A 64,000-nucleotide genomic window follows, 5' to 3' on the forward strand; every position below is an offset into this window, starting at 1 on the left:
GAATCCCGCTCGATCCGCCTTCCACTCCTGCGGCCCGCCGTCTGACTGATTTCATAAGCGAGGACAGTACAGTAGTCACGGTACATCTGACTCCTGAAGGTAAACGGCCTGGGCTCGATGTGGAAAGTTGAAATATTGTACTGAGTTAACCTAATCCTATGGATTCGATGATCGCATGGATTATTTTAAAATACTCCGTTCTTCATAGTCACTCAGAAAAGAGGAAGACATCATTCAGCCATGCAAATAATAAAATGCACAAGTAATGCTGAACAATAAATCTTAATAAACTTGAAATCGCTATGGCTTAGTGATTATGAAAGTGATGTGATTTGTGGATTACGGATAAGCGCGAGTCTGGAGAAACAGGCGTTTATTAATTAATTCTCAGTGCTAAGAAACGTAGCCTTCATGTGTTACGTTATTGTGTGAATAATAACTAAAGTACCTAATTATGTTACATATTTATTTTGTATGAAAACTAGCGCGTTAGTTATGGATTAAAAAGTACCGTTGTATCAGTGCTGCGCGAGCTCTCTCTCACAAACATGGACGCGCGCACAAAGAGAGAGAATAAACTGTAAAATTAAATTTGACGGGCTAAGTTTAAATTTTGTTCTTGCTTGTTTTTTTTGTTAGTTTTTTTTTTTTCTGTCAAAATGCCAGAAAGCAGCATTTTGTATTATCCATCCTTGTTTTTAAAATTCGTTAAATGACGGACGTTTTACTGTTAACAGCCCTCATATGTCGGATTCATCCAGCTTACCGGTATACTTGATATTCTTTTTAGAATAAGTAATTCGTTATGCTATTATTTGACTCCTGTAAAATCATTGTCAACTGTTTTCTATAAATATGTTTGTATTGGGTAACATTTATTCAGCTAATGTGTGTCCTGTTTAAAATGCGCAGTGTTCAAATGCAAAGACAGCACGTCACAAATAGAAGCCCCCCACCCCCACCCCACCCGGTCGGTACGCAAAAAATAATTTCAAGGTTGGAAGGTATGGTCTTGGTCTTCCAGCGCTGTTTCAGCTGTCCGCTCCTATTCCATGGCACATGGGAAATCAAGACCTGTCAATCTGAGCGATCAAACCAATCCAAACACACTCCAGCTATAAAACAGTGTCTGGTTGGTCTCGACACATCGTCCCAACTCCCTACCCACCAAACCTGAGATCCAGTTTCCATTGGTTGAACTTTTAAATGATGTTGGAAAACACTGTCATGATCACAATAAGATCAGATCCTGGAAGTCCTTTAGCTTTAGCCAGGCAGCATGTCATGTCACATTGTGAGGATTTTCTTAAGATCTATGCATAATGTTATGTGTGTGTCGAGACGACCTGCTCCAAGTAAAGTTGTGCGATTTACTATGGTTTACTAATGTTTCGCAAAGTTACAAAGCAGAACAAGGCCCAAAAGCCTCATCTGTATACTGTTTACATGCACATCAGTGGAAACTTTTTTGGGGTTACGTCATCAAATTGCGATCGGCTCATGAGTTCGGCCAAATTTAGCGCCTGCCAGTCGAGTCATAGAATGTCATTACTGGCCAATACAGTGGAAGCGATGAACGAAACCTTTCTTTTTTGTGAATGACATGGTTGTAGTTTAAAGTTGTCTGCGACAAACACTAGTTTGTGCCAAGTTTCATGATTCATTGAAACCTTCTTAAGCTGTTTTCACAAAGCTTTTTAGTGGACACAGAGACTGGAGTTTCGAAGTCTCACACACAAAAGTGCTCAGATTTGAGAATCACAGTACAGACCGTGCTGGTGGAACAACCATTGGAGGTGTCATGTTGTATGTTGAATCACAAGTAAATACCCATAGCAGAGTTGAATGAAACCGATATGATTGTGTTAGACTTGGTGGAGAATGCGGGCAACATTTAGCAGATGGTACAGTTGGATAACACAAAGGAATCCTGTATGAAACGTTTTATAGTGCACCAGGCAGAAGTTGGTATGTGTGACATTTTGAAAATTAATTGCATACCTCTCTTCGGTAAACTGCACAATTTGGTTTCTGTCCGTAACTCTATCGGATGGATTATGTGCTGAAGTAGTGTTCAAATCCTATAATTCTACACATTGTGAATGGGTGATTTGTGACTAGCTGTTAGTTGACTTGGGGCTTGTTAAGGGCTTATGAGAGATTTCCAAGGTTTACCTGAAACAGAAAGTCGCATGGTCTGAGTAGATCGGTCAGCAGTTCTTCACCGCCACGGTCATCTTCTGTTCTCACTTATCTCATATCTCCAAAACATCAGGGTTTAGTCTGATCCAGCCTTTGTGGCTCCTCAAGCTGGTCCAATTTCTTTTTTTACGATATCTAGCTTTCTTTACAAATCTACTTGTTTTGCTGAGTGGGAAGCTGTGATTGCTTGTAGCCAGTGCTGGACACAGAGTGGACATCACAACGCGTTTGAACTCCCTGTGTGTGGTGTTCTTAAATTCCTGTAGTTAGACATAGAAGCCTTATGTGCCTAACGTGTATGTGCGTATTATACATGGTGACCTCTGTGATAGCATATTTTATTATTATATTATATCTAAATTACAGTTGATTTAATAGTGTTCAGTTATTTTGCATATTTAATTGATAATTCAAACAAACTTTTAAAGCTAATTTTGTTTTTAAGGAGCACCTTTTTTGGTTTTCTGACAGACCAGAAGTTAATGGACTCACTTACATTCCCTTGTAGTGTTCAGGTTGGGAGATTAAACTTGCACATAAAAATACTTGCAAATCTAATGGCTTACATAATTTGATTTTCCACTTTAAATCAAGGTTCTGATTACTCCTAGGTGCCAAGAGGAGTTCATTTATTTAAATTCATTATGCAAAGTTTGCATATAATATATATCTACATCCTTGTTCTGGAATTTTTTAGGTCTTATGGTTGAAATTGAATTACTTTCCTCTTTCCTTACTTTCCTGAAGAAATTTCCTCTTCTCTCCTACAGGGTTATGATGTTTGAAGACAAAGCTAACGAAAGCAGCGGTAAACCCGGTGGACCCCCACCCAAACGTGACATCACCAGCCTACCATAGAGCAGTGAAGATGGATTTGACTGGCGTCCCTGCATTCGCAAATCCCGCCCATTTACCATTAGGGTGCTAGGTTTCTATAGCCTTACCTAGAATCTTTTTGCCAAGATCCAGGGAAATCTTAGTTCATAGATGGACAAAATGAAGGGAAAAAAAGTGAATGATGTCTATATATTTGCTGTGAAGTCGAAGCGCAAAGTAGCTTTTTATAAGTAAACAAATGTATATATTTATATGAAAAAGTTTTTTTTTTTTTTATATAGTGTTTACAAGCACAAATCCTGTGGTTGAAGTACTAGTGAAGTGTAGTGTGTAACACTGCGTACAGTGTACTAAGTATAGTGTGTATGGGATGACAATTTTAGCTTGCAAGACAGATTTGAATTAAGATTGAGAATTAAGATTTCCGTGTTCTCCTAAATGTGTGCTTGTTTTTTTTTTTTTTTTTTCATTCCAATATGCTCATGTTTGCCAGTTCAGTCGTATCTGCATTTTGGTAACTCTGCTCACCTTGTCCTATAGTGTGACAGTAGATGTGCGTGAGGCTCTTATGATTCAGTTAGTCCTCAGCCATGACTGCTTTCCAAGACACAGGAAGTGAGTCTTCAAACTCTGTTTCTTATCATCCTGTTTGTGCGTCCATTGACTTTAATCTGTAACATCATTGTACCGTATAAGCAATACACACATATTGTGCTGACACGCTTTGAATGACACTTTTAGGCAAGTTTTTATAAATTTTCCTGCTTAAATTGGGAATGATGTAGGAAGGAGGTGCCACTGATTACAGCATTTTAGATCTGTAGGAGGGTTGGTTTGTCACTATAGCAGACTAGTTTGAAACCACTCTTTCCAAGTGCCTCGCTCAGTTTAATGTAGCAGAGGTTTTGAGTGAAGATTGAGTGAAGCATCTTTGAAATGGATTTTATTTGTGTGTGTGTGTGTGTGTGCTTGGAATTTATTCTGTTGAGTCGTTTTTGAGACATTCCGAGAATGTCGTTGTGTCATGTAGTCCTTGGAAATGTTGTCATGTTTTTAACCCAAGCAAAAATGTTGTGCAGCTCTGATGCAAATATTCCAGTAGTGCTTTTGTCCTCTATTTTATTTTCCACTGGCCTCATCAAGTTTTGTTTGTATAAGATGTGCTGTGTAAGGTAAGCAAAATGATCTCAAGAGGTTATGGTTTTGATTTTTGTTTTTTTAATTAAGATGAAGACAAGTCAGCAGTAGCAGGTGTAGCTTTCACTTCCATTTCAGATCTCATCTGCAAACAAAGCAAATTTTATTTGTCTGTCACATCGTATTTTTTTTCTGTGCCTCTGTTCAAGTTTATTTCATTTTCATTTTCCTCTTTAAAGCAGTGAAGTGTAAATTGATGACTGCACTGTATTGCTATTAGAAATGCATTTTTAATGAGTTAAGGTTTCTGTCAGCATATTAATTAGCAGAGGCATTTGTAAACTAGAACTAGTTTTTTTTTTTTCTTTTTTTTTTTGCAAACACCAAAGGAAGTAAATACCCTACTGTTACACCTGAACTTATAGTGGACCTCTTTTATTTCTCTATCTCTGTGTGTGTGTGTGTGTGTGTGTGTGTGTGTGTGTGTGTGTGTGTGTGTGTGTGTGTGTGTGTGTGTGTGTGTGTGTGTGTGTGTGTGTGTGTGTGTGTGTGTGTGTGTGTGTGTGTGTGTGTGTGTGTGTGTGTGTGTACTAAAATTGTCCCCAAAGTTGTGCAAAATGTGACAAAACCTCCCTTTTGTAAATATTCAGGGATGTCTTGATTTAGTGTTTTTTTTTTTTTTTTTTTTTTTTTTTAAGGAAGTTTGCTCATCTTTCATAATACTAAAATTGCAAGTTTTCTTTTAGGGTTAGAGTTTTAGGTGTTCTGTTACAATTATGATTAACTTTCTGTTGACATGATAGAAGTCTATGGTACATAGCGTTTTTGTAAGATTTTTGCAGAGTGATATTGTGAAATATTATAACAATTTGAAATAACTACTCTCTGTTTGAAAAATGTATATGCCTGTGATGGCAAAGCTGAATTTTCAGCATCATTACTCCAGTCTTCAGTGTCACATGATCCTTCAGAAATCATTCTATGTTGATTTGATGCTCAAGAATAAGTTAATTAATATCGATGTTGAAAACATTCGTGCAGCTTAATGTGTTTCTGAAAACCGTTACCAATTCAAAAGTTCTTGATTCAACATTTATTTGAAATAGAAATCTTTTGTAACATTATAAATGACATAACTGTCACTTTTGATCAATTTAAAGCATCCTTGCAGAATAAAACGGTTCCTATGCAGTTTAGAAAATTATGGAATTTGATTTGAATGATTTTCAGTTTTGGAGAAGTATGGAAAAAAGAAAAGTGTATGGATAAATGTGATTCCAGACTATTCAGTTTTCTAGTATTTCTAAAAATAAAAAATTATCATACAAGCAGAGTTTTCATGTCACAGGTTTTGTGATTGTCGAACACAACTGAATGAGTTCAAGGCACACAATTTCATTATGCATTATTGTCTTGTAAGTGTGTCTCTTTTGACGAGTGTCTGTGTGTGTGTGCGCCACTCAAACCAACAACAGATAAAGGAGCAAACAATCATCTCAATCAGACTTTACTGTTTGTTGATCATGCAACATCAAACAATGACTGCAGTATCAAACCGATTTAGTCCAGAACAAATGCTACAGTAGTCATAACGCAAAATGTTTTTTGCATGTACAGAGCTTTCGTACAGCATTTTGTAGCAAAGGGGTCCAAACCTGCCCCTGGAGGGCCACTGTCCTGCCGAGTTTGGCTCACCCCTGACTTAGATGTGAACAGACGGAAGCCACGATAAACCACATATATTTACACACACACATGTCATGCACATAAATAACATTTGCACTTCAGCTGTAGCCTGTGAAACTAGCATGTCTGATCTCAACCATGTTCAAAAACATGCTGTAATTGTGGGTATGGTAATGGTCACAGGATGATATTAGTTCTACAGTTTGTTTGCTCCACCATACTTTGTGGTGTGTGTAGGTTAGGTCTTTTTTGTGTTAGTTTTAAAGTAAGCATGGTGATTAAAAAAAAGAACTTTCAAATTACGGAACGTCAAGAAAGGAACTGAAACAGACTTTCATAATTTTGCTCTGGAAAAAACAACAACAAACTACTTCCCTTATGTTTTTGTTAACATTTTGAAAAACAGAAGTTAATTTTGGGGCTTTTCCAGAATGGTGATAATGAAGAGGACCTTTTCATTACAGTGCACCCAGTGGTCCAGCTCACTTCCTCATTAGACTTCTGTTTTGCAGATCTAGACAGAAGTGGCTTTGTTCTTACCCACAGTCTAGTTCTTTATACAGCTTATCTGTAGCCTACATGTGAAACAATGTTTAAAAATGAAGTCATTTTTACCTCCTCCACTCCACATAGTTAAACAGCAGGTCCATATCCTTCTCTGTAGGCTGTCTTGAACCTTGTCTTTTTTCACATTCTGCCTGAGAGACACCATGTACAAAAAAGGGAATTTGCCACACATTTCTTGTAATCTGGCAAAATAACAACAGCAAGCACAGACTGAAGGTCCGCAGTACCAGTAATTTTATATGAAATTATTAGTTCTGTAGTGTGTGTGGCTGTACTGTCAGTTGAACAGGCTTGAAGTAGCCTATCATAATGGACTGTGTTGCTCCCTACTGGGATGAAGTGGTAAAGCACAGCAGTCGGTGGGGCACTCCGACTGATTACATTCATTTAATGGTTTCAGGTTTTGATGTATTTAAAGGTATTTTTAAGATCTAAAATGCTTCTGTGACTGCAATACAACATTCTTTGTTTATTATTATTATTATTACACTTCTTGTATCCAGATTAGGTCACTGATGTAGACGGGACAGGGTAAAGTGAATCCAATCCTATTGTTCCATTAATCTGGACTTTCTCCTGAAGATCGTATATACTAATTGTTGCAATTAGATATTAGTCTTATTTCTCGTAAAGACAAATAATACAATAATACCTAATATTTTCTGTAATTTCAAAACTGTTACTGTGGGCAAATTCCAAACGGCATTTTTGCACCCTTACGGGTCCTTCGGGAAGGGGGCGCCATTTTTAGGGGTGTCCAAACTAAAGTGAACATTATAGCCTTCACGAAGGGCCCTTCCACTAGGCCGTTAGCGAAGGGAACATGCGATGGTCACTTCAAGGAAGTAATTTTATCATTTAGTCATGTGACCCAGTAAATACTCGTGATTCATTTTAAAGCTAGATGGCGGAAGAGTTCGAGTTAAGTTACAAACAGAGCAATTCAAGTTGTTTTGTTCATGATATATTTCACACATTTTTGTCATGTTACGTTTAAAACGTTTAATGAAATGTGTGTAATGTAGATGAGACGGCAAGTTTTAAAGTCGAGAGCTGAGAAATACACTCTCTCACACACACATAACGCATATTTTAAAAACGTTTTTGTATAAAATGCATATTTATTTGCAACAGTTATGTTAACAGCAATATTAGAAATTCCGCGCTGCCTTGTCATGGGAACATCCCAGGTGACGATAATGAGGAAATTACGTTGTCTTTCGTTGCTCCCTTCGCCAAGTGCGTTCCAAACGGCCACATAATGACACGTAAGTGCCCTCCAAAGTCCCCATTTCAAAGCTCTGCCCTTCGTAGGGATGCTCACTTCCGTTAGGAATTTGCCCACAACTCCAACGTTACTCAGCGGGTTAACCCCGGAACATCTTTCCGTTCATTCATGTTTCTAACGGACTTATTTACAGATGCACCAACACGTGTGCGTCCAATAACTGTCACCGACTGGAATTAATCTGAATAGAGAATTTGAAAACTAACAGTTAACAGCATTACATGCTGTTAGTGGGAAACATAAAATATACGTTTTTTTTTTTTTTTTACTTTAACGTGTCCCCAGTGAGGCCCGATCCATCCGTTCAAGCGCTACGATGAATTAAATGTCAAATCTCAACGTGACTTTGATAAAGCACAGCAGTCATGTATCATACAGTACAACCGAAGCTTTAACTCTTCAATCAAACATTCCTCCCCAAAATGCATTTAAGTGTAACGTTACCCATCCTCCGAGGGGTAAGTGTGTGCTGTTGATTGTCTTGAATGCATTAGATGTTAAGGCATTTGTCATTGACAGTAATTTACCATGATAACAATACTTTTTTTTCTCAAATGCCATGTTTACTACAGTAAAACCTGGGTAATTTGGTTTTAGCCACCTCTGTTTTAAAATAAATTGTTTTAGAGACATCTCATATATTTGTATCATCGTTAACTGTAACTGTGGTTACCATGGTACATTTTTATAAGGGTTTGACCTAACATGATAGAACAGAACTCATTCATTCCCTTCAGAGCACCAGACACCTGATGAACAGATCCTCACAGACATGCAGATGGAGAGTGGCAATGAATAGAAATTATAGCTTTTTTCAAGGTAAAGGACAGAAATGGGTAATTAGAGTTCTGCAAATTTTATAATTTAAGTCATTTTTTAAGCAAACTTTAAACTAGTGTGTGTCTGTCAACTTTTGTTTTTCTGCAGATGAGGTGAAATCACTCAGAGCAATGCTCAGCCCTGACATCTCAAAGTAAGATATGATGAACAAAGTGCTACTGTTTAATTGCTCTTGAACGGTATTTGTAGTAGGACACATGTAATATCACACAAACACACAAAACATGGGTGATGACTTATTACCGTGGTTAAACACATTGGAGACTGTCTGACTCGCTAATAATAGCTTGCTTATATGGTGTAATCTACATTTTTGCCAAAATACCACAGACACTACAATTATTGTCAATGTAGTAAAACTATGGTAACTTTCTTTAAGCATGAGCATGTTTTTAAAATTTCCTCTTGAGCATAATGGTCTATTCACACCAAATGGTTATATTATGTTGCTGATCAGAATTCGTAACATAGGCATCATGGCACATATAGATGCAGGCAAGACCACCACGACAGAGAGAATGCTGTACTACTCTGGCTACACACGGGCTCTCGGAGGTAAGGTGACATTTAGAAAGAAAAAATCTGAAGAATATGTTCAATGCTGTTATCATTAATGTAAATAATGCTTAATTATTTACATGTCTAAATATTAGATGAAAAACTTAAAACACTTCAATGGAAATCTGAAATGTTGCCATGGCAGCTAACTGAAATAAAATAAGTTGAAGTACTAATATTACTAAATCAAAATGAATGAAAGTCAAGTCAAGTCACATTTATTTATATAGCGCTTTTTACAATACATATCGTTTCAAAGCAGCTTTACAGAGATAACAGGAAAATAATGCAAAAAAGTTTGTTTCCAGAAGAAAATAGCGTCACAGTCCAGCTTAAGTAAGTTCAGTGATGTTTCATTTTTGTTTTAAAAAAAGTTATTAATTTAGTTCATACACATTATATATATATATATATATATATATATATATATATATATATATATATATATATATATATATATATATATATATATATATATATATGAGCCGCTCTGGAGTAAACCGTGATGTCATCGTCCAGCTCAGTTCAGTTCTTGTATAATAGTGTCAATGCAGGCAGATCAATATTATTGTTGAAAATTAAATTAAATGTTAAATTTAATGTCCCCAACTAAGCAAGCCAAGCCAATGGCGACAAAGGTGTAAAAAGGCGACAGTGGCAAGGAACCAAAACTTTATCAGGTGACACAATGGAGAAAAAACCTTGGTAGAACCCAGGGGCCAGTCGGGGCCAGTTCTCCTCTGACCAATGAATGAACAGTGTATGATTATGATTCAGGCAGCATTACAGGTCAGAAGTCAGATTGATCTTAAACCAGATGGAACTGGATAATATTCAGATTGTTCCAAACCAGAGTCATCACACCGGGATGGAGACGGGTTTGTTGAGGATCAGTGCTGATGGCTGTCGTGTCGATGAAGCCTTCGATGAGAGTCTACTTGACACAATTTCTGCTGACACTGCAGGGATGCGTTGTGGTCGTGTCTAGGCGCAGGTCCTCCATCTGGTCTGGATACGGCCTGGATCCAGCTGATTACAGTGAACCTTGGAATAAGCAGAAAGACAAACATTAGCGTAGATGCCATTCTTCTTATGATGTAACGAGTACATCAGGTGTTATAGGAAGTGTTCCCGGTTCCGGCAGACCTAATTTATGCAGCCTAATAATCATTTAACTTATTTGAATAATAGGAATGTATCATTTTCTATGTGTATGACAGGTCAAAGTGATGTGTTTTTAGTCTAGATTTAAACTGACAGAGTGTGTCTGCTTCCCGGACAATGTTAGGAAGACTGTTCCAAAGTTTTGGTGCTAAATAGGAAAAGGACCTACCGCCAGCAGTCGATTTTGATATTCTAGGTATTATCAACTGGCCAGAGTTTTGAGATCGCAATAGACGTGAAGGACTATAATGCGTTAAGAGCTCGCTCAAGTACTGCGGAGCTAAACCATTTAGTGCTTTGTAAGTAATCAGCAATATTTTAAAATGTATATGATGTGTAATAGGGAGCCAATGCAGTGTTGACAGAACGGGGCTAATATGGTCATACTCCCTGGTTCTAGTAAGAACTCCAGCTGCTGTGTTTTGGACCAGCTGTAGTTTGTTTATTATGCGTGCAGGGCAACCACCCAAAAGAGCATTACAATAATCTAGCCTTGAGGTCAAAGCTAAATAGAGATATTAAAAAACTAATAAAAAAGACAAAAGCACTAAAATGAAAACTGCTGTCTGTATTGATATGATAGTATCATGATCCTTAAATAAATGTTTTTATTTTGTGTGATGTAAGTGTCATTGTAAATGGTCATATGTTGTGTTTAGATGTTGATGATGGAGACACTGTAACTGATTACATGGCCCAGGAGAGGGAGAGAGGAATCACCATCCAGTCAGCTGCTGTTACCTTTGACTGGAAAGATCATAGGATTAACCTTATAGACACGCCAGGTACACTTGGGCCATCACATGTGTCCACACACTCATTCACACCTACAGAATAGTTTTCTATACAGGTGCAAGTGACACACACACCCCTCCAAATTGAAGTAAGATCTGTAGGCATTATGTTATGGATGCATATATCTCTTAACTAATTTGTCACCCTCATTTGATACTCATAAATTAACATTCAAATTTTTGAAAACATTTTCTAAGGTTATTTTTTTAAGTCTCTTATGTTCACCAAGGTTGCATTTATTTGATAAAAAATACAGTACAAAAAGTAATATTGTGAAATATTATCCCAATTTAAAATAATTGTTTTGTTTTTTATTATATTTTATATGTCATTTATTCCTATGATGGTAAAGTTTAATTTTCAGTAGACATTACTGACATTACTCCAGTCTTCAGTGTCTTCAGAAAGTTCAAAAGAACAGCTTTTATTTAATATATATATATATATTTATATATATGTAACAATGTAAACATCTTTACTATCAAATTAATGTAGGTTATACACAATCATGATGGAGTATCTTTCTTTTCTCAGGTCATGTTGATTTTACTCTGGAGGTTGAGAGAGCTTTACGAGTGTTGGATGGAGCGGTCGCTGTGTTTGATGCTTCTGCCGGAGTGGAGGTTTGGCTGAAATTTTTTATTAATATAATGAATCATTGTATAAATTGATAACTTAATTAATTTAAAAAAAAAATGTTAGGGCAATGTGTTTTCTGTTGAAAAATATAATTTATTTATTTAGAAGGTGGTTTTCTTTGTGGTTTTGACATGAATTTCAGGCTCAAACCATGACTGTGTGGCGGCAGGCAGAAAAACATAAAATTCCTTGTGTGTGCTTCCTGAACAAGATGGACAAGCCTGCAGCTAGGTTAAAAACAAACATTTTACTGCTCATTTCTTAAAATCTCACACTTAAATTTAAAGCATCTATTACCATGTTGGCTAAAAAAATAGCATGTTATTGATCTGAATGATTGACTGCAGTTCACTAAGGTTTTATCTCATTCTCATTTCTCCTAGCTTGAGGTACTCAATAGACAGCATAAAGACTAAACTAAAGGCCAACCCTGTTCTCCTTCAGGTAACCTTTTTTTAAACATGGTAATCAACTACATTTACAAATGAAAAGATTCAGTCTTGATATTTGGTATCATTTGCAGATTCCCATTGGCTCAGGAAAGAGCTTTACTGGATTGGTGGATTTGATCACTAGGCAGAAAATGACTTGGCAGGGGAGCTCACTGACATATGATGGTCGTGCTTTCGAGATCAGCGCCCTCCAGCCCTCAGATGACCCAGATGTGCTCCAGGCTGTCAGTGAGGCCAGGGAAACTTTGATAGAACAGGTGAAACACAAACAAAATGTGTCTGAAAGCAACATAAGAAATGTATACATTTAGTGTTATTTTGAGTACACTAGAAAGTACAGTTCTAATAATAATAATAATATGTTTATTTTCTATAGCGCCTTTCAAGAACCCAAGGTCGCTTCACAATGCAATACAAATAACAAACAAACAGCAAGCAAACAGATACAAAGGCCATCTGCTTATAACAGACAACAATTGACATGAATCAAAGGAAAACATATTGTACTATTTATCAAAGCATACAATTATGACAAAGTAAGTAGCAGATAGGGCTAAGAAAGTGAAGAACAGAGAAAACAGTGTCGAGGATACTTATTTATTGGGCAAGCTTGAAGATATGAGTTTTAAGTTGTTTTTTGAAAGACCAGATGTTGTCGGCCGCACGAAGATTCGGGGGTAGCTTATTCCACAGTTCTGTCATTTCATTCATTTTTCATTCATTTATTTATTTATTAAGCACTTTTACACAACTGGTCATTGAACAAAGTGCTGTACAAAATAAACCCCTCAGTTTAATAGTCTACAAGAACAACTACTATACCCCATTAAATGCTAATGCTAGGAGGTATTCTTTAAGCTTATGTTTAAAAACAGTTAATGTAGGTTCCAATCTGATAGAAAGGGTTAGATCATTCCAGAGTTTTGGAGCTATCGCTACAAAAGCTCGATCTCCACTTCTCATCATTTACTCTTTTATGTACGACTTACTTTCTGCTGCAGAACACAAAAGATATTCTGAATACTGATTGTGTGCAAACAACAGTGGGCCCCACTGACTTTCATTGTATGGAATAAACAACAATACTAAGACATTTGTCAAAGTATCCTGCAGTTATGCAACTGCAACTGCTCATTTCTTGGACTGGGCAAATGTCTGTTGTCCATTTATGTATGAACTGATTGTTTGTTCTTTACTGTCATTGTGAAGCGTCCTTGAGCTTGGGAAAGGTGCTGTGTAAATTAAACATGTTGTTATTATTATTATTATCCTCTATTTTTCACAGAAGAAAAAAGTTAAACCGGTTTGCAACGAATTAGATATAAGTATTTACATTTTTGTCTGATATACCCCTTTAAATGTATTGTGCTTTTTGATATTTTGTTATCTATGCAATGAATTTCAGATATTTGTAAATTTTGCTAAAGTTTCCACATTGCTGTAAGTATATAGATTGATATAGGTGCTCTGTTTGAACTGTGTGGACAGGTAGCGGATCTAGATGATGAGTTTGCTGATCTGCTGCTGGGAGAGTACAGTGAAAATTTTGATGCAGTGCCTGCAGGGAAGGTAAGAATATACAGTTTGTCTGTACATGCTCCATGTTTTTCTCTTTTTATTGGGCAATGGAGTTATTGTGGAGTGTCCTGGACATTTACCATTGAAATTGAATATCCAGTTTCAGGAGGCAGTGAGGAGAGTGACATTAGCTCGTAAGGGGGTGCCAGTATTGTGTGGAAGCTCTTTGAAAAATAAAGGGGTTCAACCTCTGCTGGATGCCATCACTGCTTACCTCCCTGCCCCCAACGAGAGGAACCATGAGCTGGTGTGAGTACACCATCCTTCAGCCCCCTCATCAACTCAAGGATAAGAAATCATGTTATGATTATGTATATGTGTTCCTGTCTTTCCAGGCGCTGGTATAAGGATGATCTGTGTGCGTTGGCATTCAAAGTGGTCCATGACAAACAGAGGGGTCCACTTGTGTTTGTTAGAATCTATTCAGGAAGCATGAAGGCTCAGTCAGCAGTGTACAACATCAATAGGAATGGGACGTAGGTTCAGTAAACATTTTATATTTTCAGGAGATGATTTTTGATGTCAGACTTATGTGCAATCTTCAATAAATGAGACTCATTGAGTACAATGCCAAATTGCTATCATTCTTGTAAGAAAAAGAAAAAGAAAAATGGACTGATAAATGTTTTACTTTTGCAGCATTTCACGTTTGTTATTGTGTTTTGTGCTTTAAAAATGCACTTTCGCTAAAAAAAAAGATAAAAAGACAATTACTGGTGTTAACAAACTTTCCAGATTCCTGGATTTCCTCACTTCTTAACGATTCATTTCTTGACCATTATGATATTTTACAATATTTTCCAGATATAGTTTAAGCTCTACTTAAGAACAATCTTTTGTGTGTTTGTCGCTCCAGGGAGAGAATGAGTCGTCTTCTCGTGCCTTTTGCTGATCAGCACATAGAAATCCCTTCTTTGCCTGCGGGAAACATTGCACTCACAGTCGGACTCAAACAGGTAAACTCAACTTTCATGGGACAAAGAACACTTGCATGTTTACTCAAATTGTTTGAACCGCTTAAAGAGAACAAGAATAATATAACACCCTTGAAATAAGGTGAAATAAGTAATATCAGTTTTACCCTGTTAAAGTGACTTCTACTCTAGTGGTCATGTGATTAAAACAAAATAGCAGCCACCATTATGTGTACAACACTTGCGTAGAATAAAGTTTTTTCTTCTGCCAGCTTATAGGAATGGAGTCTTCATCTCATGCATTATAAACCTTAACAAAATAGAATTTTTGTTTTTTTATCTTTTTGTGTGTTTTGAGTCAGACCGTGACAGGCGACACCATCGTCTCCTCCAAAGCCTCTGCGGCAGCTGCGGTTCGACGGGCTCAGAAGGAAGCAGAGAGCAAGGGGAGCTCGCACAGGGAGAGCAGCAGTCTGGTACTTGCAGGGGTGGAGGTCCCTGAGCCTGTGTTCTTCTGCTCCATTGAACCTCCTACTATGGCCAAACAAGCAGGTAAAAACATTGTGAATAGGTCTTCAGAAATGAATTTTCCTATAGGGCTGCAGCAAGTGCCAGGGTTGAGATCTCAGTGTGATTTGTGAAACAGATCTGGAGCATGCACTCAACTGCCTACAGAGGGAAGACCCAAGTCTGAAAGTCAGAACAGACCCCGATTCTGGACAGGTAAAGTCATTTGTTTACACTTGTAGTTCGGTCCTCTTGGTTCATAATACATTTAGGCTACGTTCAGACTGTCCAAATCAGATTTTTGTGCATATCCGATTGAAATTTGATCAGATTTAGCTTGTGTGAACGGCTAAAAATCACAAAATTCGATTTTTAAAAATCTGTATCGAGCTACATTCATATGTGGTTTGAAATCCTATTCAAATCGCATTTATGGAAATCCGTTTCAGTCTGACTGCCCTGATCGGATTTTGCCTGGTTTATGTGACTTTCTCTCGCCACATAAAACGTAAACGTCAGACGTTTGTCACTTCAGAAACAATGGGGATTTCCAAATACCCACACTTGCGGTCTTGGCCACTTGAGAGCACGTGCACAAAGCTGCCAAAGCTCAGTGCCCTGAACGCACACTATCTTGAATACCGCATCTGAACAGTATTCGAGGCTAAGCGTATCCCATCATGCATTAGGATGTCATTTTTAAGACCGAACCTAAAGATACAAAAAAAATATATATTTTGTCGTTTATATCGGAACTTAACGAACATATAAAACAATGCTGTGTACTGGGTGCTCGTTGTATGTGCACACGTATATATGATGGTATTTTGGCCAGCTGAGAACTCGTTTATAAAATGTATAAAGGAGTCAAAACAGCTGCAGCAGTTCCTCCGTTGCACACAAACGAAGATCTGCTGCAAGGAGACTGCGTTTCTGACAACTGTACTGAACTGTAAAGGGCAACATAGCTCCTATGATGAGAAAAAACTGACATCACGCCCTGTTTTTGGTTCATTTAGATGTCTTTGGTCCGTGTAGCGTTCATATTTCAGTCAGACCGCACTAGAGTTCGTTTAGAAGCTTTCACACTTAATCAAAAGAACTGTGCTAACAGAACCTGCTGTGTGAACACCCTGAGAGACTACTCTGCTCTGATTGGTCAGATGTCCCAGTCTGTTGTGATTGGTCTACTGCTTACAGCGTGTGTTGAAACAACACTTATTACCATATCTGTATTTCAGGTTCGGACGCTACTTCAGCACTTTTAGACACACTGATATGAACTGTAATGATGGTGTTGGTTTTACTGTCCTTGTCCGAAGTGCATGCAAAGTGGATTTGTTTTCGCCCTGAAACACTAGTTGTAGCTGAGCCCTGGAAAAGCAGACTCTATTCGTGGGCAGCCAGTGAAGACCATAGGCTAGCATTATGCTTATTTTTCACAAACCTACATAGGTTTGTGTAGGAAGTGAGTATTTATAAGTAATTACTGACAGCTTGTTTCAGGCAGTTCAGAAGTTTTTCTTTCTTTCCGTTTATTGTGCACTTTGATCTTTGAAACTTTGAAACTTACAATCAAAAACGTCTATTTTACCCCCGACATGAAAGATATCTGAAAAAGCATAACAGGGACACTTTACATATTTACTGTTGTTCCATCTTAAGTTTAGTGATTTGCACGAAGCCTTAATCCTAAGTATTACATTTTGACAAATAACTCATCCTGCATCATTTGTGCCATGGACCTTAAAGGGATATTTCACCCAAATATGATGTCATCATTTACTCACCATCAAGTTGTTCCAAACCTGTATAAATTTCTCTCTTCTGCTGAAATATTTATTTATTTCAAAATAAGATATTTAGAAGAATATGGGTAATCAAACAGTTGATGGACCCCATTGACTTCCATAGTATTTTTTTTTTTTCTCCTGCTCACTTATTTAACCACATACACACAGACGGTACTGTGTGGCATGGGAGAACTGCACATTGAGATCATCCATGACCGTATAAAGAGAGAGTACAACATCGAAACACATCTAGGACCCTTGCAGGTGGCCTACAGAGAGACCATCGTCCAGTCAGCAACTGCCACAGGTAAGGCCATGCAAACGGTCACCTCCTCATCATTACTTGCAAGTCTACGTCTGTTATCGCTTTGCTTGTGATGAATCATTAAAACTATTTCCCAGTGACAGAGCATCTGTTTTGTTTGTCTGCTTCACTGTTTTACGATTCAGTAAAACTATTGGTTGCAATAGACTTTGTCCATGGTAAAGACTAGGCATAAAACAATAAAATGAAGAACAGCATATATGACCAGTCACGTGCCCTGTTTCAGTGTACACTATGTTCAAATGTTTTGGGTCAGTAAGTCTCTTATGTTCACTAAGGCTGCATTTATTTAATCAAAAATACAATAAAAACAGTAGTATTGTGAGACATTATTACAATTTAAAGTAACTTATTTTAAAATGTAATTTATTCATTATTCATGTTTTCATTAGCCATTACTCCACATGATCCTTCGGAAATCATTCTAATTTGCTGCTTGAGAAACATTTCTTAATATTATCAACAGTTGTAGTGCTTAATATTGTGTGGAAACTGTGATCATTTTTTTTTTATTATTCTAAACAAAACGATCTTACTGACCCCAAACAATTGATATCAGCAGTGCTTATTAATCCTTAACACATTCTATTAACTAGAAGTAACTTTGCAACTACATGTCAACTTACCTTTAGAGTATTAGTAAACTGTCTGCTTTATATCTGCCAACACTTTATTTTGATGCTCCCCCAATAAACATTCTACTGACTGTAACAGGTCCACTGTCCTGCAGAGTTTAGCTCCAACCTGAAGTAGCTACTCAAGGTCTTCAGGATTGCTAGAAAGTTATAGGAAGGTGAAGGTGGAGCTAAACTCTGCAGGGAAGTGGACCTCGAGGGCCATAGTTGAGTAGCCCTGGACTATAAGTACCCTTGCAAGTACATATCAACTTATTCTACTAACCCTAACCTAACAGTCTGCAAATATTAAAGTAAGAGTAAATTCCAGTATGATTTGTATGATCATTTCAGACTCGTTAGATCGTACTCTGGGAGACAAGAGGCATGTTGTTACTGTGGAGCTTGCTGTCCATGCTCTGATGCAGGAGTCTAGCTCTTCTTGTGACATGACTTTTGAGGAGGAAGTAAAAGCTCAACTCCCTGCTGATGTCAGAGAGGCTGTTGAAAATGGAGTCCAGAGCGCCTACCTCCAAGGTAACCAAAATAGTTACTTTAAAACCTTTGTCATTCATTACGTTCATATATACTAACATTCAAAAGTTTGGGGTCCGATTAATATATTGTTCAAATAAATTAATACTTTTTTTTCATTTTTGATCAAATAAATGCAGCCTTGGTGAGCATTAGTGACTTCTTTAAAAAGCATCTTCAAGTCAATCTTACAATCGTACAGACCCCAAACTCTTTTAAACAGTGATGTATAACTGATACTTTGGCTGTTCAGCTATAGTTTTGCGGTACACTTGGGCCTGTCTATAGGTCTAATGTCCCTGTCAGCCATGTGCTATATTGGTAACCCATCTCCCTTTTCTTCCTCTGTGCAGGTCCTGTGCTGGGTTTTCCTCTACAGGGAGTACAGACAGTTATCCAGCATGTAGGTTTGGAACCAGGCACTTCTGCAGCCATGGTGTCAGCCTGTGTGTCCCGCTGCATGCTAAAGGTACTCAAACACTATCCTGTCTCCATCATTTTCAAATGACATCACATCTGACTTTATGTCCTTCTCTGTTTGTATGCATGCAGGCTCTGAAGCTGGCTGGAGGGCAGGTTTTGGAGCCGGTGATGGCTCTGGAAGTGACTGTAGGGGAGGAACATCTGAGTCCTGTGCTTGCAGATCTCGCCCAGCGACGTGGTACTGTATGCGACATCCAAACTCGACTGGAAAACAAGGTTTTGATGGCTACAGTTCCTTTGGCTGAGATAATGGTAAGTGTGCAGTGCTGTCTGTCACTAAAAATATTACCATGACGTGTCAGTAATAGCACAATTTAACTGACATTATATATCAATATGTGTAAGGCCGTTCAAATTTAACTCACCGGATGATTACCATATACTCCATAAATACATTAGGAATACAAATTTTATATACATTTTCTTTTTTGCCTCAAGGGCTACTCAACCGCTCTGCGCACTTTGACCTCTGGGAACGCCACCTTTTCTCTGGAGCTGTCCAGCTATGAGCCCATGAACACTCAGGACCAGAACACACTGCTGAACAAGATGGCTGGACTGGCTTGAACCAGTAACTGTCACCAGCTGAACTGACCATATATACAGATACAAATTTTGCTTGGTCTGTGATTGGCTGCTTCCATATGGTCCAGAAGATAAATATTAGAGACTATATATATCTATGTATGTGTTTATAAAATGTAACAATTTTACAACAACAATGCAGCCATGTTTTATTTAAATATTTATTTCATTTATAAAACACTTACACCTAGCTTTGGAAAGTAATTAAAAAGACCTAATTTCAAAGACCATAAATTCTATAAAATTTATTCACAAGAATATTCATTACCATTTAATAAAATTTAAGCCTACAGAGATAATCCAGATGTACAGAAGTGTCCATTTAAAAATTATAATCAAGTTCTGAATAACTGGTTCAGTGCATACAACAGCAAATCACAGTATTGGAATGGCTAACATGGTTTGACGTTCTAAAGTGTTGTCCTGCGATTCCCTTTAATTGTCTACTGTGAACTAAATCCTGAAGTTCACAGGCCATTGTACTCATGACGGCAGTGGCCAACAAATAGAGGTTCTGCAGGAATGCCTCTCCTGATTGGGGGGGAAAAAAAAACTTTTACCAGTGAAATATACAAAAATATGCCTGTGCAAATCTTTAGAATTTACTTTGTATTGTTGTATGTTAGTGGAAATGGCTAGTAAATAAGAAATGAACTGAACCTGAAAACTGCCTTACAAGAAATTAATGTTATAATCAAAAATAAATAATGTTATAATCAAAAATAAATAAAGCAATCAAGAATCTAAAAAACAAATAAATCCAAAAATAAGCACAGGACTCCTAAGCATCATGATTATTACACATTAATAATGTAAGAATAAAAAAGATAATGGAACCATATGTTGTATTAGTTGGGATTGCATGATTAAATTTGCCACTCGTCATAGTTTAACTCACTTGACCATGCGGCAGCGATGCTGGGTCAGACGATTATAGGCCTTATTGACGTCTGTCACGCTTTTATCACTCCATAACCTCTCAGCGACAGCACTGGCTCTTGGCCTGCAATGGCACAGCAACAAAAAAACATTTACATAATTTCTAATATGCAAATAAATACAAGGTTTGGTTTCAGTTTTGGTACAAATCGCTTCTTTGTATATGGTTACTCTTTGTGTTGTAACTTGTTGGTGCAGTTGAGTTATATATTTTTTCTTAGTTAAGGTTGCAGTCATACCAGAGTCGAGGAGTGAGGTTGGTGGCATCTACATACTCTCCCCAGAGACAAGCTTCTCCTCCAATCACCAGCTTCCTCTGTGCATCCGTGCCTGTTGTCAAAATGCCATTAAAAAAAATCATAATTAAGAGTATACAGATTCAGTTTAATTGTAAGACTGTGATTAGTGCAAGACAATTCAAACAGCTAGAAGATGTCACAAGACTTCCCTTCATGGGTGGGCAACATAAATTCAATTAACTGAATGTTTTACAACACTGAAAGGATAAAATATGGTCCGACTAAGAAGCAATGAGTTGGTCCTGTTTGAGACTGGAACTTTAAGCAGTAAGACTATATGTGTCTATTGTATCCATATGACAAACACCCCAAACAAACACCAGAATACCTGGAGACAAAGAAAACCATTTTAACTGGGTTGTTACGGAATAGACAAATAACTGGCAGTCTGTACAAAATGCCATAGTCACATGACAAGCATGTTTGCATATCTACTAAAGGAAAACAGGTCACTGACAATGCCATTACTATGACAAAGCTTTGGACTGAAAGAACTGATCCTCATTGATTTAAGGATATGTGGTGTTTATGATTGTGTGGCTGACCTTCAAAATCTAAAACCAACCTCAAATACGTTAAACAAGAAAATTCACCAGATTGACCCATTAACAGACTCTCAACTCTTTTTTTTTTTTAAAAAAAAGAGGTAAACTCCAACATAGCTAGCATAATCATGTATTGTGTGAACAGTCATTGTTTGTTTGTTTGTTTTTGTTTTGTTTACCCCAAACCATGAGATGTTGTTTGATTTAACAAATTAGAAACAGAACAGGTCGAACAGAAACAGAGGCCCAAATAAATCCACATAATCTTTCTCTGCGAATGACACACACCAGTGAAATTTTGGGGGTCGGGTTTGTAAATGTTCTCCCAGTCCTGGCCGTAGTTGATGCGGTTGAGGTACCAGGGTGAGGAGAGAAGAGCACTGAAACCAGCCGCCGTTACCTGCGCCATCTCATCTTGGTACTGCGGCCGTTCTTTCCACACATGGATCTTTGTGTCGGCTTTCAGCTACATGTGTACACATACACACGCACGTACAGTATAACACACAAACGGACACACCTCAACGTAGACAAATTCTTCTGGACTCCATTTAAGGTCTTCATATCAGATTTACAGAGATACCAAAGTGATCAAGCTGAGACAGCACAGTAATAAAGAACTAGTCACAAACATAGCTGCTTTAAAGTGACAAAATATAGTTATACAATATTTGGCATTAAATCAATTACCAAATGTGACAAAAATAATTACGGTTTATCAAAATTGGCACTACATGTAGTCCAGAGAAATACGCCCATTGAGTTTCATATTGTCAGATGCTCATCTTTGACTCTGAATCAACATGCATGCTTTCTCATCAGATCATTAGTTAATGGCATTTGAGCCTGACAACAGTTAAAGGGATATTTCACCCAAATAAAAATCCTGTCATCATTTACTCACCCTCAAGTTGTTCCAAACCTGTATGAATTCCTCTCTTCTGCTGAACACAAAAGAAGATATTTTGAAGAAAATGGGTAACCAAGCAGTTCACGGACCCCACTGACTTCAATTGAATGTTTTCCATACTATTGAAGTCAATGGGGCCCATCAACTGTTTGGTTACCCATTTTCTTCTAAATATCTTCTTTTGTGTTCAGCAGAAGAGAGAAATTCATACCGGTTTGGAACAACTCAAGGGTGAGTATATGACAGAATATCCCTTTAAAACTGTTTTTTCATAGAGTAGCATCTAATGAAGGCATGTTTATTGCAGTGGTATTGGTGTATTGATTTTAACAAGGCTGGAGCAAGGTGGAGGAGGAACTACTCAAAAGTAAGGTGAGGTTTTATTTTCATAAATTATTTTTGATCAAATAAAGGCGGCCTTTGTGAGCATAAAAACTTCTTTCAAATAAGAAATAAGACACGTAACAGCTTTAAAAAAAAATAAAAAAAATCACAAGTGGGGTAATGATGTATTTTATGTCATAGAATAAATCGTGAAAGTGTCTTGAGCTTGTGTTCACCACAGACCTTATTTCAGCCATTTAGCCAAAATCCCATTTAAGCCTCTGGGGTCTGAGGTGTTTTCTGGGCCCTGGAGGTGTTCTGACATGCTCTGACATTTGTGCTTATTTCTGTTACTTGTGACATTTTCATGGCTAAAGTCTAATTACACTGTATTCAGCACAAACTCTGCAACAATAATATGTCAGCAAGTTTGTAGTTTTGAGATAATGACGTTTATCCGTGGTTTGTGGAAAAAACAAAAAAAAACAAAAATTGTCACTGAAATAAGGTCATGAAACCCATACTGATTAATTCTTCACAAGACTTTTGAAAATTGTATCACGTAGCCTAGAATATTTGCTCCAAAACTATGTGAAAATCATCCTGACAACTCAGATAAAACAATATATCGATTTTAAATTTGTAAGACATGTTTTGTGTAAGAAAGCTTTATGCGAGGAGACGTGAACACCATGAATATTAATGTCTTTCACACCTGAGAAAGACAAAGACCCTCCAATAATGGCCCTATCAGGTGCCATCAGACCCTATCATTCTGAGGAACCTTGCACAAAGAATGAGGAGATTTAAAAAAGAATGGCTTTTTGATTGTTTGGATTTATTTACAACACAACATAATCCAAAGATACACAACAAAGGACAAAAAAAGCACATTATTTAACACACTGATCTAACTAAAGACAGAGACTTGAACAGTCACACACCTTTGTGCCATTCATGAAACATAGTACATACCTGTCATTTCCAAGGTGTTTGATTTTTCATTTACCATGTAAAGAGACTCATGTGAATGTTGAAGTCAGCAGGACTCATCAGTGGGGCATCTGGTCCCTGTATAAAAAAAATAAAAATAAACACCTGTGAACATGCTGATATCAAGAGAATCTATAGGGCTGCACGATTTTGGGAATACATTTGAGATTTTTCTGGTTAAAATTGCGATTTAAAATGTACAAAATACACACAGACACACATATAAATAATGAACACCAGGTTTGTTGTGCCTTGTAGGCATATACGTGCAGTGCTGCATAAAATAATATTAACAATAGCCTATAGCAGGCAGCCTATAAATCGTTAAAAAGGAACATCAGTAACACTACACTAGAGAAAAATATACTGATTATCATGTTACTTCAAATGTTTCCATTCGTTATGACGTTATGAAATGAGATTGGAGTAAAAACATGAAACCTAATGCACAGCGCGACTGACTCAAACTCACAGCGCGTGCAAAGAACATTTACTGAAGCATTATGAAACATTGTTACCATCTACGTTTGAGCAGATATCCGCAAACAAAGTATTTAACAGTAAACACGGGTCTAAACATTATAATAATCACCATATTAGAGGACATTTTACATTTACATTTAGCAGACGCTTTTATCCAAAGCGACTTACAAATTAGGACTAAATTAAGCGAGTCATCATGAGGAGGCAAAAACAACGCAAGAAGTGCTCAAAATACAAAGTTCAGGCATTATTCAGAGTAGCATAAGCCCGATAAGTGAGGTTTTAAAGGGAAAGGTTGTTGTTGTTTTTTTTGTTTTTTTTTAAATGAGGTTAAGTGCTCACGGAAGAGAAGAGTTTTCAGCTGTCTTTTGAATGTTGTCAGGGATTCTGCATTCCGGTTGAGGGTGGGGAGCGTTTTCCACCAACTGTAGAGTAAACACTCATACTAGACTACTTTTATCATGCTGTTTTATTATCGAAAAACCTCCTCGTGTCGTACATGTATATACATTTAGCATTGAAAGCTGCCTCTAGTTCACATTTCAACATGTTTCTGTGTATATATAGATAGCCTACATATATGTACGAGATAGGCTTCATGTTTTTACTCCAATCTCATTTCAAAACGTACATTTTAGTCTGGCACCAGTTTAACTAGTAGCTACAATGTAAAGTTTATACAACAATAACATATGCTTATTATTAGAAGTGGAAATGTCTTACCTTAAAAACTTCTCATCTTCAAATCGCGTTCTTCTAATTCTTCTGAGGTAAATCCAAGGTAAACAGCACAGCACAAACACAGTCTCAACGAAAAGCAGAGAAGTGCGTTACTGTAGTCTCCGATTCTTTGTTCTGAGGTAATGAGGGCGTTTACAGGCCCACGTGGACTATTTGCATGTCAATCGCTCGTGCGCGCGTGGGCGTGGTCAGATTAGAGTTAATTAGCTCGGACTGGAGAAACTGTACATGTCGTTACAGTTACAGATCATTTTCTGTCGCGTTTCAGAATGAACTTCACATTGGGAGAGATGGGAGAACGCACATCATGCTTATTTTCTTTATTTTACGAAAAACACAACATTTTGTTTTTATTATTAGTGTACACAAATAAAAGAAGACATTTAACAGTTTTGAATGATGTATAACACTTGACTGTATGACAAAAATCGACTGAGTTATTTGTCTCTCTTTTGCACTGATAAGAAAAAAAGCTAGACTATCGCCGACCCCAGGGGGTTAAAAAAAACATTGACTTAGGGACGATGCAACTGGAAGTGCTAAAATGTGTTTCCGTGTTTTTGTCTACAAAATGACGTCATACCTGCACCACTCTATAGACCATCTCTACCCAGACAACATCCTCAACCCCCAAGCCTTTAGGTGATTTAACACCAGGCCAGCTTATATGGCTATTTTCAGTGCAAAAACAATCTTAAAAATTAATTTGCAAACGATTTGCTTTAAAGGGTTAGTTCACCCAAAAATGAAAATTCTGTCAGTAATTACTCACCCTCATGTTGTTCCAACCGCGTAAGACCTTCGTTCATCTTCGGAACACAAATTAAGATATTTTTGATGAAATCTGAGCCATTTCTGAATCCTCCATAGGCTGCTATGTGACCGAAACTTGCTGGCCCAGAAAAGTTATTAAAGAGATCGTTAATATAGTCCAAGTGACTCCAGTGGCTCAATCTTCAGTATATCAAGCGACGCGAATACTTTCTGTGCGCAAAAACAAACAAAAATAACGACTTTATTCCACTATTCATTTCCTTCTCTCTGGGCCTCGTAGTGTTTTTGCGCTGCGCGTCTGTGTTGCACGTCATCATGCATCACACACATGACCGGCGTCGGCCAATAGTGAGCCTACGTGGTGACGTATACACAGACGCGCTGCGCAAAAACACTACGCGAACCAACTAGAGGTCCAGAGAGAAGGAAATGAATAGTGGAATAAAGTCGTTATTTTTGTTTGTTTTTGCGCACAAAAAGTATTATCGTCGCTTTATATAGATTGTATAGATTGAGCCACTGGAGTCACTTGGACTATATTAACGATCTCTTTAATAACTTTTCTGGGCCAGCAAGTTTCGGTCACATAGAAGCCTATGGAGGATTCAGACATGGCTCAGATTTCATCAAAAATATCTTAATTTGTGTTCCGAAGATGAACGAAGGTCTTACGCGGTTGGAACAACATGAGGGTGAGTAATTACTGATAGAATTTTCATTTTTGGGTGAACTAACCCTTTAAATTGCAAACGATCACTAGATTAATAAACTAATGGTGCTAAACCAAACTATATGAGACTTTGGCTGAAGAAACTGACCGGGGAAACTGAGTGGCTCAACTTTGTAGTAGCGTTGCCAGTCCTGTCCATAGCTAATGTAGTCCAGGTACCAAGGGGCAGAAAGAATGGTTGTAAATCCTGCCCCAGTCACATTCTGTAGCTCCTCCTCCATCTTGTTCCCCATCCACACTTCCACAACAGTGTCATCCTTCAGCTGGAACAAATTATTTTTTTCTCTCTTTTTGGCAGTTGAATTGTTACGAGCAAACAAATACATTTACTTGCAAGCACAGTTAAAAATGCTAATTTAGTGGTATGTTAGCAGTGGCTTGTGAAAAAGCAAGTCAAGCTATTTGTGATTAAGAATGTTAAAGCAGATTAGGCTTTGATTTAAAGTCATTTGAAGTTACAAAGCATTGTGGACCTACTAGAATTTGTAATTTAATAATAACAGCTTAGTCTAACAAAGCTCCCAATAACTAAGTTCCAAATAAGACTGCCACACAGATAAGAAGAGATGAGCCTTACCTTCACCCCATTATCGAACACTTCTTGCCACACCATGTAACCTTTCTTGGTAGCAGCCACAATATCAAGTAACCTGATTGTCATTGATGAATAATGTAAGAATAACTTTTCCAGATTGTGTTCTGATTTATACTTTAAAACAATTTCTAAGAGAGACAATAAATATTAAACTATAACTACAATTAGATACTAATGGGGGAAAATAATAGGAAAACTATCATAACCATCTTGTTATTTATATTACAAGCCAAAAATAAATGGACTTCCTGACTTTACTGAAGCTCTGACCTTTGAATGTAAAAGGACTCCAGTTTGCTGTAGTCTGTGCCAAAGCCCTGCTGCTCCATAAACTTCCGAACATCAGGATTGGACTTCCTACAGGAACAATGAGTAGAATGTAAGTATTGTGTGATATACAATATGATTATTGGCATTGGGCTCATATTCTGGAAAATGATTTGGGTAAGAAGCTTCTCTCTTCTTCGCACCAACAACTGAAGTCAACCTCGTCTCCCCCCAGGTGAATGTAGGCATCAGGGAAGACAGTGCTGATCTCTTTGAAAAACTGGGCCATGAACTCATAAGAGGAGTTTAAGATGGGGTTCACAGGCCCAAATGTTCCAGAAGGAGTAGAACCACTGTAACAGGGTGTTAGCAGATCCTTTATGCCTATGGGAAGGAGCAACAGAGAGAAAACAGTTGTTATATTAATCGGTAACTGAAACATGACCCTCATTTATCTTGTCAACCAACTAACCATTGCCCCATGACTGTGTGTGTCCTGGCGTGTCAAACTCCGGGATGACCCGGATCCCCCTCATACGGGCAAATTCAATGACCATCTTCACGTCAGATGGAGTGTACACATGTGTGAATGGGTGATAGGCTCCCTGTCAATCACAGAACAAATAGGGAAAACGTGATCAATACACAAAAAGAAACACTTCCCCAATCAGTTTTTACAGTGGCAGTTGGATTCTACGCCCAAAGCATGTGAACTGAAGCTAATGCTTTTGATTTAAGGTGAAATTTCTACTCTAAAAGGAAACTGACACGTCCTACAGCAGTATCATTTTGTTGTACATTTTTATTCCTTACCTTTCGCTTTCAATGCAGCAAAATACAAAAAAAGTATATACATTTATCTATACATTTAAAAACTATTTAAAAATTCTTTATTTTAAAAGATGCCTTCTCTTTTTTAAGTCTTTAAATAAACCTGGAATGTTTCAGTGTAATTATAGTTTGATACAATAGCTTGTGTTCACCTATTTACATGATGTTAACCACCAACATAAGTGATAATAGGAGTTGGAGACACACTTTTAGGATTCTAGAGTGATAATCCACTAACAACCTGTATAAATGAAATCTACAATATATTTTGTGCCCTGGTAATGTCCAAAACAGGTAATGTGTGTGTGTGCATCACATACTCACCTTCTGACTTAACTCAGGGAACGTCCGGCTTATATAAGGGAATGACGGATCGTCCACAATGTGCCAGTGGAATACGTTAAACTTGTTCATCGCCATAGCTTCCTGTGAAAATGAGATGTCTCTTTACTGAACACTGCGGAATAAGAAGCATTTCAAAACCTGGGAAGGTCATTGCACCAATGTCCATTGATAGGAACATTTAATTCTTGATCAAATTACAAAGCTACGGACAAACAAATTCTCGCCATTGTGCGCTGGCCACAATTCTTTCTAGACAAACCTTGTGATGAGCATCATCTTGTCTTGTGATTACTGTCATGTGCGAACGTAAAGAACCTGACTTTCCAGTCTTACAAGTAAAATAACATCCTTGAGCTATGTAGCTGACACATGTCTTCTAATAAGGAAACTGTACTTTAATGTAAAAATGTCACCAATTAATCACAGCCAGTTTTGCTGGTAAAAAAGAAAATGCCCCTCTAGACCCATGTATGTTTTTATGTCAAGTCTGTCATTATAAAGAAAATCATTTCAGCTCACCAAATTGGCCAAAATGACTTTGAGTGGCAGGAAGTGGCGAGACGAGTCCAGGAGGATCCCTCGATGGGCAAACCGTGGGAAATCTGAGATGACTGTCTTATTGATGTTGTTCTGTTGAGAAGACAAAAAGATGCTTTGATTTGAGAAGAACTTAGACGGATCAATAGTTGACATTAATTCATATATAAAGTCTTAATCAAGTACAACAATGCAGCAAATAAGGGTTTACTTTGAACTTACAACTCCATAGTCATCCTCATAGACCAACTGGCTGAATGTTTCCAGTCCTTACAACAATAAGCATATGAGGAAGTTACACATTGGGGAAACCTCACATGATGATAAAACATCTTATATGAACAGGATATAAAGACTGCAGTCTCTTCTTCTCATAATTTATTATGTTGGGATCGCACAGAAATGTAATTGAACTGCTATCTTAAAGTACATGGGGTTGTTAAACGTGATAAGCTGTGCCTGTGACCCATTTTACCTTTTCCCTGTCCTACAAATGTCATCAAGAAAATACTTTTAAGTTTGTCTGTGTTTGTTAAAGGAGTTTGTAAAATGTACACAACCATTAAAAATCAAAAGATTTTCTTTTTGAATCAAAAACATCCCTTATGTTCAAAAAGGCTGCATTTATTTGATCAAAAATACAGTAAAAACAATCATATTATGACAATTTAAAAGAACTGTTTTCTGTTGCAATATATTGTAAATTTCATTCCTGAAATGGAAAGCTGAATTTTCAGCATTCATTACTGCAGTCTTCAGTGTCCTGGACATGATCCTGAAATCATTCGAACATGCTGATTTGGTGCTCAATAAACATTTGAAGAGTTCAGATGCAAAAGCCTCTAAGTGCCATCTGAAAATTTCTTCTAGAATGATCATTTTTGTCAAGCTCGTATATTTAAGTTCAATAATTTCACTTAAATGGCAATGCAAATGACTTATTAATTGTCATTTAAGTGAAATTACTTAACTTAAATATACAAGCTTTATAAAAATGATCATTCTAGAAAAAAAATTCAGATGGCACTTAGAGGCTTTTGCATCTGAACTCTTCATTTCTTTTTATTATCAATGTTGAAAACAGTTTTGCTGCTCAAAGTTTTTGTGGAATATTCTGTCTGGTTCACTGATAAATAGAAAGCTAAAAGAACACCATTATGTAGTTTCGCTTACCTCGCAAAGCTCCCCATACATTAGCAGCTTTCAATACAGCAGACGGTGAATCAACCGACAGCTCATCTACACAAAGAGAGCAAAACTTTACAGTTACAAAGGCAACCAAAACATTCACTGACTCACACCCAGTCCACACACAACACATCTGATTGAAGAAACAATAAGTGATTTTTGACTTTGATAATGCAGTTTTGGTTACACTTTATTTTAACATGTCTTTGTTACACTGTAAATATACATTTAAGTACTGAGTAATATTAAGTAACTACTTTACTATGTTCTTGTTATAGGATTAGGGTTTGGTTTATGGTTAGTTGCATCAGGGCTCCAGACTGCGACCAAATGGTCGCATTTTGCGACCAAAATTTGAGAGTGTGCGACTGAATTTTACACCCAGTCGCACATGTGCGACCAGTAATTTATTTTTTTATTTTTTCACGTTAAACGTGGAAGGGGCGCGTCAATGAATCTGGAATGTGTGGCAGGCCAATGAGTGTGAGAAGAATAGGGAATGGCCACTGTAACTGGCTAATGTGTGGAGGGGGAGGGTCCTAGAGATAATCGAGCGCGCGTAAACGTCCGTGGGAAGGAGACGGAGACAAATATCAATGTCACGGACAGACAGGATGATGATGATTCAGAGTCAGAGGTTTGTAAGGTGATAAAGGCCTGAACCCACTATTTTCGGGAAGACTGGCTACGAGAATTCAGCTGGTTGAGGTACTGTAAGGAGATGAACTCCATGAGCTGCGAATGTGGCAGTCGCTACCCCAGAACTGCGGGGAAAACGAAGTTTGCAGACAGTGCAGGCACTTCGCAGTTTAAACACTCAATCTCAGCCTCAAGCTTAGAGTATGCCGTGACATGTTAATAAATAAAAACAAAATGAAAGTGGAAAAAACTGCGCTACTCAGCACTCATTCTGCTTCACAGACCGTTTAATAGTTCGACCCAATAATAGACAGCGCAGAGCTCCTCTCGCCAGTCGCGGGCCGATCGCGATCACGCGAAACAGTTACATCGTGGAGATCCAGTGAAGAAATCCATTGAGTTCGCGACAGAATTAATAACATTGCTGCGAGATCCAGTGAGAAACATTCAGATTTGACGCAGAATTCTCTGTTATAAACCATATCAGATCAAACAGCGCTGACGTGGAAACCAGGAGAAACATGTGCAATGAGCGAACAAGTTATTGAAGGCTTAGGTCCACAGATTAGCAACAATCACCTTGGATTTACTGTAGTAACACTAACTGTAACTATGGTATACTGTGGTTATAACAGTAGCCTACACATATTTTTCCAGCACTTCAAAACTATATTATCATATTTAAATGTTATTTTTAATAATGTGTTGACCAAACATTTTTTGTTCATCCTTTAAAGACCTATTTATAAAACTAAAAGTTTCAAGAAGTAGGGAAACTCACACTTATTTAAAAAAAAAAAAAAGATAAAGATTAAATTCCTATTGTAAACATAGCTGCAGAGGACGCTTACTGGCTATTTTCACTCCCTAATATATATTTTGTCACTCATTTTGCTTTTGAATTAATATTAAGACATTATGAATGATAATAATAAAAGTTAACTTTATCTATACACCTCAAATTAAGCTCAGTGCTTTGTCATCCCACAGTGCTACCAAATACTTTCTGTAGAACTTAGTGCCGCTGCCCTCAAATGTTAGTCTGGAGCCCTGTGAACTTAAAATAAAACTGCACATTGTAATTTCTGTACGTTAAGGCTATTTATTATCAAAGCATTTGTCAGTAATACAGTTATTTTGGGGGAAAATGTGAATAATTGCATTGCAAGGTGATTTAAGGTGTGCCCCTAAATTTTCTGCTTGCGCTCCTAAAATTTTAAGTCAGGGGCTACAGCGCTCCTAATAAAAAAAGTTAGTCTGGAGCCCTGTGCATGTAACTGTGCATAATTTACAGTTATTACTAAAGTAAATACATGTAGCCTAACAATGACACCTTAAAATAAAGTGTTTCTTTTTGGTAACATATTAAAAAGAAAAACGTAACAAAATACTTTGCATTGGTCAAATGTTACTACATCTAAAAAAATCCCGTCGCGTTAATACATTAATCAGATTACAACTCCGACAAACAGGTGTCTATTATTGGATTTTCCCTTCTTCTATTGGATTAGAGAGCATTGAGGTTGCGGTGTTGTGGATCACAGAGGCGGAAGGGAGAAGAGCTCACATGACTCGTCGGTTTGCAGACTCGGGTAACCGTCGCACTCCGGATCAGCTGCTGTGATCCATACCTTAAGCTCCACAAGATCGGAATCAAACGCTTTCTTTCGGCTCTTCTCGTGCTTCTTCAGTCCGCCAAACACGTATTCAAAATATCTGCAAGGCAAATGGTCAGTTCATGAACCCAAATCGATTGCTTACTGTATGTTTGACGTGGTTGGGCGCGCAGAGTGCTATAGATAATACACTTACTGTACTTCCTGTTAAAACTTAACATTAGCGTCTTTCATAACACAATGTCAGCATAAATATAAATGAGATATGTTACAGTACCTGCGAAAAGCATTCTCCAGGAGACTGCAGCCCGGTCCGGCGGAGGACTCTTTCGCGTGGACGATCTGAAATCTGGCGGGGCTGAGTTTGAAAGCGACGGCGGACGACTGGAATTTCTGCGGTAGCGGCCAGAGAGAGATTTCATCCAGCTCTTTCTGTTTTCCAACAAAGTCGCCGAAGAGCCACCCGTGGCAGACGGATACCGCTAAGAACAGCGGCGCAAATTTGAGCAGAAAGTACATGGCTGTTTGTTTGTCGAACGCTGTGCGGTCAGCTGACTTCTGCTTCCAGTCTGAGGAGCAGCTCAACTGACGGGTTTGTGTGTGGATGTTGTAGTAGGGGCGGCGTTTAACTCAACTAACGTTAACTCAAATCATGGGACCTAATTCGCCACACCTCCCTCGGTCTTTAAAGAACTACACATAACCAGACATCACTTCTTTTATCTCTGCATTTGTACAGAGCAAAACGAGGGTGAGTCATACTTATTTGTAGGCTACAGCAAACCTGTAAAGTGAAACATGCTTCAGCTTGTAGTAGATGAGCTCACGTCAGCAGGGAAGATACCCCTTTGTCAGCAAAGGCACTCGAAACACTCAGTCCATCAGTGGGGAAAATACCCTTTGTCGAATAGTCAACTCAGTCCCCAGGTGCAGCATAATCTCTCTGCTCGATTCTGGGGTTCTTAGGGCTCTTGCCACTTTTATTCGCACCGATCAGGAGCTCCTCTAACAAGAGTTAACCCATGTTCCAAGAACGTTTTGCTATCAATTAATCTATTAATTTTTTTTATTATTATTATTATTATTATTATGAAAGTTCAAATTTTTATTCAGTAGCCCTACAGAACTGGGGCCGTATTCACAAAGAATTTTAAGGCTAAAAGTAGCTCCTAACTGGCGAATTTAGGAGCAACTCCTAAAAATAATGGGCGTGTCACTCGTAACTTTAGGACTCCTAATTTTTTTGACTAAGAGTAATTCACAAAGCATTTTAGCCCTAAAAGTAGCACCTAAGCCTGGGACAGCTTAAAAGAAGTCGAGAGGACTCCTAACTCACTAAGACCTATTCACAAACCGCTTTTTGTGGCATTTCACGTTGCGATGTTTTGAAATGCGTGCGCGGCGGCTACAGGAGCTTCCAATCGCGAGGGAACAATTTTGCATTGTAGGCATAACTAGGGATGCAATAACGCCACCAACAACAACCAAAACTAGGCTACTCATTCATTGCATGTAAACTAATTGTAACGTTTGATTGTGAATCAAATTAAAATGTTCTTCTCTTTGCAAACGTAGGCAGAGGCATATAGTGACAGATTAATTCAATAACGTTGCAAAGATATTGCATCAATCCATATGTTTCATTAGGCTACTAGGCTATTTGTTTTTCCTTACTCTTTATTCATTTAGGCTATTTATTCAGTTATTCATCATCTTCGTCCTTCGCACTACTTGTGTAGCGCACGCATTCTCAGACCTGTCACCTGTCAATCATCATCGTAGGGGAGGGGTTTGGAATCATTCCCGCGTTACAATCATCAGCCAATCAAGGTGGTCACTTCAGTCAAGCTCGTGCATGAGTAATGACGTCATCCATAGCAACAAAGACTCACTCTTAGTTTAGGAGTTGTCATTTTTCTTTACTAAGAGTAGGTCTGAAAGGCGTTGTGAATAACTTTTAAGAGAAAACTCCTAGCTAAAATCTTTTAGTGCGATTTAGGAGTACTCCTAGTGGTAAGATAAAATGCTTTGTGAATACGGCCCCTGGACTGTGTTTCCCAAAGCATCCTAAGCTGATCCCGTATAAACCATTGGCATCAATTGCAGGCTTGCAATTTTCCCTAAAGCATTGTAAGCCTAAGTACTGGTGCCAATGGTTTCTACGGGATCAGCTTATCCTTTTTTCAGATTTTCATGAGATAAATAAAAGTGGCCGGTGAACTGGGAGAAGAACATAGTAAACTTTATTGTTTCATACAATGTGTGTCCGATATGAATAAAACACTTTGAAATTGTCAAAATTGTCAAATTATAATTGAAAGGATTAGGCTATTATTGCAGCTTCCAATAGCATCAGGCTATATGGAATTTGAATTAAATAAAAACTAAAAATGTCTTCTTTTTTACAGTAGCTACTTCATTTAAATGTCTATTTAAATGTCTGAAACCTCAAATAGCCTAAACATTATGTGGTTAATCACATCGGTCTGATCCAACTCATCAAAGGGTTCAAATCAATCACATTTGGGGGTAGAGCCTCCAAGTGCTCCAAGGTGGAGGGGGGACTGAGGGGCAATGAATGCCCCCTTTTGATTGTTGTCTGTGTAAGACTTAAAACTGCAACGAGATGGAAGGGAAGCAGGGCTATATATATATAGATAACTAAAACTGAAACTAAAATTAAATGTTATCTATATATATGAAGCAGGGCTATATATATATAGATAACTAAAACTGAAACTAAAATTAAATGTTATGTTAATAATATAAATGTTAACTAATACATTTTCAATTTCTTATTAAAAGTCAAAAGAAAAAATCTGGGCCTGTAACCCTAAAGAATTTTTGTGCAAAAAGTGGCTCCTAGCGGTCAAATTCTAAGAAAATTCTCAGAGTCATGACGTTTTCTTAGAATTTCCCCTAAAAGTGACACGAAAATCCCAGTTAATATAAAAGCTATTCCTCAAGATTCCTAGCGCTTAAAAGGGCTCCTAAGGCGAGATCTGCTAAGAGCAGGGAAGAGGACTTTTAGTGGCTTAGGAGTTCCCCTAAGCAGCTGCACAAAATGGCCAACAGGAAAGATGGCCTGCAAACACTGGATGACAGGGAATTATTGAGACGCTACAGATTGGATCGTGCAGGAATCATGTTTGTTATTTTATTTTTTAACAAGCCTTCATAAAAAGACCAGCCAGCAATCACAGGCATTGATAAAAGCTTAGCCGTGTTACCCTCGTTAAGACCACACTGAGTTGTAACGTTGCAATTTCTACTTCATTAAGGACAGCCCCTTGAGATAGGCCATCTTGTTTTCAATGGGGTCCATATGGGAGTGAAAGTACAAAATATGCCAGCTAGGATATTAATATGAGCAAATAAGACACGAATCATTATTTGAACAGGGTGTAATGAGCTTAAGTTTTCACATATTTTAGATTCTAATGTTAGGCTATAACCCCTACAGCTTACTATTCATTTTCCAGATATTTTCTTGAATGTGAAATATTATTTACAATTACAGTCTGCATAAGATTAGAGTGTATAATTATGTTAATTGATTTGAGGGTACATCCTTTGCTCATTATCACCAAAAGTTCATTTTCATCAAACTTGTAGGATCAACCAATCACGGCTTTTGAAATGATGACTCATACCTAGCAACAGGGTCAACCACACCTCCTCACTAAGATAGGATTTTCCATCCATTCCTTGCTCAGAGTTCACTGAAAATGTTCTGGAATCACTTCTAAGCTAAAACTCCTGGCAAGGAATTTTTAGGTTAAGTTAGGCGCTCTCTGAGAGGATTCTCAGAATCTTTAGGGATACGGGCCCTGGAATCTATAACTCTTAAGAATAAGAATCACTTCATCTGGAAGAAGGGGGCCCAAAATTCTGTCTTGCATACCCCCCATAAAACTCTTCATGGCGCCCCTGAGCACAAGTAACGCGAGTTACGTAATCAGATTACCTTTTTAAGTAGATTAGTAAATTTAAAAAAAAAATAAAGGCAAAATATCTGTTACTTTTTCAAACAAGTAACGCAAGTTACTTTGTTTTCTCATTTATTGATTGACAGCTCTCCTGTCCAAATCGAGAGTAAGGTGTTGTGTGCGCTGTGTGAACATTATGGTTGTAGTTCTAGACTAAATGTGAGCTCACTTGCACAATTCCTTCAAATGAATTCCTTCAAATGAATAAAAACAGTAAAATGCAAACTCAGAATATTACACAAACATGCAATAATTAAATATGTTAAATAACACAAATACATTAATCTCACTTTATTAACCAATGTCTTTGCTCCTGAATTTTCAATGATCCAATTCAGCCATACAAATAAGCATAAATGACTTTAGATAAACCATATTTGTGTTTCTTTTTTTTTTTTCTTTTTTTTTTTTTTCTGTTGCTGAAGTAAGTGTAACTTTCCTCCCTTGCATCCTATTCTCCTGCAATCCAGAATGGCAGAACAGCTGAAAGGTTTGTTTGAGCTGCACCCTCTACTGTACAGGCGTGCATTTGCATTTTCTTAAACCTGAGGCTTATTCGTTTCACTTTTGGTGTGAAAGGGCCTTTACATGTGCCATAAATAGAATTATTATTATTTTTTTTATTTTTTTTTTTTAACAAACAAGCAAGCCCAGCCCAGTGGTTCTTTTTCCAAAGTTCTTTTTTAAGGAGTAACGCAATATTGTAACACGTTACTTTTAACTTTCCCCAACACTGCTGATGACGAGTAGGTGGCATCTGCTAGGTGGCACTTTATCAGTTTACTTATTTCCAATCATTCCTTTTGCCATGTATTGCAATAATCCAGTGAGATTTTTGTATAGACAAGAAGTAAATTCGGGGAAGAAACATACTAGGTCCACGGGGGCTTTAGTCTACCACACTACTGCAAGACCAATCTTGGAAATGTTCATTCAAAATGTAGAAATTTAAATCCAAGTATGGCAAGAGCATGTACAGGTATGATACAGACAACGCAAGTGCGCCTTTTGTTCAGCAGGGGGCGACATTGTTCCGTAAATTAAATTCACTAATAGCTCTGAAGCATAGCTCTGAAGCAGACAGTCTATGCTCTTGAGTCTGAAGTAACGTGTGCATGGTAGTGTATCTCTAACTATCGAGGAACAAAGTTTAGGCTGAACTCCTTGTGCAGTTTAGACAAGATGATTGAACATTAACGTCGTTCACTTGAATACACATCATTTCCACTTAAGTTGCTATTCATTTGGATAACTTTTACCTTATGCAGCACTTCTTAAATGGACGCTTTATGACTTTTTATTACGAAATATATAGCATTAATTCGTGCAATGATTTTGAATACTTTCATACACACAACCCCCCCGGTGATATGTAGCCTCATACAATTCCTTAATTATTATATTAATGAGCCCCACCAACAATCTCCTTATCTCTGCCAGATTAGCAGTCTATCTCCTCCCACATTCTCCTAAAGAGCAGTAGCGCTCCGCCTCTCTTTCTTCCTCCTCTCTAAAAGCTCACACCCCGTCAGCTGTTCACTATTGAGAGAGACCTGCACGCGCGAGCTGCTGTATGACGATACGAGCAAATGTATTTATGCACCGCAGTCACAAACATAGAGGAACTAGTTTTCTATGTAACTCAGCAACAATATACCAAACTATACTTGTAGGCTAATTTCTTACGTTAAAAGCGTCTGGATTAAATTACTCTTCATTTGTTTATTTTGTGGTTTATCCACGCGACATCGGACGCTGTTACCAGAGCGCGCGGCGCCGCCAGTATTGTGACTGTCCCTGTCGCGTTGTGGCATGTTTGAGGGCCAAGGCAGACGGAACTGAAGTCTTCATTGCTCCTGAACAGGTAATTTTTTTAATTAAATTTTAACCAAAGTCTGTAGTTTCATAAATGTAAATGCACGTGCATTCTTTAGTCACCATAGGTTGGCTGAACATTTCTTCCATGCTATAAGGTACTATATGTTTTGATGAGGGTTTGTTTATATTAACTTGTGAAAATCCCAAAAAAAAAAAAAAGTATTATAGTAATAATACTTTAGGTTGTAATGTATAATAATAAATAAAACAAATAGTGATGTGTCTGAGTGATGTCATCTGTCATCATTCTAAATTTGATTTCTGTAACATCTGTTGGCACAGACATAAACGGTGCTTTAAACGCAGTTTTTCATAGAGTCTACTTGTTATAACACTTTATTTTATTGTAAGTTATTTACTGATTGTTTATGCTTTATGTATACAGTCATTCACATTGCTATTTTTCAGTGCTGTGTTGCAAAATAATTAATGGCCAATGTCAGCACAGGGTTTCTGGCTCTTGTACTTCACAGCTGTGGCCAATTTAAATGGATTATTGGACTCTATCAGGTGTGATACATCACCATTGCTTTTGTGTCCTTAATGTATTTAGCTCAGTTCGAACATTAGCAGAAACACAATTTAAATTCTCTCCGGAGGGATGTTGACAGCAGGCAGGGACCAGGGGGCGTGTATCGGTTACATGGAAATTCAGACTGATTGGATTTGAATGTGCACCATAAAGGCAACCAGATGGCAGTCGGTGACATTGACACACTTGGTGTTGACTCTGTGCCTGGTGCACAACTCTTTGTTCGCTTTTCCACAGTAAATTTCAGGCAGCGGTGTTTACTTCTGAGAGGTTTTTTTTTCCCCCTTTTCAGTTTCCCCTCCTTATCCGTCCGCCTTTGAACACCTGGTAATGATTAGACTCCCTTGCATTTGTTCACATTCCAGTCGGCTAGACATCAGAGAGGCTTCCAGTTGTTTTTTATGTTGTGTTTGCAGAATTACTTCATCTTTCTCTTCCTTCTTATTGAGGTTTGACATGCTCTTTGTGTAGTATTGATCATATCACTGTTCAAAACAATGTCAGTCAACTTCTGAAACGGTTTAAATACCGCTGTTTAAAGCCCAGCAGTATGCCAGTTTTGTCAATGAAATGATTTCTCTCTCTTTTTTTGTTTCAGGATTCAATGAAAATGTCTGTCTGTGTCCACGAGAACCGCAAGTCTCGTGCCAGCACGGGCTCTATGAACATCTACCTGTTCCACAAGTCCTCGTACGCAGACAGCGTGCTAATGCACCTGAATGCTCTTCGTCAGCAGAGACTCTTCACGGATGTTCTGCTCCACGCTGGAAACCGCTCTTTCCCATGCCACAGGGCTGTGCTGGCCGCCTGCAGCCGCTACTTTGAAGCAATGTTTAGCGGAGGGCTGAGAGAAAGTCAGGACAGTGAAGTGGACTTCAGGGACTCCATTCATCCAGAGGTATTGTTGTAGTGTTTAAATTTGTGTTGTATTCTAGTCCAAGTGTGTTGAAGTGATAGTTCACCCAAAAATGAAAATACTGCCATAATTTACTCAACCCTTATGTGGTTCCAAACCTGTATGGTTTTCTTCTGTGGAACACAAAATAAGATAATTTGAAAAAATGTTGATGAATGAAGGTGATCTTCTTTTCTTTCTTTCTTTAAGTCAGTGGGGTCCAATGTTTTTTGGACCCTGGTGACTTTCACTGTAGGACAAAACCATTAAAACACAATATATGATATTTTGAGGGAGTAAATTACAAAAATATTTGGGGGGGGGGTCTCTTTAAATTGTATGCTTCTCAAAGGTACAACATATGATTGATTGGAGAGTTCTAAAACTTGGAGAACCTCTGGGTTTGAACATCAGACTTGCTTTTGCAAAACAATAGCTCCGTGGGCTTCAAGTAATTCATATTGCAGTTAGACTGCAAAAATTAGAGGTTATCACTTTTAGGTTAACTTTATTTTTACTCCACATTGTCAAGGTATTGGAGCTCCTACTGGACTACGCCTACTCGTCAAGAGTAATAATAAACGAGGAGAACGCAGAGTCTCTTCTTGAGGCCGGTGACATGCTGGAGTTTCAGGACATTCGTGATGCCTGTGCAGAGTTCCTGGAGAAGAACCTCCATCCATCCAATTGCCTGGGCATGCTGCTGCTTTCGGATGCTCACCAGTGCACCCAGCTGTTCCAGCTGTCCTGGAGCATGTGTCTCAGTAACTTCCCGGCTATCTGCAAGACTGAAGAGTTTCTCCAGCTGCCCAAGGACATGCTGGTCCAACTGCTGGCACACGAAGAGCTCGAAACCGAGGACGAGCGTCTGGTCTACGAGTCAGCTCTCAACTGGGTGAACTACGACCTTGAGAGGAGGCACTGTCATCTTCCAGAGCTGCTCCGTACTGTGCGTCTGGCTCTCCTGCCTGCCATCTTCCTTATGGAGAACGTCTCTACGGAGGAGCTCATCATCGCACAGGCTAAAAGCAAAGAGCTGGTAGACGAGGCCATCCGCTGCAAACTGCGCATCTTGCAAAACGACGGCGTCGTCAACAGTCCTTGCGCCCGGCCTCGCAAGACCAGTCATGCCCTTTTCTTGCTGGGCGGCCCCACGTTTATGTGCGACAAGCTCTACCTGGTGGACCAGAAGGCCAAAGAGATCATTCCAAAGGCAGACATCCCCAGCCCACGAAAGGAGTTCAGCGCCTGTGCCATTGGCTGCAAAGTGTACGTGACAGGTGGCCGGGGCTCTGAGAACGGTGTGTCTAAGGACGTTTGGGTGTACGATACGTTACAGGAGGAATGGTCTAAAGCGGCTCCGATGCTGATAGCACGTTTCGGTCACGGTTCCGCTGAGTTACGCCACTGCCTGTATGTTGTCGGAGGTCACACAGCTGCCACTGGCTGTCTGCCTGCATCACCATCTGTGTCCTTGAAGCAGGTAGAGCAGTTTGACCCAGTTGCTAACAAGTGGAGCATGGTGGCACCACTGCGAGAAGGAGTTAGTAATGCAGCCGTGGTCAGCGTGAAGCTTAAGTTGTTCGCCTTCGGAGGGACGAGTGTGGCCCACGACAAGCTGCCCAAAGTTCAGTGCTACGATCCCTCAGAAAATCGCTGGACAGTCCCGGCGACCTGCCCGCAGCCGTGGCGCTACACTGCAGCTGCTGTTCTCGGCAACCAGATCTTTGTAATGGGGGGTGACACCGAATTCTCTGCTTGCTCTGCCTACAAATTCAGCAGTGAGACTTATCAGTGGACTAAAGTTGGAGATGTTACAGCGAAACGAATGAGCTGCCAGGCGGTGGCCTCTGGAAACAAACTTTATGTGGTGGGTGGCTACTTTGGTACACAGCGCTGTAAAACCCTGGACTGCTATGACCCTACGCTCGATGCCTGGAACAGCATCACTACCGTACCTTATTCCTTGATCCCCACTGCCTTCGTCAGCACCTGGAAACACCTTCCAGCCTGAAGCACGCCTGTACTTCCTTCTGTGACCCTGCTGTTCCTATGAGGTAGGTTGTGCAATCTAAAAACAAAATTACCAGAATTGTTATATATATATAATTTTTTTTTTTTATTATTATAGAAAGGGATGCATTATGTAGCTGTACCATACCAGTAATCTGGCAATATTAGATTTGGTATCTGTATTATTAATTAATACTTTAAAACAAATAATGTAATAACTCTGTTAAATGCAATATTTATCAAATTTAAAAATCCATTCAGAACATCCAGTTTTATACTGTACAACATAAAGTTGTGTGCATAAATTAATTTTAAATGAATTAAATTTATTACTTTATAGTAGACTAAAATAACTTAATTCATAAAAAATAGTATAGAATGTGCTATGTATGTCTGCATTGTTACTGTAGTTTGTAAGGACTGAAATACATTTAAGATAAGTTTCCCTTGAAACTCTAGGGAATTTCAGAGGAAGTGTTAATGTCCTTAATTAGCAATGGGCTGGATGCATCTCATTAAACATGTTAAAATAATATTTGCTAATTTTCCCAAAATTCATTTTCAACTGAATTAACTCTAAGTCCCAGTGTTGTGGTTGGCATGCACATTACCCTCTTTGTAAGCATACAGACACACAGGAAAAAATCCTATGTACAAGGTTACATGGCTCTTTGTTTGTTCATATGCACACTACATTTGGATATAGTGGATTATAGATATAATTTATCCCTCATGAGCTGCAATGTGCATACTTTGACAAAGAACCTTATTAAAATCAGTGGCAAATTGAGTATTGACAGAGCAATTAGACTTTGTTAGGAGTCAGAGAGGAAAGGAATGGCAAGGCAGCATGCTATGAATATCAACCAGGTCAACTCTGCTCATATGTGCAATCAGATATGTTTATTTCTATCTATCAGCTCCCTGGTGCTCTCTGAATTTTTTTCTCATTTCTTGTCTGATGGTCCTTTATACAGTTTTCCTTTTTTTTCTGTGAAGTGATTCTTCTGTTATATATAGGTGTGCTAATCTCAGTGTTTCACTTTAATCTAGAACTTTCAAAGCTGGTGCAATAATGGACGTTTTATAATAGGTTGCTACAGATGTCACGTCTCCTGAGAGTCCATAAAAATTCTAGCTGTTAAGCATTGGGCCTTGCTCAGTCTCCAGGAAAACAGGCTTTGGTCACAGCAGGACTGCATCAGAAAAGGGCATCAGGCTTTCCAGTATCTACCTCTCAGCAGTGATATGCCCACTGATGCAGTGTTTGTGTGCTCTGTCTGGTCTGGCTGATACGGAGGCTCTGCTGTATCTGATCAGTCTCCAGTCTGGGAGAGAGAGAGAGAAAAAAGAGATCCTTGCTTGAGAGAATTCAGAGCCTTCATCTTTGAGCTGGAGATTCAAGCTTCACGCACCTACCATAGAAAGATGCTAGACTACACCTGAATTTTAATGTGCGCGTGGGCACATGCAAATCTTCACATGTAAAATTTAGATCCAAAGTAAAACTGTGTGTTTGTGTGCCTCTGTTGTGAGGAGGCAGCTTGCGGTAGGGCTGAATGAGTTATGAGCGTGCAGTGAGGGGCGTTGCACCGAGGGTAATTGAAGCAGAATAGAAGACTTTTATTGTTCCTGAGGGGGAAATTTGTCTAAGGGTGGAGGAAGTAGGGAAGAGAGGTAGGGTGAATGGAGGAGGAGGGAGAAAGGCAGAGAAAGAAATGGTGAGGTGTTGTGTATTTGAATGAGCAGTGGGTTGACAACATGGAGCATGCTTGCATTACGTCTGAGCAACAGTTCAGTAACTATGCAGTTCGTTTTCAATGGACTGTTATATTGTTGAGCTAGAGTCTTTATCTTTGTCTGAGCATACATGCCACAATGCGTAATCAAATATATGAATGATTAAATGTATATTGTTCATCACCGCTCTCTTTCTGATTAAAGGTGGTGTCACATTTACCATTGTTTGGTGAATTTATGCAGGAAATCCAGTCATTTCAATTAGGAATCCACACAATCAGGAATTTTGCATAATGGTAAAAGATTTCCCCATGCAGATTTAACTGGGTTGACCAAAAGAATGTATGATGACCACACCTTAATGTGTGTACATGCTGGAAGAAGCAGAGCTACAATCACATTATCTTGGTACGTTAATTCAATGACACCAAAAAATTAAAGTCCGACTGAGGTGTGTATGTGACTAAAAAAAATTAATTGCTATAATCCGATGGATATGCATGCAAGCATACTTGTATCTACTGTGTCAGTTTAATCAGGTTTCATTTAAATGGATTTAGTCAATGTATACTGATAAAAGTGTGTGGCAAAACAAAAATTAATTCAATAGATTCATAACTGTAGTGGAAGATCAGAGATCAGCTTAATCCCACGCTGTTGTTGGTTCAAATGATTTTTATTCGGAAATCTTTTTGGCTTGACTCATGCATGTTTTACTCTGAAGTTAAGCAATCTATAAAAGTGAGTGAGTCATAGCTGTTGTTTTTTCATAAATGGTTTCGGTTCTGTTAATCGTCATGTTTTACATTTGTGCTGGAATCCTTGTAATTCACATTGTGATGTGTGTTGGGGGGCAAAACTGAAATCAAGCTAGATGCATTTATATGTTGAGTATTTCATTGGAAAGAAAAGAGAACGTATAGACAGCATTTTTGTTCTTATTTTATGAGAAGATTTTTCTTTACTCTCTGAATGAAAGCACCGAACAATAGAAAGCTTTATCTCTGCCTGGTAGAATGAAATTAATATTTTATACAGTCATTTCTTCTCTGCCATGGAAGGTGCAGTGAGAACAGAATAACCCCTAAATGCTGACAGTCAACCAAACAGGACAGTAGACTAAACAAGCTCTACACCAACTTAACTTCCTCCCCAATGAAAAACAACACCCATTCCAGTCCTGACCCTTTGGTGCTGGTCATTTAGCTTTGCTTTTAAAGTCTCTGTGACTATGTGTGCCTGTGAAATGCTGCCCACCTCGGCAGGGCAGTTAATTTCAAAGTGGTGGTCCTTCCTTTGTTCACTGAGCCATTCCAATGCATTTAAAAGACCATGAAGTGTTCTAAGCAAGCTTCCTCCCTACTAACAATGAGGAGCCTCACTGCTGGCCAGAGGAGTGGGAGGAGAGAGAAGACAGAGATGAGGGGAGAGGGGGAGGCCTGGATAAGGGAGGGTAAACAAAGATTTTCAGTCTTGCTCTTTCGTTCTCGCCGACTGGCTATGTTTTCTCACACTCAAAACTCCTGCTATCTCTCTCCCATGGGAATGCATCTGGTTACAGAGATCCTCCCTTTTCCTACGTACATTGACACACTGCTCTCTTTATCGCTTATCTTTTCCCTCTCTCTCTTTTGAAAGAAGTCTCACCAAGGCTGCATACATTTGATAAAATTATGTAAAAGGTAATATTGTAAATACTATTACAATTTTAAATAACTTTTCTATTTGAATGTTTTACGATGTAATTGTATTCCTGTGATGGCAAAGTTGAATTTTCAGCATCATTACTCCAGTCTTCAGTGTCACGTGATCCTTCAGAAATCATTCTAATAGGCTGATTTGGTGCTCAACAAACATTTCTAATTATTATCAATGTTGAAACTGGCTGCTTAATATTTTTTGTGGAGACAGCAAAGAAAGATTAAAAGGACAGGTACAGGCTAGAGACAGAAAATATCATTAACTCAGTATAAAAACAAAAGACATCAATGGAAAACATCCACCATGGTAAAAAGCGAAGCTTGTATGTTCATGCGCGTGTGCGCAAGTGTGATCTGCACATACTCGTGTGTGTGTGTGTGTGTGTGTGTGTGTGTGTTTATGCCAGGCTTGAGTTTGTTTGTTTGGTGTGGGAGTGGAGGGAGGTCATTAGTCCAAGCTGTGTTCATTCACCGTCAGCTCCATGCTGCTTAGATGAAGTGCCATGGTTCATTGAACATTTTGTCTTCAAAAACAGCTCTGTAGAATCTACACCCAGCCGGCCCCGGGATCGATGGAGGGATGGATTTGGTTTTGCCCCCTTCCAGTCTCTTTGGGCTTCTGTTTGAGTGTGTTTAATTGGCAAGCGTTTCTTCTGTAACTGCAGGGCTCTGTTGCCCTTTACTGTTGTTTTTATGAACTATGCACAACTTAAAAGAAGAAAGTGGGATTTGGGAAGGAAAAGAGAGGGAGAATGCATGCTAACAACCTGATTTGGATGCTCTGGGGGACTTTTGCTTTCAAATGATCACCTTCACTCCATTTTTCTCTTATTTCGAGCTAGAGGCCCTGAGAGAGAAAGAGAACACGAGACTCAAGAATAGATATTGGCCTTGCAGAAGCTTAAGGCTTTAAAACGATGGCGGAGTCAAAGCCAAATAGGAAAAACGCACCATTGCATTTGGTGCAACAATAGACAGAAGAGGAAGCTTTTGTTGACTACATTTAGTTGTGATTTAGGTTCCTAAATGCTTCTTTCTTAGCTTAATACCACCAATGATCTGACTGAATGCAGATGGTTTTTAAAAGAGTACAGGGCTTTGTGTGTGTAATTTCTTTTGGCTTGTATCTGCTGCTGAGCAGGTGTGAGGGTCTGACCTGTCCTCTCCTTTTGTTTTTTCCTTGAGGGGGAAACAAATGGCCAGGGTTAACGTCTAAATTGTTTATGAGATGTTATACTTTTCTGAAATGCATGTGCCGTAAATGTGACATTATGGGAGTTTAATTTGCATTTCTAATGTTTTTGTTGTCTTTTCTTTCCACAGAGTTCCTTGTGTCCACTTGTCGTTATTGTCTACTGGATTCCAACTGTGAAGAAACGCTATAACCCCTCTGTGCAATTTTACAAAAAGACTTTCTCCCATAAGAGCTAAGTATTGTGCACAAAGTCCAGTCACAAAGCTTTTTTCTGCTGCAAGTTCGCCAAAATATTTTAACTTCCTGCTTGGAAGTTTCAAGAACGTTGTGATGTCGTATCCAACATTTTGTGAAGTATCAGTACGTGGTTCTTCACAGTGAAAACCAAAAGAACTGCGATGCATTCTGAAAGCCCTGTCTGCTTCCATCATAACCAGCATAAATCATTACTTTCGCCCCCCCCCACGTTTGTGTACTGACCAGTTTTTTTTTTTTTTTTTTACAATGCTGATGCCATGTAAGCTAAAATAGACCTGTATGCCTGTCTTAATTTCTATACTGCATGAAGGATGAGTGGAAGCTTTTAATTAGGAAGATCAACAGGAGTCTCAACGCATGATTGGAGATGTTAAGATACTCCAGGAAAAGTACTTCACATCCTGAAATGTATATACCTTTTCTTATCCCATGGTGATGTTAAAAAATAGACCTTGCTTAAAAGGAGAGAGACTGAGGCGGGCTCGTAATGGACTGATAAACGTAATATTTTGCTGGTTTAAAGAATAAAAAGGACAGAAGGAAACATGAGAGCCTTTTTTACGTATTTGTCCTTCACACGTCTGTACAAGGAGGACAGACTGTTGCTGAACTGTTCCTGTTGAACAAACCTTAGCAGCTTGGTGTGAAAATAGACATGGGCACAGTGTGTCCCAAGGTACACGCGCCAGCTGTGTGTATGTGACAGTGCGGAAGAGGCATGTCCCAGCATGTTAGTCTGAACGAGAGACCATCTGACCCCACTCAACACCCGATCATACTCCCACCCCCTACAAAATAAACACCCGACAAACAGCGTGAGCATGCCCTCTGAGAAACTGACGACAAACCCTATCCTTCCAGCTTCTGATCACTGACCGACTCATATTCCAAGATTCTCCTGTACAAAACTCGAATTGTGCGAGACACTTCTGCTTCACTGTTTTTGCCTGTACTATTCTAAGCACATACAGTCACGGTAAACGTGAACGACAGAAGGAGAGAGAGAAGATGTGAGAGCCATTTCATCACCCTGTGAGGGAATGCAGTATCTATGGCAACAACTAAACTGTAAAAAAAAAAAAAAAAAAAAAAGGACAATAGCAAGAAAAGTGCAAGAAACTGGCTGTCTGGCTTAAAAATATTTCAGTGTCTATTAATAGTCTTAATTTATGAGGTTTTTTAAAGTTTTTTGTTTTCCATTGTGTATTAGTAATTTTTTTTATTTATTGTTATTTTTATTTTATTTTTTGGCTTGTATACATGTTTGGATGTATAAAAGTTAACAGGTTTTTGTCCCACGCATGGCCCAACATGCTCTGTGTTCCTGCTGCTTTTTTGCACATATACGTAAGGTAATTTTGACTGAGCAGGTGGAATTTGTAGTGGTCAGCGAACGCTTGAGCCTCTTGCTCATCTGATCAAAAACAGGGAGGCTTGGGGGTCAGAGGTCTTTGACAGGATAAGAATGGGCCGAATGATGTCACAGCCTCAGATTACCCTGGGTGCAAGTGGGCAGGTCAGCAGATGGGGGAGTGGGAAAGTGGTTTTGAGAGATTAGGGGACGGCAAGGAAAATTCTTCAAACTGGGTAGGCAGTTCACCCAAAAAATTTTCATGTACTCGCCCTCAGATTCAGAATTGTCATTTTTGGGTGAACTATCTAGATTCTTTAAATGAAAAGTTAAACATCATTTGTTCTTAAACCACAGATCAATCCACCTGGCTGTAATGGTGCACTGACCTGCATCAACTTCTGTTTTATACAGAATAATTGGACCTCAAACCACCATTTAAAAAGCATTAAGTTTCATCTACTAGAACATCAGCATAGTTTATCAAGTGCTTTCGACCAGTGCCTAGTGACCCCATGCCAAACTCGTTCCAGTATGCAGCCTCTGTTCCCCTGCCTCTCTCAGGACTGGAGCTCAGGCTGACCCAGGGTTTCTGTGGGCTGCAAGGTTCATGTAAAAGCTAGCTGGGGAATGTGACGTATGCAGCTGCTCTCAGAACAGCTGGAACTGTCGCCAGAATGTCGTAACTTTGACTGATCCTTATAGTTCAGCTGTGCTGTGAACATTATGATTGGATTAGGAATATGTCACAGACACCTTGCTGGATCACTCTGAAAAGTAAACGTAATTCTATTGAAGAACCGTTTTGGGTTCCCCTAAGAACTTTTCAAAGAATATTTTTTCTTACACTGACTACACTGGACGTGAGTGGCGCAACTCGAAAAAAGCAAATAGAGCCCATTGTAAAAAGAGATACTGTCTACACTGTATGTGACGTGGCACAGACAGTAAACCAATGCCTCGTTCTATTTCTGAACATACTCCATGCACGTGCACTACTTCCAACAACAGTACGAATGGATTCAGAACTTTTGCTTTGGCGCAGTCAGTGTAGACTGACTCAAGCTGTTGTGACGCAGTGCCCCATGTAGACAAAGTGTTAGTGGGAAGAACATTTTAATAATCTTATAACCAAAGAACCTTTTGTGCATTGAAACGGTTCAATTGGTGTTAAAATGGTCACGAAATCCTAGTTGTCAATAAAGAATTTTATTTTTAAGAGTGATTGTTAGTTGCTATAGTCTGTGGCATAAAAAAGTGATTATTTTGAATCAGCCGATTTTAAGGATGATGACCACAATGGTGTAATGATAAAGCTAGATCCCAAATGTCTCAAAATGAGTAAAAGCAATGTCTACAGAAGGGCACGGACCATAGTGCTTTCATGTCGATGCCAAACGCACTGCCTGTAGAGATGATCTGTTTCAGTCTTCACTGTGGAGCTACACGGTGACTTTTGGGTTGAATAACAACACTGGCAGTTTGCTATGCTATAGTTGTTCTACATGCTTCAAACAAATTACATAGCTTTATATAAATATAATATAAAATTTAATGTTGTTCAATTGCACAGCTTCAAAACTGAATTGAAATCCCTGAGAGAGAGAAAATGGTTGCAATGGGGTTCATGTTCCTCCCATAAACCCTCTCATCTCCATCTCCTCCAGGAAATTCTTGCTTAAAAAGTTCACTTTGGCCTTTAGGGTCTTTACACCCCCCGCCTCCCCCTTCCAAAATACCTTTTCACAGAACACTGCACACTCTGACCTCCAGCCAATCAGAAAACCCAGTTCTGCCCCCCTCACATAGCACAGTTGCCACAGCAATGGTCAACAATCATTGCTCCCCGCTCCATTTGAACTGGTAATAGTTGAGTGTTTTGTTTTTTCTCCTTTCTCTCCCTCTTACCTCTTTGCCCTCCCTTTTACCCTTGTCCTCCTGCTCAAGTGAAAGATTGATTCGGAAGTGACTCATAAGCCTGTGTGCATTGAGAACTCTTAAACGCTGTATGCCTTTACAAACAGACGCATTGCTAAAACATTGTCAATGTTGGCCTGTGCTCTTGTTTTTGTGGGTGTCATTTTTCTTTTCATTTCTATATGTCGTGTTATATAATTGTATTGTTATTTTATCTCAACCACTGCGGTTAACATTATTTTGTACAAGTGATTTTTTCACAATGTGAAATTCATGGCTAAATAAAGATAAGAGTTTTTCCTCTTGATGGATATAAAAGCGTATTGCATTATTCAGGTTTTCATAACTGGCAAAAAAAAAAAAAACTTTAGTATATGCTTTCTGAAGTAAGTTACCATTCTTTTATGCAGAGAAATAAAGCTTTTAATTCCAGCATGGCTTATTTGGAGCTTATTAAAAACATTTCTCACATATCTGGCCAGCTATATATTGCAAGCAGCACTCTCCTGTACGAAGTGTTAACTGGGTGTGTGTTTAATAAGGGCCCCTATAAATGTACAGAAAAGGCTGAGATCATCGTGTGTGTGTCTACAAGACAGGAAGTAACAGCCATACGTGACCCATAAGATACTTTCCCTTTTATTCCAGCGTTGCTATGGCAACCCTGACCCTTATCTGCAATTCTGGCAGCTGATGTGAAGCATGAAAATTTAAAAAGACCTCCTCCACCACAGGCCTCCTTTTCCTGTCCTCTTGCCATTTCTTGTGGAAGTTCCTCCTATGTTTATTTATCATCCTTTTACCTTGTTCCTTTTATTCTGTAATGAATATCAAATAACCACAGTCTATTTTTAACCATAACGATAATATTCTGCATCCTGCCTAGCGTAAGGTCTACCATGAGTAAACAGACACACACAGTGACACACGTTCTCGTCCTGAGGACAAGAGTGTTTACATTCCTGTGCTAAAGCGACTCCCTTTCAACAGGTTAAAGTAAGACCAGTTTTACACGCTCCTGACACATACCTAAGCACACACTATGGCAAGATGATAAGGATGTGCTTAATCACACCCTTAGAAAGACATAAAATTCACACTTCTCACAGGCTCATATAACCCAAGTGATTACAATATATCTCTATGATAATAACATGTCGACTTAAGATAATAAATATGAATGCTTATATTGGAGATATGGATTGTGTAATGTCATGGTAATTTCCTCCAATCAATATAGTTTAAAACCCAATTACATACCTGCATACAACACAGTCATGTGATATGATATCCCTCAAGTTCCTGTTGCCAGGCAACATGTCAGTTAGTCCCAGTGAGCTGGCACATGCTCTGTGTTTTCTGCCATATTAAGAGCCTACTTGAGATGTCACTGTCTCTTGGCCAGTAATAGGGCGCTCTATGTGAAATCAGATCCAATCATCAATCAGGTGCAGACTCTGCAGAGCACCGTTATTCAGCCAATGGCTATAATAAAAATAGCAAAATAATGGCAAAACAAGCATCTCTTTCTCTCGTGGCATTCTCTAATTACCAGCGCTCGTGGCACGTCTTACACCCTTTATCATTTTACGATTAATAATCAGAAAAATCAGTACAAGTATACGTAATTGGCGTGCTGTCCAAGGAGAGGGTTCCGAGCTCGAACCCAGAGAGTATTCCCCCCATATCTCTAGTTAGGAGAGTGTGAGGAGAAGGGGTAATAGAGTCATGCTGAAAACTATCGAGGAACATATGGAGAGTCGGCTGCGTATATACAGTATAGGCCTCCTCTTGTGCTGATTGGATAGATCATTTGAACACTCATTTGAGTGTTGATAAAACATCCTTCCTTGTGGTTTCGGTAGTTTTATGAGCTGAACACTATACAACCCCTGAACCTAAGCTGCATACTTTCTAAACAAAACAAATCATATAATATATTTACAAATTCTGTCATAACTTCAATATATTTTTATAATCGTTTGTAATTCATTTTCATAACCTTCCTAACCTCCATATTCTTTTAGAACCCGAAAAGCATCTCCATAATGGACCTTCACAGACAATTTGAGCAAATTGGAACACAAAAAAAATATATATTTAATATATTCACTTCATATAAGTTTACCCAACTATGATGACTTCCGGAAATGTGAAAAGGGTCAATTGCATTAACTTGTTGCTTTTCTGCAGCTCTAACGTTTCTTCACCAAAACGATGCTTTTTATCAGCTGTCTATAGTCACAATGAAATCAAAATTGGCATGAATTTGGAATATGAAAAATTGCAGCATTTAATTTAAATGATTTATCTGTGTTCATCCTTATTCTTTTTTAATCAAAATAAATTCCTCTCCCACTTGCACTTTTCTCTGAAGACCTCTTGGCGCGAGGTCTGGACAACCTCTTAACTCATTATGCTATTTAAATGTTATAATAGAGTTTTGACAGGTTCTGAAATACCTCTCCCAGACCCGACTGACTCATATATAGGAAGATTATACTTTAAATCATCCACATCAAAAAATAATAGAAATATATCATATTTCTTAATGATATTGTCTCCACTCCTCATGTCGTTTCAAGATAGAACAGGTTAGTTGACAATATTTTGTGGAAGAAGACTCTTACAAACAAGTATCTATTGGTAAAGACATGCATTTAAACTTATTCTCCTGTTAAAACCTTTTCTGTGTCAAAATTTGAATTTAGTAGCCTATATGTGAATTGTACTACGATTCACAACTAGAAACTCTCTTGCATCTTTTTTAGGCATTGTGATCATTCAAGAAAACTCTGGTAAGATATTTGCCAGCTCATTGTAAATTTCATAAATAAAGACTTCTTTTTTTAAGGTTGGGTTTTTCACTTTTGAGAGGCTATATGAAAATGTTTATTTCCTTTGTAATTTAATTATTTTGCGATTATAAATGTTTTCCCCCATTTTTCTCACTTTCAAGGAGATATTAAGATTTATATTAAATCTTTATCCACTTCCTGTTACAAAAAAAAGCTACTAAAACTCTGCTCACACTTTGGTGTTTTTGTGTATTTTTTGTGAGGACTATTATGTAAGCATTCTAAGCTAATTTTTATTTCCTCTTTATCATTCGGTCGTTCATTCATTCATTCATTCATTCATTCATTCATTCATTCATTTATTTACTTATTTAGGTTATATCCTTTTCTGAATTCAAATGTTATGTTTGGACATCCCTAAACCTGTGTTCTGTAGCCCACTGTACATTTTTTCTTGTTCGAAAAGCCATTTCACTCGAATATGTCACAATATGAAAGAAAAGACAGTCGCAAACTGCTTTAATAATAAGACCTTTATTTTATTTTATTTTTCTATTTATATGGCGTCACGACAGGTAGCTCCGCCCACACCGAGGTGGACAGAAATACCGCTTTCCCTAATTAAACATCAAACAAGGACCGGGAGATTTGTTGTCTGTGGATTCTGGAAGTTTATGATATTCTAAATAATATTTTAAGAGTAATCTCTCAAGTTACACAAAGACAATCAAAACATGTCCACTGAAGAATCACGGCAGGCATGAAGATACAAGGTAGGCTTATGTTTTTAGTTTTAGGTTGCTGCAGTGAGCTGTGACAGAGATAAGCTAGTTGATTGTATTACGCTCCATATTCGCGATTTTTGTTTAAGATTGTCATATCGTCGTTGGTCACTGTGTTTAATATATCCATGTGTTAGCTACAGTGCTAATATTTGGCAATTTTCCTTGAGCATAAACTGTTGTAAGGAAACGAAAATTATGTCATCATTCATCAGTCTCGTGACGTGAGTGCAGTACTGGTGACTCACCAGCAAAATGTTGGGGTAGCGCATTACAAGTAACGGGAGTAATCAGTTACTTTTCCAGGTAACTAGTAAAGTAACTTTTTTTCAATTAACTAGTAAATTAACATGTTTCTTTTAAATTTACAGCAAAATAGCTGTTATTTTTTTTAAATAAGTGGTGCAAGTTACTTTTTCCCACCATTTATTGACTGTAGTTACAGCTCTGTCAAGTCAAGTTTTATTTATAGAGCACAAGTTTAACACAACCATAGTTGAACCAAAGTGCGTTACAATACAATAAAATAAATCAATAAAAATAAAATAAAGAGAAAAGTAGTCGAAAAAAACAAACAGAAATGGAGATAAAAATCAAGTATCAAAATCATTCAATGTATAGGCTACTACATACATAACGTAGAAAACCAACTACTTTAAAATACATACACAACATCACTCGAACGCAAGAGTAAAAAAAGGTCTTTAAACTGGATTTAAAAGTATCCAGTGATGGACAGGCCCTGATGTTTAAAGGTAAACTGTTCCAGAGCTTTGGGGCAACTACAGAAAAAGCTTGATCACCTTTTGATTTACAACGAAAACGAGGGACAGATAAAAGTAACTGATCACAAGATCTTAGTGACCTAGAGGCTGTGTATGGCCTAATAAGATCACAAATATAATCTGGGGCCGAACTGTGTAGTGCCTTGTATGCAAAAAGAAGGATCTTAAAGTCGAGTCTAAATTTTATTGGTAGCCAATGCAATGAGGCAAGAACAGGGGAGATATGATCCCTTTTCTTAGTTCGTGTTAACAATCTGGCTGCTGAATTTTGAACCATCTGTAACCGAGACAGTGTAGTTTGAGGTAGGCCAACATACAGAGAGTTACAGTAATCCATTTGAGAGTAAATTAGTGTATGAATCACAATTTCAAGGTCTTTACTAGAAAGAAAGTTTTTCACTTTTGCTATAGAGCGGAGTGGAAAAAAGCTACTCTTTACAACTGCATTTACATGCTTGTCAAATTGGAGAAAAGGATCAAAACAGACTCCAAGATTTTTTGCATGATTGTGTAGGCTAGGTTGTTACTTAAGGAACCTAACTGTGTTTCAATGGAATTGTTGGTAGCAGCAGGACCCAGTAGAAGCACTTCTGTTATATTTTATTAAGAATAGAGTTAGCCTAACTTTACTTACACTGTCTATCTGATATGAATAAAACACGTCGGTGTTAATATAATATAATTTGAATTGTTATTGCTGCTTCCATAGACACCATTGTGTATTATACAAACTATAAATGTATTGTTTTGCTATAAATTATATGTATTTAAATGTCTGAAACCTAAAATAAACATTATGTGTTTAAAAACACTGAATAGTTGTGATATATGACAAGCGCTGAGCACGTCCATCTTTGGCTCAGCGCCAGCCTTAGCGCGAAAGCACAGTTTGAATCTAGCAGTTATGTGACGTCGCTGTACATTTGCTCCTTAGTGGTCAGCTGCTGCAAAGCATGCCAAAATTTTAATTGCTGATGAGATGTAGATGAAAATATCTAGTGGAAAATGAGAATGTTATGTTAAAAACATAACGGTTCATTATGTAAGGTCTTTATTCACCACTGAAAACATAGTTATGTATATGATATTGCATTTCTGTCAACATATCCTCCTAAATATTACACAATGCACCTTTAAGTATGAGGCGAACCACTGTAAAGCAAGGCCACCACACTCAAGTCGTCCCCATGGTGAGAGAAATTGTTAATTAAGGTGCAGAGGTGTTGTGTGCGCTGTGTGAACATGATGGTTATTGTAGTTCTAGACTAAATGTGAACATGCATTTACTCAACTCACTTGCACAAATTCAGTGTTCCTCATCATGGATAAAAACAGTGAAATGGAAACTCAGAATATATTAGCCTACATAAACATACAATTAAATATGGTAAATTACACAAATGTACTTTATTTATTTTATTTCACTTTATTAGCCAATGTCTTTGCTGCTGACCTTCGATGATCCAATTCAGCCACACTAATAAGTGTGTTTTTATTGCTGAGGAGTGCTGAACTTTCTTCTCCTGCACCTTCCTCATTATTTCACTTTTGGCGTGAAAGGGCCTTTACATTTGACAAAAATAGAACATTTGTGTTTTTGTTATTAAAAAACAAACAGGAAAAAGTAATGCAAAAGTAATGTAACATACTTTCCATAAAAAGTACTTTTTAGGGAGTAACACAATAACACATTACTTTTAGAAAGTAACTTTCTGAAAATAAATACATCATAGCCTACATGATTCAAAAACAAGAAGGTGAGTTTGTGACTCATTATTGGGTTAACTAATCCTTAATCCAGGTTCAGTACCAAAATCAAAATTTCATATGATGTGACATATTGTCCATCAAGTTTTTGGTTTCAGTCAGGGTTAAAAGCAAAATATATTCCCAAATGACCAACAAAAACTCTGAGACCACACACAAAAATAAACACACACATAATGGCCCATAAATTGACCTCCAAGAAGGTTAGCTGCCCTCAGTAGTGCCTGTTTGTGATCAGGCCCACCTGTAGCACATTAAATAAGAAGAGGAAGAGAGGGAAAAGAAAGTGACTGTGTAAACAGAGCGCTGGATGGAGACAGAAGGCAGCAGAGGAGGGGCGTGTCTCAAGGGGCTTGTGATTGAGACCACACACAAAAGACTGGAATTGTCCAAGCCTGTTCCCTCTCTCCTCTTCTTCTCCTCCAAATCCTGGCTGCACTCTTTGGATCAGTATTACGAGGCCTGGCAGAGTTGAATAACATCTCAATAGCTTTACCCCCCCTCTCTTTTGCATATCTCCATCATTCGGTATAGATTACCTACCAGCCGCTGTCATAATTATCCTGCGACTCTAGCAAAAAAAAAAAAAGTACTGTTGGGATGAATTTTTAATGCTTTATTGAGTGATGTAGCTAGCACATACAATTTGGATGCAATTTAATTCAATTACATTTTAATTCTATTATACCATTCATTGTATAATAACCTTGCTTCTGGAATTCAACTCTTTGTAAGTGCACATTTTTCTTTTTACACCCTGTTATTGCCATCTCATTTTAACCTCTATCATGAACTAGAAACAGCTCATTACATATCAAAACACACTGTCACCCTCTCCATTAACTCCAGCACCTGCATGATAAAGGTCGGCTGTGATTCTTTGATTGCGATAAACACTGGTAAAACGCTGTTTAAATGTCATTATTTCGTACTTGGGTACAGTTTGCTATTCATCAGCTTTGAAAACACAGCCAGACCCAAAACCACAGCGACACACACAGATTTGATGCTGTTTTTCAGTGCCAAAGAAGCTGTTAATCTCTTCTTTTTTTTTTTTTTTTTTTTTTGTGGGGTGGGGGAGTAACTGCAGTCTCTCTAAACCCGTCTTCTCTCATTAATCCCAGAGCTGTTGAGAAACTCTGAGACAGACGGGCTGTCATAACAAGAAAACCTCATTTAAAACAACAGACTAGAGGAGTGTGCTTCACTGATCAGTCTGAATCAGTGATGGACACCCTGCAGCAGCATGGACTACTGAATCTCCACTCAGGCTCAAACTGAAATAAAGAAAAGAGAAATATATCAGGTTTATTGACCTTTAATTAAAGGACGGAATGCTCATGCTTCAGCTGCCGCGAGACCAGGCGAGAGTCTTATCAGTCTCTGCCATTCTCGTTAAAGATGCTCGTCTTTAACGAACTGGAAAAGTAATTACTGAGGGAGGGATGTTGTCAATATCAGCCTGCCCTGACCCAGACATATATTGACTGTTTGCTCTGTTGCTTTGATTAATTTAACATTAAATACTTGCCTAATGCTTAGTTAAGAAAGGGCTGTGCACTTAACGTACATGACCTAGGCCTAATCTGGTAAAACTGTTAATTTATGACTTCAGTCACTGATTTGTATATACTTTTTACATTTTTAATCAATATCTTTCATTTTCACTCTGATCCGTTTTTGCAGTATAGAATTTATGAAGAGATATAGCGAAAAATAGGAAACAAAATGATGAAAGTACAGTAAAACAGTTTACCAGTTAAATCCTGGCTAAATAAATGTATTATTGTATGTGTTTGTATAAATTATTAGGGGCCAAGCACTGAAAGTGCACCTCTTGAAATCACCTTCTTCTTCCGTTTCTTATTCTTACGTATGGAAGTCTTTGGCAGCCCATATAACCACTTGCGACAGTCTGAACAGTCACCATAACAAATTTGGAGTCTAAGTTTCACTCATGTTTAAGCCAATAAATATTGAACCGTAAAGGCTAGAAACAAAAATCTTGTTTCCTCTGATTCCTTGGCTCAAGCTGACTGCACCATATGACGTAATTTTCTGTCATGGAAATCTTTCTTCCATTTTGAATTCTCAGAAAAAAACTACTTTTTCGAACTCCTCCTAGGCAGTTTCTCTGATTTTCACGAAAATGTAACCAGATCATCTTCAGACCATGCCAACAAAAAACTAATTTTATAGCGTTTGCGAAAACAGACGTACGGCTGTAGGCTATCTCCACAAAGCTTTATCGTATTCAGACCAAACTTGGTACGTCATCACAACCATGACCTGAGGCTACATGCTGCGTTCCGGCGCAGCGGCACCTACTGGTCCGGGGATACAAAAAATGGCTATTTTTGGTTATAACTTCTGAACGGTTTGTCCAAAAATCATAAAGGTTGTCTTGTTAGATTCAGGGCGTCATGCCGAGTCGACTGATATCCAATTTGTCCACATCGGCCATTTTGAATTTTGTACTAAAATGCTGTATTTTATGAACGCATGAACATATCGTTACAAAGTTTTGGACCAGCGCCACCCAGTGGTGAAAATGTATTTACATGCTTATAACTTTGGATTTGATTGACTTATTTTCACGGGAGTCATCTCCTTACATTCCTGGACTCGGTACGTGTCCTGATAATCCATTAAATCATACTTTTAGTTATGATTTTTCAGCCATTTTGGCTAAAATCATCTTTAAATGTCTTTAATTTCTCATTGTTGCAGTTGGTCTGACACTCCCAGCCATGTTGGCATGTCTTATTGTCTTTGCGCTTGGCCCTGATAATTGCTGCTTGCAGCGATATTTATTATTATTATTATTATTATTATTATTATTATTTATTTTTATTATTATTATCTTTTTTTTTATCTATTTCTTTTTTTTTTCTGTAGTACAAGGGGGAATTTTAGAACGCAATGGCAAATTCATTTTCCATATCTCACGCTTGGATAATATGAACCAGTGAACTTGTGAAATAGATGTGTTGCGCTATATAGGACAGAGGATTTTTTTTCATGTTTTTAAGAAAACACTAATTAGCCATTTTAATTTTACATTATATTTGACAAAGAAAATAATCCTCTCTGCATATAGGCATACTGGATGAGGTTCACTAGAAGTTACAATTTCCATGTCATTATGTGGCTAGAACAAGATGCAAATATGAAACATTTGCAATACGCAACCATTAAGTGTGTGTGTGTGCGTGTTTGTGTGTGCGTGTGCGTGTGCGTGTGTGTGTGTGCATGATGTGTAGGATGAACAGAGAAAGAGACCAAATCAACGGTTTCTTTTAACACCCCTCAATAAAAAAAAAAACCCACTAATAAGAGACCGTGTCGTTAATCATAAGGGGTCTAATCGGTCAATGACGTATGACGTTAGGATAGCCACCATTAACGAGGCAGCATAAAAGCACACAAATACCCAAAGGCAGCCTCTGAGGCACCAGTTTGTGTTGTTAATAAGGTAAAACACCAGAGGCATTGGATTCTTCACTGGAATTGCGGTCTGCCGTTTAGGGTCCGCCTTCCCTTTCATCAGTTAAATGAGCTGCTCCCTAATTAGACAGCACGCGAGCAGATGGAGTGTGTGCGAGCGTGTGTTTGGGTGAGAGGAGGAACCTGGAGAGTTTGTAATTAGTAAAGTATCATAGGAATTCCAGTAGCTGTTTGGAATTGTAACATTTTTGGTAAATTTTCTTTCTGTGACACTTCACCTTGTAGCCTTTCTATACAGCACACTTTCTCCTCCACAGTGCTCAAGAAACAGTACTGGGGATCTTTTTTATTATGTTTTGTCCTCTCAATTGTTGTGTATGTGAGTATGTATGTATGTGTGTGTGAGTGAGTGCATGAGTCCTGTATCTCCCACGGTGGCTTATTAACTGTAGGCTGCCGAGATAGTATGCCAAGACTCTCCAGTGAATGTTTCTTTGGATGTCTCCCCCTTCCGTTCTCTCTTTCAGTTTGTTTCTCTATTTCCCCCATCTCTTTTAAGGTATCAATGTCTCTTTCTTCTTTACTCTCCCTTCATTTTTCCTGCCTGGTCTCGCTGTGTGTGTCTAAATAAGATCCAGAATCTGTTTTTTTTTTTTTTTGTACAGCGAGCAAGCCTACTTTGCAAGTTGTAAAATAGGAATTTAGAGGTGTGAGCAAGGAACACAAACATACATTCTGAGTGAAAAGCAAATTTTATTGATCTTTTTTTTTAGGGACCACACCAACATACTGTACAATCGGCAAAAGTCATATGGCAAACATACAACATAATTGTCATGCTCTCAAACAGCCATGTCTGCATTAGTTTATTGTGTACGTGCATGTGTAAACACACGCTGGACACATTTCCACATCTATGGACTGAGTTAAAGGGATTGTTCACCCAAAAATAAAAATTCTGTCATCATTTACTCACCCCCATGTTGTTCCAAATGTGTATGACATTATTTTTTTCTGTTGAACACAAAAGATATTTCTACATAGCCTTACCATCACATAGCACCATACCTAGAGATTGGCATGGTTTTATTTCAGTTAGCCTAAAAGCTAAAAAGTTTGATTTGCATTGAGAGATGATCTTATGGAAAGTACCCCATGCCAATCTCTTGGTATGGTGAAGGCTATGTGATGATGTGGGGCTATTTTAATTCCAAAGGCCAAGGGAACTTTATCAGGATGCATAGTATCCTAAAAAAAAATAAAAAAAATACTTAAAAATAAAAATCTGCCTGCCTCTATGGGAATTTAACATAGGGGTGTACTCACTTATGCACCATGTATTTTAAGGAAGAACAAAGAAAATTGGTGTCCTTAAAGGCTGGATTTTTCCTAATTTTTTAAATTAAGGCATTAAGTTCAATTTCCAAAATATGATTTTTCATTCCTCTTTTTAGTCAACTTTAGCATGGGTGTCTAAACTTATGCATTGCACTGTATATATATATATATATATATATATATTTTTTTTTTTTTATTGCAGTTTTGATTTTATTTTTATTGCAGTTTTAATTTTATTTCAGCTTTAGTTTTATTTATTTACTTTTACTTCATCTTACACTTCTTTGAGTTAACTGCCAAAGCATTTAGAGTTTTTCATATTCATGTTTTATTTTATTTCAATTAACAAAAAAGTTTTTAATAGCCTACTTTTAGTTTTAGTTTACGATGGTAAATGATGACAGAATTTTCATTTTGGGGTAAGATTAAAGTGTATTTTCATCTAATATTGCTTTTCATTATTGTCTGGTCTGATTTTACCTTTAAAGTCCACACTAATATGCAGAATATGTGTGTGCGTGTCTGGATGGAGCCTGTGGACTCACTGACAGCCCTTTCCATTTAAGGACCTGAAGATCTCAAAGTTTACTAACACAACTTGACAAATAGGTGGACAGCTGCAGAAGAACAACACGTCTCTGTATAGACGCTGGATGGACATCACTGACTTATTTGCTTAGTAAACACCAGGGTTATTTTACAAGGGTTAACGATGATTTGTGTTTACACAAACAAATGTCTGCTGGATGAGTCATATCATTGAGTGAGATGAAAAACAAAGTCTACTGACAGTACACGCGATCCAATCTGACACTATGTCTGGACTGTCTGGTCTGTCAGGACGCCATGTAAACAGGCCACACTCTTGGAAAACATTAAAACACTCAAGTGCCACAAACTAGAAACCAAGCTAATGCATTTTCTCAGTGAATGGATGAATTGATTGAAAGGATCGATGTAGCATGGTTGAGTTGTTGAAGTGATTGTGTTTATGTTAGATTGTAATTGGCAGAAAACTATTACCCCACAGATGGTTTTATCCAAATCTTAGGCTAATCCCTTTGTGTTCTGATATTAGCTTAGCAAGCGGCCTAATCTAGGTCAACGTTTCTGACGCATACGTGAAATGTGTTTGGACACAAGATGTGGGGAAGGAAGGATGGGAATAGGAAAAATATGTTTGTACTTTCTCTTCCCTTACTCTGTACTATTTTATGTAGTATTTGCAAGTTTAATCAATGAAAAATAATTATTATTTGAAAAAAGGTTAATGTTGCACCACCACTCATAATTGTACATACATAATTGTAGCAATGTTATGACTGAAAAGATGAAAACACAAGGGAAGCTTTAAAACTGACGTTTGATTATAGTGTACAAATGAAAACCTGAAATCTGAGAATTGTTTAGGGTCAGTGAGATTTTAATATTTTTGAAGTCTCTTCTGCTCACCAAGGCTGCATTTATTTAATCAAAATAAAATAAAACAGTAATATTGTGAAATAATATTATAAATACAATTTAAAATAACAATTGCAATTTTCATTTGCATTAAAAAAAGGTTTTTTTTATTTTTTATTGTGATGCAAAACTGAATTTTCAGCATCATTACACATGATCCTTCAGAAATCATTTTAATATACTGATTTGCTGCTCAAGAATGAGCATTAAATATTCAAGATTAAATCTTGCATATTGAATCATACTTAATCATATGAAGAAGCGGCTAGGGAGTATTTCCTCAAACTCTACTCCAAAGCACACTTCAACTTCCTTTGCTAAATCTTCTCATTTTGAGACTAATTCCTTTTAAATTACAAGTGAACTCACTTTGTCAGTTTGCAGTGTTTATGAGTTTCTCTTTTTTCAAGAAGTGATATAATAAATGAGGAGTTTCTCAGATGTAATATAATTGATTATGTTTGTTTACTTTCCAGACTGATGTGAATCTGTCACAGAAATGACTCAGGTCTGAAATGGATGTGATGATTCTACATTATTGTGTAGTTTGAGTGATGAGAGTGTCACTGTGAGTGTCCTCCCACACCTCACTTCCTCCCATTCACTCTCTCATACACACCAACACTGTGCGCTTCAATACTACGATATTGAGTAAACTTTAACTGTGCGTAATCAGCTGCACTCTGTTTTATGAGTTGTATCTGTTAACTGGTCTTAATAACTGCTTTCATTCTAAAAAGTTTTGCTATGATTAACTCATTTTTTTTAGTGAAACATTTTTACCCTTAAAAATATTGATTACATTTTAAAGCAGTGAAATCAGTTGCAATACACTGTATGAACTGAGTAAATGTAAGTAAAAAAATTAAGTAGATCTGAGTAACTGCATCTGGTACATTAACAAATAAAATTGAGTAGAAATAATTGGGGAAAAACATTGTTAAAAACAATATTTATGAGTAATATTAACTGTTTTTATTTATGAGTAATATTAACTTTTTTATTTTCTCTAAACCTTTGTAAAATAGTATTCCATACACTGAGAAGAGAGAACTGTTCTGGACTGGAGACTGGAGAGAGTTCAAACAGCCCACGCTCACTCAACCGTTGAGTGTGTCAGGTCAGAGGGTGGGGGCGGGGTGCATTGTTTTAATTTAGTAAACTTACTCAATTTCTTAAGAGTGTGTTAAATATATTAATAATATTGATTTGAATTAAGTAGTATTTGTGGTTCTTGATACAGATCAGTTTAATTCTCCATCTCAAATATTTTGATAGAAATTTCACAAATATATTAAGTGTATTATAAATAAATAATTGGTTAGTCAAAAAAACTTAAATATAACTAAATTTTAGATAAAATTAACTGTTGGATTTTTAGTCAATTATTTGGTATGTTTAACTCAAACAATCAAGTAAATGATATTCAGAGATTTTTATTAAGTTAATAATGTTAAATATTACTGTGATATTTACTAAGCCACAGAATAATTTTTTAGAGTATTGTACTAGTAATCTAAAAAATTATGAACAAAGAGTACTGTGTTTTTATATGAGCCTTATTATAAACAGCATGGTATCAGTGCACTGATGGAAACAGTGTCAGTGTCCGATAGCAGTGCATGCGTTTCAATACTATGTTTTACTTTTTATTACACTTCCATTATAAAAATTAATGAATCAAAAAGATCAAAATAGAATCTCTCTCTTTCTCTTGCTCACTTTACTTTCATAACTGTGTCCCCGAAGGAAGCAATAACCAAAGGCCAATGTCGTGAACATCTATTATTCCAGTGCTGATATTTTTATATGGTAATTTGTGCTTTAGCCAGTCTCTGGAACACTAATTTTATGACTTTTGACATTTATAATCAAAAGTGATCTGAGTGGAAAAACAGAC

General features: G+C 37.9%; 4 protein-coding genes across 8 annotated transcripts in view; 3 read left to right on the top strand and 1 right to left on the bottom strand.

The window, feature by feature from the left end:
- The window catches only part of aif1l (allograft inflammatory factor 1-like), a 24,382-nt gene extending 18,901 nt beyond the window's left edge, over positions 1-5,481 (top strand). Inside the window, exon 5 of one of the 2 annotated variants that reach the window (XM_081366982.1) lies at positions 2,973-5,475. In XM_081366982.1, the coding sequence (XP_081223108.1) occupies positions 2,973-3,060 (88 nt within the window). In that variant the 3' untranslated portion in view covers positions 3,061-5,475. Of the gene's footprint in view, positions 1-2,972 lie in introns of both variants that reach the window. The other variant, XM_081366981.1, reaches the window with a different exon arrangement.
- A 2,198-nt stretch (positions 5,482-7,679) lies between these two features.
- gfm2 (GTP dependent ribosome recycling factor mitochondrial 2) lies at positions 7,680-19,729 on the top strand. Of its 3 annotated transcripts, none has more exons than XM_081365854.1 (20): positions 7,680-8,175; positions 8,455-8,536; positions 8,645-8,690; positions 9,015-9,112; positions 10,939-11,064; positions 11,609-11,697; positions 11,856-11,944; positions 12,097-12,157; positions 12,237-12,422; positions 13,654-13,734; positions 13,844-13,992; positions 14,079-14,219; positions 14,600-14,699; positions 15,020-15,209; positions 15,304-15,380; positions 17,126-17,264; positions 18,251-18,433; positions 18,784-18,899; positions 18,983-19,165; positions 19,352-19,729. In XM_081365854.1, the coding sequence occupies exons 1-20, from the start codon at positions 8,140-8,142 to the stop codon at positions 19,478-19,480; spliced, it is 2,301 nt and encodes a 766-aa protein (XP_081221980.1). In that variant the 5' UTR covers positions 7,680-8,139; the 3' UTR covers positions 19,481-19,729. The 3 variants fall into 3 exon arrangements, with proteins under 3 accessions (XP_081221980.1, XP_081221981.1, XP_081221982.1); XM_081365855.1 differs by having other exon boundaries at positions 7,739-8,175; positions 9,029-9,112; positions 19,352-19,727; XM_081365856.1 differs by having other exon boundaries at positions 7,853-8,175; positions 9,047-9,112; positions 19,352-19,727.
- Positions 19,627-33,163, bottom strand: hexb (hexosaminidase B (beta polypeptide)). 2 transcript variants are annotated; one of them, XM_081365858.1, is made up of 14 exons: positions 32,532-33,163; positions 32,206-32,354; positions 29,985-30,050; positions 29,034-29,080; positions 28,794-28,904; positions 28,254-28,355; positions 27,571-27,703; positions 27,302-27,482; positions 27,102-27,188; positions 26,814-26,886; positions 26,325-26,499; positions 20,677-20,767; positions 20,397-20,501; positions 19,627-20,029 (listed from the first exon to the last, which is right to left on the bottom strand). In XM_081365858.1, exons 1-14 carry the CDS (start codon positions 32,771-32,773, stop codon positions 19,966-19,968), a joined length of 1,626 nt encoding a protein of 541 aa, XP_081221984.1. In that variant the 5' UTR covers positions 32,774-33,163; the 3' UTR covers positions 19,627-19,965. The 2 variants fall into 2 exon arrangements, with proteins under 2 accessions (XP_081221984.1, XP_081221983.1); XM_081365857.1 differs by lacking the exon at positions 26,325-26,499 and adding an exon at positions 21,570-21,747 and having other exon boundaries at positions 19,654-20,029; positions 32,532-32,850.
- A 4,537-nt stretch (positions 33,164-37,700) lies between these two features.
- On the top strand, positions 37,701-47,524 carry enc1 (ectodermal-neural cortex 1). The gene is made up of 4 exons (XM_081365652.1): positions 37,701-38,107; positions 39,252-39,551; positions 40,081-41,605; positions 46,325-47,524. The coding sequence occupies exons 2-3, from the start codon at positions 39,258-39,260 to the stop codon at positions 41,560-41,562; spliced, it is 1,776 nt and encodes a 591-aa protein (XP_081221778.1). The 5' UTR covers positions 37,701-38,107; positions 39,252-39,257; the 3' UTR covers positions 41,563-41,605; positions 46,325-47,524.
- Positions 47,525-64,000: the final 16,476 nt, after the last annotated feature.

Source organism: Scardinius erythrophthalmus, assembly GCF_964197995.2.
Source record: "Scardinius erythrophthalmus genome assembly, chromosome: 5".
NCBI lineage: Eukaryota > Metazoa > Chordata > Actinopteri > Cypriniformes > Leuciscidae > Scardinius > Scardinius erythrophthalmus.

Coding starts and splice junctions, on each gene's coding strand:
- gfm2 (XM_081365854.1), top strand. CDS start 8,140: ATGCATTTAAGTGTAACGTTACCCATCCTCCGAGGG. Junction 8,176..8,454: donor CGTTACCCATCCTCCGAGGG/GTAAGTGTGTGC, acceptor CATTCCCTTCAG/AGCACCAGACACCTGATGAA. Junction 8,537..8,644: donor AAATTATAGCTTTTTTCAAG/GTAAAGGACAGA, acceptor GTTTTTCTGCAG/ATGAGGTGAAATCACTCAGA.
- hexb (XM_081365857.1), bottom strand. CDS start 32,773: ATGTACTTTCTGCTCAAATTTGCGCCGCTGTTCTTAGCGGTATCCGTC. Junction 28,356..28,793: donor AAGTCATTTTGGCCAATTTG/GTGAGCTGAAAT, acceptor TCATTTTCACAG/GAAGCTATGGCGATGAACAA. Junction 26,887..27,101: donor GAGTCCTTTTACATTCAAAG/GTCAGAGCTTCA, acceptor AATGACAATCAG/GTTACTTGATATTGTGGCTG.
- enc1 (XM_081365652.1), top strand. CDS start 39,258: ATGAAAATGTCTGTCTGTGTCCACGAGAACCGCAAGTCTCGTGCCAGC. Junction 39,552..40,080: donor GGGACTCCATTCATCCAGAG/GTATTGTTGTAG, acceptor CACATTGTCAAG/GTATTGGAGCTCCTACTGGA.